The sequence below is a fragment of the Oncorhynchus kisutch genome, linkage group LG24, assembly GCF_002021735.2.
Source record: "Oncorhynchus kisutch isolate 150728-3 linkage group LG24, Okis_V2, whole genome shotgun sequence".
NCBI classification, from domain to species: domain Eukaryota; kingdom Metazoa; phylum Chordata; class Actinopteri; order Salmoniformes; family Salmonidae; genus Oncorhynchus; species Oncorhynchus kisutch.
Window position 1 is genome coordinate 4,410,558 of NC_034197.2, and position 59,382 is coordinate 4,469,939.

General features: G+C 41.6%; 3 protein-coding genes and 1 long non-coding RNA gene across 4 annotated transcripts; all 4 read right to left on the reverse strand.

Annotated features, from left to right (window-relative positions):
• Positions 1–19,543: 19,543 nt before the first annotated feature.
• nppa (natriuretic peptide A) lies at positions 19,544–21,259 on the reverse strand. The gene is made up of 2 exons (XM_020459648.2): positions 21,039–21,259; positions 19,544–20,639 (listed from the first exon to the last, which is right to left on the reverse strand). Exons 1-2 carry the CDS (start codon positions 21,162–21,164, stop codon positions 20,313–20,315), a joined length of 453 nt encoding a protein of 150 aa, XP_020315237.1. The 5' UTR covers positions 21,165–21,259; the 3' UTR covers positions 19,544–20,312.
• A 3,140-nt stretch (positions 21,260–24,399) lies between these two features.
• Positions 24,400–25,433, reverse strand: LOC109869818 (brain natriuretic peptide). The gene is made up of 3 exons (XM_020460081.2): positions 25,226–25,433; positions 24,785–25,079; positions 24,400–24,600 (listed from the first exon to the last, which is right to left on the reverse strand). The coding sequence occupies exons 1-3, from the start codon at positions 25,343–25,345 to the stop codon at positions 24,584–24,586; spliced, it is 432 nt and encodes a 143-aa protein (XP_020315670.1). The 5' UTR covers positions 25,346–25,433; the 3' UTR covers positions 24,400–24,583.
• A 1,628-nt stretch (positions 25,434–27,061) lies between these two features.
• On the reverse strand, positions 27,062–28,704 carry LOC109869588 (ventricular natriuretic peptide). Its single transcript, XM_020459819.2, has 3 exons — positions 28,497–28,704; positions 27,969–28,272; positions 27,062–27,446 (listed from the first exon to the last, which is right to left on the reverse strand). Exons 1-3 carry the CDS (start codon positions 28,605–28,607, stop codon positions 27,418–27,420), a joined length of 444 nt encoding a protein of 147 aa, XP_020315408.1. The 5' UTR covers positions 28,608–28,704; the 3' UTR covers positions 27,062–27,417.
• A 4,187-nt stretch (positions 28,705–32,891) lies between these two features.
• On the reverse strand, positions 32,892–34,315 carry LOC116356997 (uncharacterized). Its single transcript, XR_004205281.1, has 3 exons — positions 33,868–34,315; positions 33,396–33,708; positions 32,892–33,231 (listed from the first exon to the last, which is right to left on the reverse strand). It is a non-coding gene; the product is annotated as an uncharacterized LOC116356997 (long non-coding RNA).
• Positions 34,316–59,382: the final 25,067 nt, after the last annotated feature.

Genomic DNA, 59,382 nt, shown 5'->3' on the forward strand with positions numbered 1-59,382 from the left:
ATTCTGTTTTGCTGGTTAAAGCCAGGTTTTTCTGGTTGGTTTCCAACATCTCACAACCTAGATCCTAAATGTTTAATCTTGTGAACTAAGTTTATTGATCGATAACATTTTTTCCACCTCTCCCACACTAACTTTACAAAATTCAAAACTTGCAAGTTTTTTTCCATCATTCTTTATAGAATTTATCCCATAACTTTATTCATGTGAGGTGAATTGATGTCAAAGTTGTATCCTGTGAAACTCATGGTCATCCTATCCGAATAGAAAGAGAACCTATACAATGTATGCAATAACAAAAGTACTGCCAGTGGCAATGTGATATTAGAACAATCCACATCGTTCAAGTCAGATTTATAACAACTTGAGCTAGCAGTTAGCCAGCATCCTAAACTGTTATCTTTGAGCTGATACAATTTAAAGAACGTAGACAAATGTGTTCAATATACTTCCTGTAAAGGCTTGTACTGACATAGATGGTATAGATCCGTGTTTCCAAACCTTGGTCCTCAAGTACCCGCAACAGTACACATTTGTGTTGTAACTCTGGACAAGCACACCTGATTCAACTTGTCAACTAATCATCAAGTCCTTAATGAGTTGAATGATGTGTGTTAGTTATGAGCAACAATGAAACTGTGTATTGTTGGGGTTACTCCAGGACCAGGGTTGAGAAAGTGATTGGTAAGCTGCTCAGATGCTTAAAGTTAAAGATGCTGATGCTTAAAGTTAGTGAGGGAAATATGTCTCCAACCTGCAAAAAAAAAATATATATATATATTTTTTATTTATTATTATTATTATTATTATTTTTTTTTTTGCAATTCGTTCCAGTTATTGGCAGCAGAGAACTGGAAGGAAAGGCAGCCAAAAGAGGTGTTGGCTTTGGGGATGACCAGTGAGAGATACCTACTGAAGCGTATGCTACGGGAGGGTGTTATGGTGACCGGTGAGCTGAGATAAGGCTTATAGATGACCTGGAGCCAGTGGGTCTGGCGACGAATATGTAGCGAGGGCCAGCTGGCGAGAGCATAGAGGTCACAGTTGTGGGTGCTATTGGGCTTTGGTGACAAAACGAATGGCACTGTGATAGACTGCATCCAGTTTGGAGTGTTGGAGGCTATTTTGTAAATGACATCGCCGAAGTCAAGGATCGGTAGGATAGTCAGTTTTACAAGGGTATGTTTGGAAGCGTGAATGAAGGAGGCTTTGTTGCGAAATGGGAAGCCGATTCTAGATTCCATTTTGGATTGGAGGTACTAAATGAGTCTGGAAGGAGAGTTTACAGTCTAGCCAGACACACAGAATATGTGGACAACTACAAATACCTAAGTCAGAACCATCCAGAGTAGTGATGCTAGTCGGGTGCGGGAAGCAATCGATTGAAGAGCATGCATTTAGTTTTACTAGCGTTTAAGAGCAGTTGGAGGCCACAGAAGGATTGTGTGGCATTGAAGCTCGTTTGCAGGTTTGTTAACACAGTGTCCAAAGAAGGGCCAGATGTATACAGAATGGTGTCGTCTGGGTAGAGGTGGATCAGAGAATCAAAACATTTTGAGAATGATACAAATATACATTTTCACAAAGTCTGCTGCCTCAGTTTGTATGATGGCATGTTGCATATACTCCTGAATGTTATGAAGAGTGATCAGATGAATTGCAATTAATTGCAAGGTCCCTCTTTGCCATGCAAATGAACTGAAAATTCCACTGCATTTCAGCCCTGCCACAAAAGGACCAGCTGACATCATGTCAGTGATTCTCTCGTTAACACAGGTGTGAGTGTTGACGAGGACAAGGCTGGAGACCACTGTCATGCTGATTGGGTTCGAATAACAGACTGGAAGCTTCAAAAGGAGGGTGGTGCTTGGAATCATTTTCTTCCTCTTTCAACCATTGTTACTTGCAAGGAAACATGTGTCGTCATCATTGCTTCGCACGAAAAGAGCTTTACAGGCAAGCATATTGCTGCCAGTTAGATTGCACCTAAATCAACCATTTATCGGATAATCAAGAACTTCAAGGAGAGCGGTTCAAATGTTGTGAAGAAGGCTTCAGGGCACCCAAAGACCAGCAAGCGCCAGGACCATCTCCTAAAGTTGATTCAGCTGCGGGATCAGGGCACAACCAGTACAGAGCTTGCTCAGGAATGGCAGCAGGCAGGTGTGAGTGCATCTGCACACACAGTGAGGCAAAGACTTTTGGAGGATGGCCTGGTGTCAAGAAGGGCAGCAAAGAAGCCACTTCTCTCCAGGAAAAACATCAGGGACAGACCTGATATTCTGCAAAAGGTACAGGGATTGGACTGCTGAGGACTGGGGTAAAGTAATTTTCTCTGAATCCCCTTTCCAATTGTTTGGGGCATCCGTAAAAAATCTTGTCCGGAGAAGACAAGGTGAGCGCTACCATCAGTACTGTGTCATGCCAACAGTAAAGCATCCTGAGACCATTCATGTGTGGGGTTGCTTCTCAGCCAAGGGAGTGGGCTCACTCACAATTTTGCCTAAGAACACAGCCAAGAATAAAGAATGGTACCAACACATCCTCCGAGAGCAACTTCTCCCAACCATCCATGAACAGTTTGGTGACGAACAATGCCTTTTCCAGCATTATGGAGCACCTTGCCATAAGGCAAAAGTGATAACTAAGTGGCTCGGGGAACAAAACATCGATATTTTGGGTCCATGGCCAGGAAACTCACCAGACCTTAATTACATTGAGAACTTGTGGTCAATCAACAAGAGGCGGGTGGACAAAAAAATGGATTATGCATTGATTATGCAAGAATGGGCCAGAAGTTAATTGACAGCATGCCTGGGCGGATTACAGAGGTCTTGAAAAAGAAGGGTCAACACTGCAAATATTGACTCTTTGCATCAACTTCATGTAATTGTCAATAAAAGCCTTTGACACTTATGAAATGCTTGTAATTATACTTCAGTATTCCATAGTAACATCTGAAAAAAATATCTAAAGACACTGAAGCAGCAAACTTTGTGGAAATGAATGTTTGTGTCATTCTCAACTTTTGGCCACGACTGTATACAGAGAAAAGAGTCGGCCCAAGAATTGCACCCTGTGGTACCCCCATAGACTGCCACACTGAACTCTGTCTAGGAAGTAGTTGGTGAACCAGGCGAGTCAGTCATTTGAGAAACCAAGGCTGTTGAGTCTGCCGATAAGAATGTGGTGATTGACAAAGTCAAGTCTTGGCCAGGTCAATGAAGACGGCTGCACAGTACGGTCTTTTATCGATGGCGGTTATGATATTGTTTAGTACCTTAAGCATGGCTGAGGTGCACCCGTGACCAGCTCGGAAACTGGATTACACAGAGGAGAAGGTACGGTGGGATTTGAAATGGTCAGTGATCTGTTAACTTGACTTTAGAAAGGCAGGGCAGGATGGATTTAGGTCTGTAATAGTTTGGGTCTAGAGTGTCACCCCCTTTGAAAAGGGGGATGACCGCGGCAGCTTTCCAATATTTAGGAATCTCGGACGATACGAAAGAGAGGTTGAACAGACTGGTAATAGGGGTTGCAACAATGGCGGAGAGGGTCCAGATCGTCTAGCCCAGCTGATTTGTATGGGTCCAGGTTTTGCAGCTCTTTCAGAACATTGGCTATCTGGATTTGGTGAAGGAGAAGCTGGGGAGGCTTGGGAAAGTAGCTGTTGGCCGGGGTTGAGGTAGCCAGGAGGAAAGCATGGCCAGCCGTAGAGAAATGCTTATTGAAATTCTCGATTATCGTGGATTTATTGGTGGTGACAGTGTTTCCAAGCGTCAGTGCAGTGGGGCAGCTGGGAAGAAGTGCTCTTATTCTTCATGGACTTAGAGCTACAGCTCCTTTAAAAAAAACAACTAGCCTTTGCTTTCCTGACTGTGGTTCCTGAATTCCCTGAAAAGTTTCATATCACGGGGACTATTCAATGCTAGTGCAGTCCGCCACAGGATGTTTTTGTGCTGGTTGAGGGCAGTCAGGTCTGGAGTGAACCAAGGGCTATATCTGTTCTTAGTTCTAAATTTTTTGAAAGTAGCATGCTTATTTAAGATGGTGAGGAAATTACTTATAAAGAACATCCAAGCATCCTCTACTGACGGGATGAGGTCAATATCATTCCAGGATACTCGGGCCTGGTTGATTTAGAAAGGCCTGCTTGCAGAAGTGTTTTAGGGAGCGTTTGACAGTGATGAGGGGTGGTCGTTTGACCGTGGACCCATAACGGATGCAGGCAATGAGGCTGATATCCTGATTGAAAACAGCAGAGGCGTATTTGAAGGGCAAGTTGTTCAGGATGATATCTATGAAGGTGCCCATGTTTATGGATTTAGGGTTGTAACTGGTCGGTTCCTTGATAGTTTGTGTGAGTTTGTGTGAGATTGAGGACATCTAGCTTAGATTGTAGGACGGCCGGGGTGTTAAGCATATCCCAGGTTCGGTCACCTAGCAGAACGAACTGTGAAGATAAATGGGGGGCAATCAATTCACATATGATGTCCAGGGCACAGCTGGGAGCTGAAAGCGGTCTATAACAGGCGGCAACAGTGAGAGACGTATTTCTGGAGAGATTCATTTTTTAAACTAGAAGCTCAAACTGTTTGGGCAAAGACCTGAAAAGTATGAAAGCCTGCAAAGTTCTATCTCTGCAGTAGAGTTCAAATCTCAGAATTTTTGGTGGCCTTCCTAAGCCAGGATTCAGACACGGCAAGGACATCAGGGTTGGCGGAGTGTGCTTATGTAGTGAGTAAAATGAACTTAAGGAGGAGGCTTCTGATGTTAATATGCATGAAACCAAGGCTTTTACGGTTACAGCAGTCAACAAATGAGAGCGCCTGGGGACATACAGGGCCTGGGTTAACCTCCACATCACCAGAGGAGGAGCAGGATGAGGGTACTGCTAATGGCTATCAAAACTGTTGGTCTAGTGCGTTGGGGACAGAGAATAAAAGGAGCAGATTTCTGGGTGTGGTAGGATAGATTCAGGGCATAATGTACAGACAGGCTATGGTTGGGTGCGGGTGAAGTGGAGGTAAACCTGTGACGATGCATCTCTGGACGCACTAGTTATGCTGGGTGAGGTCACTGCATGTGTGGGAGGTGGGACAAAAGAGGTATCTGAGGCATGTTGAGTGGGGCTAGGGGCTCCCCAGTAAAATAAAACAATGATAACTACCCTAAACAACAGTATACACGGCATATTGACATTAGAGAGAGACATAAAGCAATCACCGGTGTTGATTGGGAGAGCTAGCCAAGACAACAATGGGTAAGACAACAACAGCTAATCAGATAAGACTGGTTAGAGGGTCAGTTAACTACACACAGGGCCTGAGTTTGAGGCTGGGGCCGACAGATAAACAAAAATGGAGTACCGTGATTAATGAACAGCCCAGCAGGCATCAGTTATGTAGCCAAGTGATCATAGGGTCCAGTGAACAGCAATAAATGAAACAGTGAAGCCGCTAGGTAGTCGTTTCTACGCTAGCAAGCGAGAGACACAGAGTTCATAAAGTTAGCAGGCCGGGGCTAGCAGAAGCGTTTTCACCGACGTCCGGCAAAGGCCGGTTGAGGGCACATCGGACGGAATTACCTCGGCAGACCAGTCGTGATGGATCGGCGGGGCTCCGTGTCGACAAAGGGTCCAGGCCAATTGGCAAAAGAGTTATTGTAGCTGGAGTAATTTCGTTAGCCTTAAGCCAGGTGCATCTCCTAGCTAGCAAACTGGTGCTAGCTTTGGGACAAGGGCATTAGCCACTATAGCCACTCGGTAGCAGCTAGCTGCGATGATCCGATGCTAAGGTCCTGAGCCTTAGCCATTTATTGCTGTTCACTGGATTACGGCAGGAATCCGGTGATGTAGTGGATTGTAGTTGTGTTAGTGAAGAGTCCGGGAGGCATCAGCTGTGTAGCCAAGTGATCATAGGGTCCACTGAGCAGGCCGGGAGATGGGCCTAGCTCAAGGCTAGCTTCGGGGCTGGGCCACTCGGTAGTGATGATGAGGAGTAATGGTCCAGGGTTTACGTCAGGAATCCGGTGTTGTAGTGGAGAAAAGCAGTCCGGTATGCTCAGGGTTGATATCGCTAAAAGCGGTTGGTGTCTGAGCTAAAGGTAAAGGTGTGGCTAACAATGACTAAATAGCTAGTAGCTATGGTTAGCTTCTGATGGCTAGCTTCTGATGGAGGTTCTAGCTATAAGGTCTAAAAATAGCAGATCCGTATCACATTGGGTGAGGCGGGTTGCCGGAAGGTATATTTAATTTATAAATGGAAAAAGAGATTTTAGTATATTGAATTTTTTTTATTTTTAAAGATGGATTTATTTATATTTTTTTACACGGGACAACGACAAACAACATCTGCAGGCAATCTCAATGCTGTGCGTTACAGGGAAGACATCCTCCTCCCTCATGTGGTACCCTTCCTGCAGGCTCATCTTGACATGACCCTCCAGCATGACAATGCCACCATCCATTCTACTCGTTCTGTGCGTGATTTCCTGCAAGATAGGAATGTCAGTGTTCTGCCATGGCCAGTGAAGAGCCTGGATCTCAATCCCATTGAGCACGTCTGGGACCTGTTGGATCGGAGGGTGAGGGCTAGGGTCATTTCCCCCAGGAATGTCCGGGAACTTGCAGGTACTTTGGTGGAAGAACGGGGTAACATCTCACAGAAAGAACTGGCAAATCTTCAGTCCATGAGGAGGAGATGCACTGCAGTACTTAATTCAGCTGGTGGCCACACCAGATACTGACTGTTACTTTTGATTTTGACCCTCCCCTTGTTCAGGGACACATTATTCCATTTCTGTTAGTCACATGTCTGTGGAACTTGTTCATTTTATGTCTCAGTTGTTGAATCTTGTTATGTTCATACAAATATTTACACATGTTAAGTTTGCTGAAAATAAACGCAGTTGACAGTGAGAGGACGTTTCTTTTTTTGCTGAGTTAATCTATATATATATATAATAATTTCTCTAAACTTTGTTATGGCTGCATCCCTTTGTTCTCAATTTTCCGTAATCTCAACATACCCTAATCTAACCGCCTGTAGCTCAGCCCCAGATGCAAGGATATGCATATTCTTGGTATCATTTGAATGGAAACATTCTGAAGTTTGTGGAAATGTTAATTGAATGTAGGAGAATATAACACAGTAGATCTGGTGGAAGAAAAGAGAAAGAAAGAGCATACGTTTTCTGTTTTTTGTTGTAGCATCATCTTTCACATGTACTAGAATAGCCACACAGTCAGATAGGATGCTGGATATAATTTTGATGGATAACACAAGAGGGCAACTGTAGGTGTGCAACGCTTCAGACTGATAACTTCAGGAATGGGTGAGCTACATGACATTTAGCATGATGTCACCCAGGTGTCCCACACAAGTTGCCCAAATGTACCCAAGTGGCCGAATTGGTGAAATTACCTATAACTATATACAACAGTGCAAATAACTATATACAACATATCAAAAAGCAAATCTAACACACACACACACACACACACAAAAAAAGTTTAAAAAAAAAAAAAAAAAAAACAGTACACCCTTTGGAAGTCCTCAACGCAATATTTTGCTGCCTGTGCCATGTCCCATAGCAGTCTCTTTCTGATGTAAAGCAGCGGCAAACTGAACAAGTGGTGCAGTTCATGTGACACAGAACACAACGACGCCTCCATGCTGTGCCCTTTTGGCCCTGAGGAGTCATCTGCAGTAATGAACTGTGGCATATGAACACCACTGGGGGCAGAGGTAGAGCGGGCAGCTTGGCACCAGGGGCTTACAGTCAGAGTCGCTATCACTGTGAAAGAAAACATTTAAAAAAGATTTGTATTGTATGAGCCTTTTGTCATCACATAAAATAAACAGATATGTATTGTATAGAGCAGAGGGAACAGTCACTAAGGTGAAGTGCTGTTCCATTCAACTCCGGCCATTGTTGTGGGCCTGCCCTCTCCTGAACAGCACCCAATGGCTATTTCATATGGAAATGGAGAGGAGTAGCAGGCGCAGTGGCCATGTGTGTGTTTGCTGTTCTACTCCATTCCATTTGAATAAAAAAATGGAAAATATAATTTGACATGGAATATATATACACTGCTCAAAAAAATAAAGGGAACACTAAAATAACACATCCTAGATCTGAATGAATGAAATATTCTTATTAAATACTTATTTAATAGTTTATTATTAAATACTTATTTTATAGTTTATTTACTTAGTTGAATGTGCTGACAACAAAATCACACAAAAATTATCAATGGAAATCAAATTTATCAACCCATGGAGGTCTGGATTTGGAGTTACACTCAAAATTAAAGTGGAAAACCACACTACAGGCTGATCCAACTTTGATGTAATGTCCTTAAAACAAGTCCAAATGAGGCTCAGTAGTGTGTGTGGCCTCCACGTGCCTGTATGACCTCCCTACAACGCCTGGGCATGCTCCTGATGAGGTGGCGGATGGTCTCCTGAGGGATCTCCTCCTAGACCTGGACTAAAGCATCCGCCAACTCCTGGACAATCTGTGGTGCAACATGGCGTTGGTGGATGGAGCGAGACATGATGTCCCAGATGTGCTCAATTGGATTCAGGTCTGGGGAACGGGCGGGCCAGTCCATAGCATCAACGCCTTCCTCTTGCAGGAACTGCTGACACACTCCAGCCACATGAGGTCTCGCATTGTCTTGCATTAGGAGGAACCCAGGGCCAACCGCACCAGCATATGGTCTCACAAGGGGTCTGAGGATCTCATCTCGGTACCTAATGGCAGTCAGGCTACCTCTGGCGAGCACATGGAGGGCTGTGCGGCCCCCCAAAGAAATGCCACCCCACACCATGACTGACCCACTGCCAAACCGGTCATGCTGGAGGATGTTGCAGGCAGCAGAACGTTCTCCACGGCGTCTCCAGACTGTCACGTCTGTCACGTGCTCAGTGTGAACCTGCTTTCGCCAGTGGCGAACGCCCACTTGTGTGGGTTGTAGACTCCGTCTCATGCTACCACTAGAGTGAAAGCACCACCAGCAATCAAAAGTGACCAAAACATCAGCCAGGAAGCATAGGAACTGAGAAGTGGCCCGTGGTCCCCACCTGCAGAACCACTCCTTTATTGGGGGTGTCTTGCTGAAGCCTATAATTTCCACCTGTTGTCTATTCCATTTGCACAACAGCATGTGAAATTTATTGTCAATCAGTGTTGCTTCCTAAGTGGACAGTTTGATTTCACAGAAGTGTGATTGACTTGGAGTTACATTGTGTTAAGTGTTCCCTTTATTTTTTTGAGCAGTATATATATATATATATGTGTGTATGTATATATATATATATATGTATATATATATATATGTGTGTATGTATATATATATATATATGTGTGTATGTATATATATATATATATATATGTATATATATATATATATATATATATATATATATATATATATGTGTATGTATATATATATATATATATATGTGTATGTATATATATATATATATATGTGTATGTATATATATATATATATGTGTATGTATATATGTATATATATATATGTATATATACAAACATACACACACACCCAAACAAACCAACAAACACACACAAACAAACCACACATTTCATTGCAAATTTAAAAAAAAATATATATATATATTCATATTTCATAAAACGACATTAGCACTTACCCGTTCAGAAGTACGTCCTGTTCTTGCAGAAACAGCTCCTCAGTTCCTGTTTGAATCATAACACTCAACGATTCCTCAAACAAAACATCTGTCTCACTTTCACTTTTTCACTTTCACTTTAGACTTTGACTTCACTTTTCCTGATTTATTCGCCATGATATGAAATCATGGAAAATAAACTTTCCGAAATACAGCTGCGGGTAACAAGCAACTGCTCTGATTGTCAAGGCGAGAATGGAGTTTGTTACTCGTGCGATTACAAACAAGGAATGGTGGTCCAACCCAAAACCATTACATACTGGCGTTTACCTCAGCTCATTGACTATCTACCCAGCTAGATTTCAAGAAGATCAGTGTTCATTGGGCAGAAATATAGTCCATCAACGAAGCTTCGCTAAAATGATTGGTGCGCAAGGTAGTCATTGCTCGTTGTCTTCAAATCAGTTCACTTTGGTCAATACTCCCCGCAAAAAAAACAATGATGTTTGGCTGAGTTGCAAACATCCAGAGGAATGCACTGAAACCAACCATGACTAGATAAACGATTGTTTACGGGGGGTAATCACGTCGAATTCTCCGTAAAAAATTGATAGAGATGGAATTCACGGCACAAACGGGTTACAAAATCTTTCAATTTAAGCTATAAAAATGGATTTTATCAAAGAAAACGGCACTTCATTTGATCACTGGGACCCTCAGGAAGAGAAATAACAGCAAGATATCAGAATGTAAGTCATAATTTTACCTTCTGATGTGAATGTGTAAAAACTGTCATGGCGGAAAATGTTTCTGTTGTTGTTTGCTCTTCTCAAACAAAAGCATGGTATTTATTCTCTGTAATAGCTATTTTAAATTGGAAAACGTAGTTTGATTACCAAGATTCTAATCTTTTGAAGGGTGTAAGACACTTGCATTTGCAAGAATGTTTAATGTTACGATGTTGTATTTTTAGTTGTCACTCTGAAATTTCCCCTGATGTTGATCCCTGTACAGGGATCGCAGCCATAAGAGGTCAAATACACTGCATTGCAAACAGTCAGCAATAATCTAATGAATTCAGAGCTTGTGAAATTATACCGAGGCTAAATGTAAGCATTCCACTAATTATTTTATTCTATCAAAATAATCACTGATCTGGCTTTCAATGCTGTCTATGAAAATGCATTTGGGGCGGCAGGTAGCCTAGTGGTAAGGGTGTTGGACTAGTAACCGGAAGGTTGCAAGAATCCCTGAGCTGACAAGGTAAAAATCAGCCATTCTGCCTCTGAACAAGGCAGTTAACCCACTGTTCCTAGCCCGTCATTGAAAATAATAATTTGTTCATAGCTGACTTGCCTAGTTAAATAAAGGAAAAAAATATGTATATTTTATTATTCTCCCCAATTTTGTGGTATCCAATTGGTAGTAGTTACTGTCTTGTCTCTTGTCGGGAGAAGCGAAGGTCGAGAGCCACGCGTCCTCTGAAACACAACCAACCAAGCCGCACTGCTCCTTGACACAACGCACATCCAACCCGGAAGCCAGCCGCACCAATGTGTCAGAGGAATCACCGTACACCTAGCGACCCGGCCCTCAACAGGAGTCGCTAGTGCGCGATGAGACAAGGAAAAAAATATATATAATTATACATTTATATAATTATACAAAAAGTCTGTCCCTGCCGGCCAAACCCTCCCTAACCCGGACGGCGCTGGGCCAATTGTGCGCCGCCCCATGGGCCTCCCGGTCGCAGTCGGCTGCGGCAGATCCTGGGCTCGAATCCAGAATCTCTGGTGGCACAGCTAGCACTGCGATGCAGTGCCTGAGACCACTGCGCCACCCCAAAAAATATATTTTTGTACTAATTTAACCAGAACCATGCATAATGCACACTAACTTCTTGTAGTAGGCATTAGGCTATAGAAAATGAACACAGGTCTCATAAACAATCTCTCAAGCACAAGCCCACGTGCTGCTGAGTAACCAGCTAATATTTATATTTTTCAAGTTTAGCCAACTTGGATCTATTTCCTAGCTAACAGGGCAGAACAGTTGAATTGTTATGAACACACTCTTCTGGCCTTCTCCAACTATTTGAACAGCATGTTAGCCTGTCCACTTTGTTCTGATGTTGAAATCAAGTGGTCTACCTTTTTTCTCAGAATGAAAACGAGTTGACAATTCTTTATATAATTGTGTTTACGCTTATTGCACATTTATAAAACAGACTAGACGGTATAACAATCTTTGCAGGGCCGGTCCTGGCAGTTTTGCCGCCTTAGTTGCGACAACAAAAATGCCGTCCATCCATGTGGTAGGACAACTGTTGGTAAAAACAGGCGGTTGTATTGGCTTTATTCGTCCTGATACCTGTGACCGATCAATTTGTCTATTTAAGCTCTGAATATCAGCTACCCAACTTTATCAGAAGGACTTATCCTGAGCCCATTTGCAACGTGTTTACACAGCGGGAATACAGAAGTATTTTATTTTTTCGCTATGATCAGCTCATCAAAAAATGTACTTATAGAAACTTTAAACAACTGATCCAGACAATTTAGCCCACGGGATAAAACTCCTGAACAGCAGTTGTGAGTAGCCTGATTGTCCATTCCATATTGTCAACTTTATTTTGACCTGTCCTGTTTTTAGGATATGTTGTTAACATGTCAGTGCATTTTTTATTTGATTGTGCACCATTTAGGTTAGGCTATTTGATCGAAGGAACCTGAATGATGTAAAAAGTCTGTCTCATTACATTGTCATATATTTTATCTCCAGCCTGTATGCTAGAGAAAAGGCCACATACTCTTTCTACCAAGTCTGCTACATGATTTGTTAGATCATTTTTTGGGATGGAATGTTGGTGGAGTACCGCAGCGATGCGGCTGTCCAACTGCACCCTGGATGCTGGGAATGGAAGATAGATATTTTGCGTCCCTGCCTTTGACAAAGTGGATACTGCTTATCACAGGGCGGCATCAGCGCTCACCTAAACAGTGGCGTGTATTCATGGATGCCAAGGGAAGACAGAATTCCTCCAAAAATGTATAATTTTCCTTCAATTTGCAAGAGGCTGAATGTATCTTGCAGACCCACTGGCTCCAGGTCATGTACAAGTCCATGCTAGGTAAAGCTCCTCCTTTTCTCAGTTCACTGGTCACGATGGCAACACCCACCCGTAGCACGCGCTCCAGCAGGTGTATCTCACTGATCATCCCTAAAGCCAACACCTAATTTGGCCGCCTTTCCTTCCAGTTCTCTGCTGCCTGTGACTGGAACGAATTGAAAAAATCGTTGAAGTTGGAGACTTTTATCTCCCTCACCAACTTTAAACATCTGCTATCTGAGCAGCTAACCGATCGCTGCAGCTGTACATAGTCCATAGGGAAATAGCCCACCCAATTTACCTACCTCATCCCCATACTGTTTTTATTTATTTACTTTTCTGCTCTTTTGCACACCAGTATCTCTACCTGCACATGACCATCTGATCATTTATCACTCCAGCGTTAATCTGCTAAATTGTAATTATTTGCCTACCTCCTCATGCCTTTTGCACACAATGTATATAGACTCTTTAAAAAATATATATATATATTTTTTTCTTCTGCTGTGTTCTTGACTTGTTTATTGTTTACTCCATGTGTAACTCTGTGTTGCTGTCTGTTCACACTGCTATGCTTTATCTTGGCCAGGTCGCAGTTGTAAATGAGAACTTGTTCTCAACTAGCATACCTGGTTAAATAAAGGTTAAATAAATAAATAATAAATAAAAATCTCACAGGAGAAAGCATCCAAGCGAGCGAAACAGCGCCCCTCTGTCTCTCTATGTGTAAGCCATCTATTTGATGCTGTCTGGTCCAAACGAGTATGACATTGTAGCTGCCTGTAGCATTGAAGGCAAGGGAAGCCAGCGAGCATCTGGCCACCCTTGACAAAAAAGTCAAAAAAATGTGCCTATTGGAATATTTCAATTTTGGAAAATCTCTTATAAAATGGGTTAAAGTTTTATTTCTATATATATATATATATATATATATATATATATATATATAGTATCCCTAGGTGTAAAATAGTAAATAATAGCTACATCTCAGAAAATGTTAAACTGTCATGAGGAGTAAAACAAGCTCTGCAGATTTTGCTGCGAAGAGGCAGTGTCATAAGATCATTTATTTTGGTACTGTCCATATGTAGCTCATTTTTGGTCACAGGTCCAGGAATGGCTGAAGAATTACAACATTTACCTAGAACTAACGCTGCAGATAGCAATACTGGGTGATTTGAAAAGTCATAGTCAATAAATCAATAATATAATATACATTTTTTTTCTACAATAATTATATTTAATTTACAATCTGTAGAAGCTACTGTATGAGAATAGAAAGGTTCAGGACTTCTGTGAAGCATCACAGCACAGTTGAAAAATGTATGGCAAACAGAAATTCAAAATGGATGGTGTTAAGAGATAGATGGGAGGGGTTGAATGGAGCTGAATGGTGGGACTAATAACAACAAGATAACCAATGTAAAACATACGGGGTCTGTAAAATGTATATAGGTCCAGACATTTTGCACAGTTACAAATAGAAATCAAACTGGATGGACATTAGAAATAGAGGAAGGACTAAAAACAAACAAAATATAACTATTGTAAAATGGATTGTGTCTGTAAAGTGTGTAATATGTGTATAAGATGAAGGTAGATGCCTAAGTGTTATTGTTTATTAGTTTACTCCAATTGGGGAGGGGTGGTAGGGTTTGCGGGGAATAATAAAGGTATGTATATTCAAAACAAAGTGTGGATGTATGTAAACGTCTTCTCACTGTCAACTGCCTTTATTTTCAGCAAACATAACATGTGTAAATATTTGTATGAACATAAGATTCAACAACTGAGACATAAACTTAAGAAGTTCCACAGACGTGATGAACAGAACTGGAATAATGTGTCCCTGAACAAAGGGAGGGTCAAAATCAAAAGTAACAGTCAGTATCTGGTGTGGCCAGCAGCTGCATTAAGTACTGCAGTGCATCATCTCCTCATGGACTGCACCAGATTTGCCAGTTCTTGCTGTGAGATGTTACCCCACTCTTCCACCAAGGCACCTGCAAGTTCATGGACATTTCTTGGGGGAATGGCCCTAGCCCTCACCCTCCGATCCAACAGGTCCCAGATGTGCTCAATGGGATTGAGATCCGGGCTCTTCGCTTGCCATGGCAGAACACTGACATTCCTGTCTTGCAGGAAATTACGCACAGAACGAGCAGTATGGCTGGTGGCATTGTCATGCTGGACGAGGGAGGAGGATGTCTTCCCTGTAACACACAGTGTTGACAAGCAGAGTCCGATGATGCTGTGACACACCGCCCCAGACCATGACGGACCCTCCACCTCCAAATCGATCCCGCTCCAGAGTACAGGCTTCGGTGTAACGCTCATTCCTTTGACGATAAACACGAATCCGACCATCACCCCTAGTGAGACAAAACCGCGACTCGTCAGTGAAGAGCACTTTTTGCCAGTTCTGTCTGGTCCAGCGACGGTGGGTTTGTGCCCATAGGCGACGTTGTTGCCGGTGATGTCTGGTGAGGACCTGCCTTACAACAGGCCTACAAGCACTCAGTCCAGCCTCTCAGCCTATTGCATACTGTCTGAGCACTGATGGAGGGATTGTGCGTTCCTGGTGTAACTCGGGCAGTTGTTGTTGCCATCCTGTACCTGTCCCGCAGGTGTGATGTTCGGATGTACCGATCCTGTGCAGGTGTTGTTACACGTGGTCTGCCACTGCGAGGACGATTGGCTGTTCGTCCTGTCTCCCTGTAGCGCTGTCTTAGGCGTCTCACAGTACGGACATTGCAATTTATTGCCCTGGCCACATCTGCAGTCCTCATGCCTCCTTGCAGCATGCCTAAGGCACGTTCACACAGATGAGCAGGGACCCTGGGCATCTTTCTTTTGGTGTTTTTCAGAGTCAGGTGAAAGGCCTCTTTAGTGTCCTAAGTTTTCATAACTGTGACCTTAATTGCCTACTGTCTGTAAGCTGTTAAGTGTCTTAACGACCGTTCCACAGGTGCATGTTCATTAATTGTTTATGGTTCATTCAACAAGAATGGGAAATGGTGTTTACAACCTTTACAATGAAGATCTGTGAAGTTATTTGGATTTTTACGAATTATCTTTGAAAGACAGGGTCCTGAAAAAGGGATGTTTCTTTTTTTGCTGAATGTATGTACGGTGGGGCAAAAAAGTATTTAGTCAGCCACCAATTGTGCAAGTTCTCCCACTTAAAAAGATGAGAGAGGCCTGTAATTTTCATCATAGGTACACTTCAACTATGACAGACAAAATGAGAAAAGAATCCAGAAAATCACATTGTAGGATTTTTTATGAATTTATTTGCAAATTATGGTGGAAAATAAGTATTTGGTCACCTACAAACAAGCAAGATTTCTGGCTCTCACAGACCTGTAACGTCTTCTTTAAGAGGCTCCTCTGTCCTCCACTCGTTACCTGTATTAATGGCACCTGTTTTAACTTGTTATCAGTATAAAAGACACCTGTCCACAACCTCAAACAGTCACACTACAAACTCCACTATGGCTAAGACCAAAGAGCTGTCAAAGGACACCAGAAACAAAATTGTAGACCTGCACCAGGCTGGGAAGACTGAATCTCCAATAGGTAAGCAGCTTGGTTTGAAGAAATCAACTGTGGGCGCAGTAATTAGGAAATGGAAGACATACAAGACCACTGATAATCTCTCTCGATCTGGGGCTCCATGCAAGATCTCACCCCGTGGGGTCAAAATGATCCCAGAACCACACGGGGGGACCTAGTGAATGACCTGCAGAGAGCTGGGACCAAAGTAACAAAGCCTACCATCAGTAACACACTACGCCGCAAGGGACTCAAATCCTGCAGTGCCAGACGTGTCCCCCTGCTTAAGCCAGTACATGTCCAGGCCCGTCTGAAGTTTGCTAGAGAGCATTTGGATGATCCAGAAGAAGATTGGGAGAATGTCATATGGTCAGATGAAACCAAAATAGAACTTTTTGGTAAAAACTCAACTCATCGTGTTTGGAGGACAAAGAATGCTGAGTTGCATCCAAAGAACCCCATACCTACTGTGAAGCATGGGGGTGAAAATATGCTTTGGGGCTGTTTTTCTGCAAAGAGACCAGGACGACTGATCCGTGTAAAGGAAAGAATGAATGGGGCCATGTATCGTGAGATTTTGAGTGAAAACCTCCTTCCATCAGCAAGGGCATTGAAGATGAAACGTGGCTGGGTGTTTCAGCATGACAATGATCCCAAACACACCGCCTGGGCAACGAAGGAGTGGCTTCGTAAGAAGCATTTCAATATGTAGATATTAGAGATTGACCGATTTAATTAGGGCCGATTTCAAGTTTACATAACAATCAGTAATCTGCCTTTTTGGATGCCGATTATGGCCGATTACATTGCAATCCACGAGGAGACTGCGTGGCAGGCTGACCACCTGTTATGCTAGTGCAGCATCAAAAGGACCTTGTGGCTGCAAGGAGCCAAGGTAAGTTGCTAGCTAGCATTACATTTATGTTATAAAAAAACAATCAATCTTCACAATCACTAATTAACTACACATAGTTTATGATATTACTAGGTTAACTAGCTTGTCCTGCGTTGCATATAATCAAAGTGGTGCCTTTTAATTTATCATTGAATCACAGCCTACTTCAACTTCCCCAAATGGGTGATGATTTAATAAAAGCACATTTGCGAAAAAAGCACAATCGTTGCACAAATGTACCTAACCATTGCCTTCATTAAAATCAATACACAGAAGTATATATTAAACCTTTAAACCTGCATATTTAGTTAAAAGAAATGCATGTTAGCAGGCAATATTAACTAGGGAAATTGGGTTACTTCTCTTGCGTTCAGTGCAAGCAGAGTCAGGGTATTTGCAGCAATTTGGGCCGTCTGGCTGGTTGAGAACTGTATGAAGACCATTACTTCTTAAGAAAGAAGGTCATTCATTTGCCAGAATTTTACATAATTATGACATAACATTGAAGGTTGTGCAATGTAACAGCAATATTTAGACTTAGGGTTGCCACCCGTTCAATAAAATGCGGAACGGTTCCGTATTTCACTGAAAGAATAAACGTTTGGTTTCGAAATGGAATATTGAAGACTCATGTTAAAAGGAACCACCTGCTTTCATATGTTCTCCTGTTCTGAGCAAGGAACTTAAACGCTAGCTTTTTTACATGGCACATATTGCACTTTTACTTCTCCAACATTGTGTTTGCATTATTTAAACTAAATTGAACATGTTTCATTATATATTTGAGACTAAATAGATTTGATTTATGTATTGTAATAATGAAACAGCAGGGAGCTAGCTCGAAGTCCAGCGTTTATAAACCCAGGGTCGTTACAGTATTATATTAAGTTCAAATAAAAGTGTTCATTGTTCATTCAATATTGTTGTAATTGTCATTATTACAAATATATATATATTTTTTTTAATTGGCCGATTAATCGGTTTTGGCTTTTTTTGGTCCTCCAATAATCTATCAGCGTTGAAAAAAATCATAATCGGTGTGTGTGTGTATATTTATATATATATCCCAAAAATATGGGGGATTGCAAATGATGCAGACAATTACATTGATGGAAGCAACAATCTATCCGCAATATTAAAGCTGATCCACCCCTTAAAATAATAATAATTCATACATTGTTGTGCCCATGAGATGATGGAAGTTCAATATGTAGCTAGATGTAGAAGGCTAATGTTAACTAGCTAACGTTGCTCATGAATGGAAGTTAGGCTAGCGAGCAAGCATTTTAGCCAGGTGGCCAAGGACTGTATGACAGAGTGATACACCGTTTCCTCAACATGAAAGAGAGAATGGTGGCATTGGCTTTTCTCTACAAGTAGGGTGAGTCAAACATGTTTCTACTTACACGAACGTACACACACACACACTGGTCATTTCCCCCCAGTGATTATACCCAAGCACCGCTACTGCACCGCACCTAAAAAGCCCATATGCCACTGGTTGAGAAAAATGGTCAGAATTATGAGGTTGTTGGAGGTGCGTCTTGGTCAGTTTAGCTCAGAAAATGCTGCCTAATGCGGGGGCTGGCGTCTTGTCTTGTGCAGAAATTGTGCTACCGTTACTTCGTCCCACAATGCTGCTCGCGACAAACTGAGCATTCATTTTCCAGAATCAATGTTCATTGGTACTCTTGTTTTAGCAGCGTCTGCACTAGGCGAAATTTGAGTAGTTGATACATAAAAAGGGTATTGGGAGAAAGGTTAATTTACCCTGTATTATTCTTCTGTTTTCTTGCGTACAGACAATTGGAATATCTCGCAAAACCATAACTTCAAATTAATTCGATATATCGGCCAGCCATAATTTAGGGAGTTGTTCCGTAGGGGGCCCTCCATAAATCGGAGAATTTAGCATTTTTGAAACACCTGAAATTGATTTTTCCTGCAATCTAGAGCTATAATCATTATGCCTAATTCTTTGTAAAAAAAAAATCTGCATAAGGTTATCTATTAAGCATATCTCATTACCTGTTCAATTTTCATTTATACTTTAGAAATGCTATGCCTTAGGAGTTTTGTACAACATCCACACTGGTATATAGTATCATATCCTAATAATTAAAGCAACTTTTGTATTTTCTAAAGTCTAGGAACCTTAGCAGGCATGCCAGCTAAGATAGTTAGACAAGCTACACTAACTTGATTGATAGCCTGAAATGGCTTGGTGGCTAGTTATGAGAATGGGAACGTATCTAGCTGGCAAGCTAAAGTCAACTTCATAATAGGTAGGTATGATAGGTATCTAGTATTATAGAGAAACAACAACAATTATTATTATGTTTTTATTCGTCAAGAAATAATCAATTGGCTACATACATAGCTTGATCAAATTAATTTACAAAACCTCCACCTCCTGCTAGTCTTGCACATCACCAACGCTGTGTGTCACTACACCCTCTCTCCTCCTCCACTGACAATACTGTCGGCATGCATTAGAGGGGTGGGTACCCTTTGACTGGCCCAGTCAATGTGCCTCTATGATTTCAATTGTTAAAGGTCAAATCATTTCTGGGTAACAATTAAGTACCTTACAGTGATTGTTTGTTTTAAATTAAAATGATAGAAAAGAAACAAAAATAGCCTCTTAGAAAAGATACATTTCTCAAGCAATAATTTTGTTGGGACTGTCTGGGAGTGGTCTGAGTGGGGAGGCAAAATCTGAAAATGTGCTGTTATTGGCAAAGATGTTCGGAACGCTCTCATTGGTATATTAACCAATTTACCGTATGTGGCATTACCATGGAAGGCTAAAACTCCATCCCACCAAAACAGGCTGAAATTTCAGGCAGTCTTTTCAAACAGCTCTTACACTAAAGGGGCATTATCATAATTTTCATTTATTTCAGAGTATTATTCCAACCTCAGTGAGAGAAAAATATATATATAAAGCCCTGGAAAATAAAATGTTTGACTGCACTGGGTCTGTAAGTTGTTTTAGTTGATTATAAGTTGACATCTTAAGAGGGGGGGGGGTCTCATCTTTTCAAGTTAAAACACCTACATGTGTTTTTCTGTGTACTGTATATACATCAACTGACTAGCTACGTCTTTTAGGACTGCAGCCTAAACCGCTCGAGGTGCCGATGCGGTCCATCCTGGCTCCGAAGCACCCAGACACAGCTTTACTCCTGGTGGCCATGAGCAGGTCCTGCAGCCGGCTCCTTTGACTCTGGGCCCTGCTGTAGCTCTCGTCTGCAGCTAGCTCCCGGACGTCTGAGAGCCTCTGTGGGGCCTCTGGGGCCCTGTCCCACTCTGGGCTAGCCTTACTGTGTTCAGGCTCTGGGTTGGGGCCCTCGTAGTCCACTGCAGGGTCATCTGCTGTGGCCACTGCAGCCAAGGTCTCCTCGAATCGCTCCAGTAGATTCTGTAGAACAGGGAATTTTTGTGGACATGTCATGATGTTTCATTACTTGATGTAGTTACAGTATCCTGGGCACTGTTAGAGTCATCTATCACAGACAATCCATTTCCTTAATTCATTGACATAAAGGCTGTAAAAAAAACAACTAATTTTTAACTTCAAATACAAAAAAACATTCCAATATAACTCTAGATACTGTACACAAAAGACAGTTTTGAAAAGCGCATATTAGGTCAGACATTTTCTTTCTGACTAGCTGTTATTACATCACAAAAGTTGGCAAACACCTCGGGGGCCACCATCCATCAATTGAATCCAACACAACTTTATTATAAAGTCTCCCAGGGACAATAAATCAATGTACCCTACCTACATCAACTGAGACGACTAGTAACTACCAACCTTCAATTGGGCCAAGTCGCTCTCAGGGTATGGTCTGCCCAACACATGGGCCGCCACCAGCGTCTGTTGACAAAGCAGGAGCAGAAGTCCCCATGAGACGGCAGTTCTCACCATGCTTGATTCCATTTAGGCTGTGGTTTGTTAGTGCTAAGGCAAGTTGTTAGCCAGGCCTTCTCTTAAATAGACAAAACACACACGCTCGCACACACATACAGAGGAGACGGTCTGGTGTCAGTGGCTCATCATTTTATGGATTGTCTGAAGTGCATTCCGACACCTCTGTCTGATAAGGCTGCTAGTAAAATGTAATTTTAAGTGGCGGCTGGGTGATGGCTGATATGTGTGTGTGTGTTGATACTCATGGTAGGTCTTTGGGGCCTGAGCTCAGACATGGCGTGCTTTGCCGGGAATGCATCCGCCACACAAATAATTGGAATTGCTCTCGCTCCAAACTCTGACTATACCACAGTGGGTTAAAAGCATGTTCTGCTGCTCTATATATAGAAGGCAAAAAAAAAGGTTTATGAATGGAACCTCTTTCCAGGTTAGAATAGTATACTGTTTTAGGCTTTAGTACATTTGTATTGCATCATACTGGCCGACTTGTCAAAAATAATGTACATAGAGACATCATAAGACATAATGACAATGCAAACATGCACTATAAATAGGTACATGTTAGGTATAGTCATAGAAAGCCTGTAAGTACCATCTCATTGAACGTTCTATAACCTTTAGCTATGTGGTGTACAATCCACAACTTCAAATTACACGGAGGAAACACTGACGATGGTTTGAGCATCCTTAAAAAACAGTTACATCTCTTCATTTGAGTGTGTGGACCCCCTTCATGGAGTATTCATCTTGCATGGTCCAAAAGAGAGAGGCCATAATGACTTCATTCACCTTGAGTGGTGGCATTTGAGTCACTCATCAATACGCTACTTGTGAATAAGTCATGTTATGACAACGGTTTCCAGCCCCTCCTATCAGTATTAACGTAAAGCATGTGAATTATCTGTTAAGGTGACGTTTGTTGGACATTGGCTGATATATGGATGACAATCTTGGGTGCTCCGTTTTAAAATGTATTTAACCTTTATTAAGGTTAGGCAAGTCAGTTAAGAACAAATTCTCATTTACAATGAAGGCCTAAGAACAGTGGGTTAACTGCCTTGTTCAGGGGCAGAATGACAGATTTTTACCTTGTCAGCTCGGTTTCAATCTAGCATCCTTTCGGTTACTGGCCAAACACTAACCACTAGGCTGCCTGCCGCCCCATATAAGACTCCATATAAGAAGGCAAGACCTTATCTCATGTCCTATCCAAATCGATAACCCTCATGACTCATAAAGTGATTTGAATTTTTGGCATTACTGTGAAGATACGTCATTCGTTCCAAAAACATAACGCTGCCTTATCACTGGACAGCATACAGTAACTAAGCCCGGGTCAGGTTATCAGTAATGATGACCCACACCACTTGGTACAATGTTGAGATAAAGTGTGCATTTCCGGAAGGTCTGAACTGGGCAGAGTCCAGGAATGGTCGACAGTGTGAATCATATAATAATTGAACTATATAAAGCTATATGTCTAAAATGCACTAAATATACAAAGTACAGTACCAGTCAAAAGTTTGGACACCTACTCATTCAAGGTTTTTATTTTATTTTTCTAAAATACCCCATTGAACACCTTTGGGGTGAATTGGACATCAAAACTACCTCTGGGTCTTCCTTTCCTGTGGCGGCCGTCATGCGAGCCAAATTCATCATAGAGCTTGATGGTTTTCGCAACTGCACTTTAAACATTTTTTACATTTCACCAGGTAAGTTACCTTGTCACAACTCAACTGATTGGCTTAAATGCATTAAGAAGGAAAGAAATTCCACAAATTAACGTTTAACAAGACACACCTGTTAATTGAAATGCATTCCAGGTGACTACCTCATGAAGCTGGTTGAGAGAATGAACATCTTGGCCATGTTCTGTTATAATCTCCACCCGGCACAGCCAGAATAGCACTGGCCACCCCACAATATTCTCTCTAATTCTCTCTTTCTTTCTCTCTCTCGGAGGACCTGAGCCCTAGGACCATGCCCCAGGATGGTTTTGGCCTTTCTAGGGAGTTTTTCCTAGCCACCGTGCTTCTACACCTGCATTGCTTGCTGTTTGGGGTTTTAGGCTGGGTTTCTGTACAGCACTTTGAGATATCAGCTTGTACGAAGGGCTATATAAATACATTTGATTTGATTTGAATGCCAAGAATGTGCAAAGCTGTCATCAAGGCAAAAGGTGGCTACTTTGAAGAATTTCAAATATAAAATAGCTTTTGATTTAACACCTTTTTTTGGGTTACTACGTGATTCCATATGTGTTATTTCAACATTTTGATCTCTTCACTATTATTCTACAATGTAGTAAGTGTCCAAACTTTTGACTGGTACTGTATGTGGACACCCCTTCAAATTAGTGGATTCGGCTATTTCAGCCACACTCGTTGCTGACAGGTGTATAAAATTGAGCACACAGCCATGCAATCTCCATAGACAAACATTGGCAGTATAATGGCATTACTGAAGAGCTCAGTGAATTTCAACGTGGCACCGTCATAGGATTCAAACTTTCCAACAAATCAGTTTGTAACATTTCTGCCCTACCAGAGCTGCCCTAGTCAACTGTAAGTGCTGTTATTGTGAATTGGAAACGTCTAGGAGCAACAACGGCTCAGCCACGAAGTGTTAGACTCCACAAGCTTACAGAATGGGACTGCTGAGTGCTGAAGCGCGTATCGTTTAAAAATCACCTGTCCTCGTTAGCATCACTCAATACCGAGTTCCAAACTGCCTCTGGAAGCAACGTCCGCACATGATTTTGGAATAAGATGTTCAATGAGCAGGTGTCCACATACTTTTAGTCATGTAGTGTACGTCTGGACTGTTTCGCAGAATGGTAGCCTATTCGGAACATTCTCTCTCCTTAGTGCTGAAATAACAGTAGCTTTGAGGTTTATTCCTTGTGATTTTACTTTGCGCCAAGTAGTTTTTCTTTGCTTCTCTCGTAATTTATTGTTCTGTGAGGGTTTATTGTTTTGTGAGGGTCACTCTGTAGCCTAAAGGGTCTGTTGTGAGTTAGTTAGTATGCTATGGTTATGTCATCCCAATTGATACATGCACCTGACTCAATTTGGCGTATGATAGATCTATGAACGCGACCCCAAGGTTTAGGCAAACTTCACATCTTGTTATTTTCCTCATTGAATATTCAGCCTGAGCTTATAATGACTAAGGCATTCTGTCATTTGCAATAATTAATTTTTCTTAATGGATGGCAATAAAGTAACCAGTCAAAACAATGTTTTATGCGCAGTTGTAAACATTTATTGTACACCATGACACCATCTTAAATCAGTTCAAATAAATATATTGTCAATAAACAAAGTTCAATAAATATAATCAAATAAATAGGTAGCCCATAGCCTATAAATAAGAATAACATTTGGTAAGTAATGACGTTGCTGTTCCAGGTTATGTGTAAGACTTCATCTTGTCTTTGCATCTGAAAATAGACAAAACAAGATATTAACCAACATAAGTTTGTTTCTCAACATTAGAACTCTCACAATGGATATCAGACAACTTATACACACTGTTTTAGAGTGAACTACTTGGACACTATTTGGTTAAGAGACTGTATCTGATGCACAGTAGCCTATACCATCTCAACCTGAACTAAAACTCACTGTATTTGCCAACCGTGGTGCATCCAAGAGAGCTCATTGAGCCGATTCGGTCCATCCTTCGCCCGAAGCAGCCCGAGTATCTCTTTGATCTTGAGTCGTTTCGGACAGTTTTCAGGTCCCGAGCTGACAGGAAGTCTCTTGTGGCGGCTTTGTCCGGTCTTGTTTGTGGTTGCTCTCTCTCATCCTCTGCAACCATTGCCATGTCTTCAGGAGTGACATCATCCAACTTTTCTGTGGAGACTCGCTCAACCTCACTCAGCTCAGGAAAGGACTTTTGAAGTCGATGGAGAAGTACCTGCAATGTCAAAAACAAGTTTGAACAAACAGTTTTAATGATACCCTTGGGCTTCAACGTCTAGGGATTATAAACTACTTCATATGTCTGGAACAAGACCTCCCTCAAAGGTAAATATGAGGCTGTATAGCCTAAAAGGGACTCACATTTAAGACCTCCATGTCATCATTGGTCAGTAACCCGTTGTAGACAGGATACGCGCTGCTCAGCGGCAGATTTAAGAACAGGAGAACAAGGCCAAAAAGAGGACAGTTGGAGTGCTGCATTGTTCTCTTTCTTCTTCAGCGAAGTTGAAGTTGTGTGTAAAGCTTATTTTCCTTGCAATTCAAATGTTGTTGTTTCTACACACCTACGCCAGGGTATTTTATATCTAGTCTGACCCGCACAGTTATGCAAAGAATTGGTGTTGCATGCCGACACCTGATTGTGATAACACTAGCTGTCGGAAATGACTCCTTTTAAAGCATTGTCTTCCTAGATAAATGGGGCATACCCATGACCCAGTCAGTTCAATCCTTTGTTTGGAAACATACGTTCATAGATTGGCTTGCATATTGTAAGAGATTTTTCACATTGAGTAGCCTACTGAAAGTCATAGGCTAAGCCTTGCCAACAGTGGGCCGCTGTCTAGCATTGAGGACAGACCTTGTGCCTTGTTTAATGTTAGACTTCTAAAAGTGTCGATAATATTAATTATTAAGTCATTATCAAGTTCTCACTTAACCACGTCCCACTGGACACAAACTGGTTGAGTCAATTTAATTTGTCAATGTATCGTGACAATGTCAGATTTTAAACGTAATCCACTATTAGAAACAAAAACAATAGGCTGGGCAACACCTACTGGAGAATTGGTCTATCTTCACCTACTCGTTGGTCTCCCATCTACGGTTTTAACCAAGCCCAGCCCACTTAGGTAGGACATGTATCACTGACTATTACCATTGTGCTATCTTGAGAATGATTGTTGAGAGACATCCTCCTAAAAAATGAAATAGAGTCACTGTTGCTGTCAAAGTCATTCCAAAGGGTAGACTTATTAACAGAGCAAGTGAAACATGACCAAAATGTATCAATCATCACTGATACTATTTAGGCCTAATATAGCATTTGCAAAGTCATCAACATCAATTGTTTGAATTCAATCCAGAATTCAAGACTTCAAATGTAATGATGTTTAGTGATAATGAATTGTGTTTGGTTGTCGATGCAACCAAATATCAACATTTGAAGGAGATGTATCTTCTGTTTGGATAGTTCCATCTGTGCCACAGACTTAGACTGGCTTTTATTCCAGTTAGACTACAAATAAAACAATGTATATGTTGGATTCACATAATCATCTCAACCTGTGTGTGTGTGTGTGTGTGTCTAAGGTGGGGTGTGTGTGTTTGTCTATGGTGGGGTGTGTGCTGGGCCCTGGGGTAATGCTCTCTCTACAGACCTGCCATATAGATTTTAATGTTGCCAGTTAGATTTTTTTTAAATTGTGTTATATCGATGTGGAATATAGGCTACTGCATCTGCCACATTCTTGTTCCTGAACTTACATTGACTTTTGTAGAGTGTCAATAACTTTCTTTTTTATAATAAACAACGGGAGTCTTTCTAATGTTCTGGTCCAATGTCAAAAGTTGAGTTTATGATGAGAACAAATTCATTAACGGTGTCATATTACTTGTCTACAAGAATGCTAAATATTGTTGATCATTCGTTTTCTTATAATAATCCTCATATTATTTGGACCTAATGTGCTGGCATTGCAGAGCTGGTTTAGTCCATAAACTATTTGAATTGCAGTAGTTCATTGTCAGTATGACTTGAATTTCTCTCATTGTCTTTCTCTCTGTGCAACAACTAGCCTAATGTGACAACTGGTAGGCTATAATGTCTTGAATTCATAATAAATATATGTTGATGACAAGAAAACAAAGTGTTCTATTCTAATAGTGTATTATAAATAATACCATGTCCAAACATCATCAAACATATACATTGATTTTATACACACAAGTGAACAAAACTGTACAGGCGTCCAACATAACAAATGTATTATATCGGCTATTTCTGGAGTGCAATTAGCAATCATATATTCCTTTTTCATAGTAGAAATCAAATGTGCATATGTCTAATTCTCACTGACCAAGCCAACACTGAAATTAAGAGATTTAATTTTGTATGTTTTAATATCAAAATGATTTAATATACGTTAGTTTATCAAATAAATATATTATTTGACAGAAAAAAATGAATTCTCCATAATAGGATGGAGATTTCCACAGAGGTCAGACATGACGCAGTTTTGTGATGTCCATGAATGGGTAGCCTCCATTGTTCTTCAGTTCCCAAATATTCTCTTCTTGTTACCTGCAAATACAAATGAAAATAATATAATGATCACTGTTTAATTCATTTTTAGTGGTTATATCATTAGCCAAACATCACCAAGCATACGTTCAAGTCATATAGCCTTAAATTGTAATATAAAGGACTTAATATTGATGCGTGTGTGATCTTGTAACAACCTTTATATTCTATTAAACAATAGGCAGAGCAATGCGTAAAATCTATTCTGTGCGCGTAAAACCAATACATTGTATGTATACATTTTAGCAGCAAATTAGGCCCTATGTACTTTTTCCACACAAAGGCTGTGTTCAGACAGGCAGCCCAATTCTGATCTTTTTTTAAAACTAATTGGCCTTTTGGGTTGAATCAGATCAGTGCTGAAAAAGATCTGATGTGAAAAGGTCTGATGTTATTGGTCAAAATACCAATTACTGGAAACAAGATTAGGGCTGACTGTCTAAATCGTAGCCTACTACATTCTTGAGCAGATATGTATTTTTTTAAGGCATTCCACTCAAGTTATTGCCGTAAAAGATGTACCAGTCTTGACGTTATTGCACCCCAGTCCGCTCCACGAGCCGATTCTCTCAATCCGATTACCGAAACAGCTGTTGAACGATTTGGCCGTTTTTGTCAAACCGATGAGATCTTTCAGGCGTGACACCACAGGGCTTTCAGGGGCAATTCTGTTGGGTGCGTTCATGGTCATTCTCTCTTCCTGCCCCCGGATCGCCGTGGGCGAGTACTCAATGTCCTCCATCTCAGCTGTGTCCACATCCTCAGATGGATAAGCGTAATTTTCCTCGTTAACGGTCAACTTGTCCTCGAGCCGCTGGATCAGATCCTATAAGTGAACAAATGGCATGTATTAATGTCACACAGTCATAACACATTACTTTGAAAGGTGATTATAATAGAACTTATAAATGCTATAGAATATATGCTCTATGTCACCTAGTTAAAAGTTGTTATAAGTCTACAGAAATTAAACAATTCTAAGAACTCAAATGTTCTTGATTTTCTATGTTATGTTTCTGAGCTGGTTCTTACTGTAGTAGGGTGTCTTACCTTCAGATTTTCCAACTCTTGAACATTCCGACTGGCATATGGAGTTCCACAGCTCACACTGAGTGTCGTTATTAATACGATATATCCAAGGAAAATATGCAATTTCGCCATTCCAATAACGAACCCCCCACTGTCTTTTTGAGGCGTCTCAGATATCCCTTTCAGTGTTTTAATGACGGGATGACCAGGTTGCCTTTTTATATAGAGCACTCTGGTTTGGACAGTAGGCCTACTTATGAAGGACTGCATGTTATGACAGAATTCAGCTTGACATTCCGTTGCCTTGACAGTAAGTGATAAGGGAGCCTGGTTGTGTGCGGCACCCGGACCGACTTCCTTTTAAGATAAGATTTAGTTTGGACCATTATTTGGACTGGAGATGCTTATGCGCTCTAGAATCAATGGTAGACTAAGTATTCGGTGTTGTGTTGGTGATTGGTGAGAAGGAGGTTGCAATAGGCTTCTCATCGCTATATGGTATCGCTTGTTGAGTTTAAAGCTCTGATCGAGGAAATGGTGACCATTGTGATTGTTTTCTATGTATTGTGCTCTTTGTATGTACACAATGATTTTTAAGCCTTGAGACAATTGAGACATGGATTGTGTATGTGTGTCATTCAGAGGGTGAATGGGCAAGACAAAAGAATAAAGTGTCTTTGAACGGGGTATGTGGTAGTAGGTACCAGGCACACTTGTTTGTTTCGAGAACTGCAACGCTACTGGGTTTTTTATTCTCAGCAGTTTTCTGTGTGTATCAAGAATGGTCCACCACCCAAAGGACATCCAGCCAACTTGACATAACAGTGGGAAGCATTGAAGTCAACATGGGCCAGCATTCCTGTGCAACGCTTTTGACACCTTGTAGAGTCCACGCCTCTACGAATTGAGGCTGTTCTGAGGGCAAAAGGACAGGTGCAACTCAATATTAGGAAGTTATTCTTAATGTTGTGTAATGTACACTGTGTGTATATCTGGCACTAATACTGGAATGATAGTGTTTCACAGTATTACTTACCTGACAGTGTGGTGATTGGCGGCATCTGTTGTCAAACTAGGAAAGCGGTTCTGACTTTGTGGCTGTGTTATCTAGTGGACATCGTTGTGTCATTTCCTGATTTCTAAAATTCTACACTGTTCAATTTAAATTTATGTGAGATTACAAGCACTGAATAATCTAGGGCAGGTATTCGAAAACTGGGGTACGCGCAATGCCGCCAAAGAGAAATGTGATTCACATAGAAAATAAAAACATTTTAAAAAATACAGTCCATTTATATTTTCCATAAACATTTGGGTGAGTTTTTTTCTCACCTGAGTAGCCTCGTTTCACTGCCAAAAATAAAATTAAACTGTCTAGTGTTCAGCGAAATAACAACACAATGTCAAATACAGTTAGTCTAGTCAAATAATTAACATCCAATCACATTACTCTCTCATAAGATTTCCACTAACGGTCTGTATGTTGCCAAACGTAGCTGCTGCTCATTCCGTTTGCTCGAGAATGGATAAATTGTTAAAAAAGTAAGGCCCGTGTCCATAGAGACACATACCAGCTCTACTGGTAGTACTGCTTGTACCAGCAGTACTACACCTGCACCTGTCGAGGATACAAGTTGCTCTGCTTCCACAAGCACATCCAATGCTAGCATCAGTAATTCTACATTTGTTGTTAGCCCAGCTAGCATGGACACAGACAGTTGTGAATCTGATGCAGCCGAAGAGCTACTGCTCCCTTACCCGGGAAAGCCCCGAACGACAGACTACATTGATTTAGGGTTCACTTACACTACTGTTCAAAAGTTTGGGGTCACATAGAAATGTCCTTGTTTTTGAAAGAAAAGCAAATTTTTTGTCCATTAAAATAACATCAAATTGATCAGAAATACAGTGTAGACATTGTTAATGTTGTAAATAGCAATTGTAGCTGGAAACGACAAATTTTTTATGGAATATCTAAAAAGGCTACAGAGGCCCATTATCAGCAACCATCACTCCTGCGTTCCAATGGCACATTGTGTTAGCTAATACAAGTTTATAATTTTAAAAGGCTAATTGATCATTAGAAAACCCTTTTGCAATGGTTAGCACAGCTGAGATCTGTTGTTCTGTTTAAAGAAGCAATAAAACTGTCCATTAGACTAGTTGAGTATCTGGATCATCAGCAGCATTCACCAGCAGCATACCACCCTGCATACCCCTGCTGGCTTGCTTCTGAAGCTAAGCAGGGTTGGTCCTGGTCAATCCCTGGATGGGAGACCAGATCCTGCTGGAAGTGGTGTTGGAGGGCCAGTAGAAGGCACTCTTTGCTCTGGTCTAAAAAATATCCCAATGCCCCAGGGCAATGATTGGAGACACTACCCTGTGTAGGGTGCTGTCTTTCAGATGAGACGTAAAACGGGTGTCCTGACTCTCTGAGGTCATTAAAGATCCCATGTCACTTATCGTAGGGGTGTTAACCCCGGTGTCCTGGCTGGGAGACTAAATTCCCAATCTATCCTTCAAACCATCATGGTCACCTAATAATCCCCAGTTTACAATTGGCTCATTCATCCCCCTCCTCTCCCCAGGTTGTTGCTGTAAATGAGAACGTGTTCTCAGTCAATCTACCTGGTAAAATAACGGGAAAAAAATAAAAATATGTATCTGCATTTGTTGGTTTGAATATAGGCTCAAAATAGCCAGAAATAAATAACTTATTCTGAAACTCATCAGTCTATTCTTGTTCTGAGAAATGAAGGCTATTCCATGAGAGAAATTGCCAAGAAACTGAATATCTCGTACAACGCTCTGTACTACTCCCTTCACAGAACAGAGCAATCTGGCTTTAGCCAGAATAGAAAGAGGAGTGGGAGGCCCCGGTGCACAACTGAGCAAGAGAACAAGTACATTAGAGTGTCTAGTTTGAGAAACAGACGCCTCACAGGTCCTCAACTGGCAGCTTCATTAAATAGTACCCGCAAAACACCAGTCTCAACGTCAACAGTGAAGAGGTGACTCCGGGATGCTGGCTTTCTAGGCAGAGTTGCAAAGAAAAAGACATATCTCAGACTGGCCAATAAAAAGAAAAGATTAAGATTGGCAAAAAAGAACACAGACACTGGACAGAGGAACTCTGCCTATAAGGCCAGCATCCCGGTGTCGCAATTACGCAGGTTCTTTCCCGAAACGGATGACACAAACAACTGGATTTGTTATCCCTTTCATTCCCTGCCTCCAGTCCACTTACCGATATCTGAACAAGAGATTTTAATCAAAGGTGCAACAAGCAGTTCTTTGGATATTGAATTTAATCAGAAGCCACTGACAGATTTCTCAGAGTATCTTGCCTTGGCAAATCGCGCTGTTAAAACCTTTGCAACCACGTACCTATGTGAGAGTGGATTCACGGCCCTCACTAGCATGAATACTAAATTCAGGCACAAACTGTGTGTGGAAAATGATGTAAGACTGAGACTCTCTCCAATACAACCCAACATTGCAGAGTTATGTGCATCCTTTCAAGCACACCCTTCTCATTAACCTGTGGTGAGTTATTCACAATTTCCGATGAACAAATACAGTTTTATATGTAAGATGGATAAATAAAGAGCAAAATTATGGATTATTATTATATTATTATTTGTGGCCTGGTCCTATAAGAGCTCTATCTCACTTCCCACGAGCTGGGTTGTGACAAAAATTATGTTTAAGAAATGTATCATATAGTGTGTGTGTGTGTGTGTGTGGCAGGCCAACAATGATGGAAACATTTTTTTGAGAGTGTGCTGACCCTGGTGCTAGAGGGGGTACACAGCTGGAGGTTGAATGTTTGAAGGGGTACAGGACTATAAAAAGTTTGGGAACCACTGATGTAGGGAATTATTGTACCATCAAACTCATGTAAAATATATTTTCACCCAACAAAAATATCGTTTTTATAGTTGTTTGAAGCTGATGGACCAAAACAAAAGTTACTTTCGGGTTTTGGTACACCAGCGTCAAACAACTTAAAACAGTTGTAAAAACTATATTTTTGTTTTATTGAAAATATTTGAATGGTACAATGAAACCCTACATGATGCTGTGCTTCTTTTCTCACATAAACTGAAATTAAGTAAACATTTCTGCAAGCAGGAAGTGAGCAATTTCCACTAGATAACACAGCTACAAAGTCAGAACAGCTTTCCCAGTTTGACAACAGATGTGGATCTCGCGGGAGAAATCAACGGTCAAATATCACAGCCAATCGCAACACTGGCGGGTAGTAAGTAATACTGTCAAACGCTATCATTCCACTATTAACGCCAGACACTATTACCCCCCCCCCCCCCCCCCCCTACACTCTCCTCACTGAAGTAAGTGAAGTGTCGAAGTCTCGGTATGCTAGACAAAGATTGTAAAAATGAGAGAGAAACGTATTATGCAAAATATTTATTTCACCGTGCAATCTACTGTCTCTTAGTATACATGTTTTTTTTCTCAAGAAAATAAATAGACCTAGATAAATACATAGCCTACAACAATAACATATATCAAGAGCCAAATGTTTGATGTTCATTTGAAAATTAAAATTCGTCTGTACAGTTTTAAAATAAGAACAATTCAATATGCCAAATGCAAACCACATATTTAAATAAATCTCATCACAAACGCCATTGTAAACTCTGTCAATACTTTCTGAGTTGAAGAGGTTCATCCTTGTCGAATAGTTCAAGTAAGGGTAGTTTCTTGGGCTCTGATCAACAGCCAGTAAAACCTGTAGAAACAACACAAAACATGGAGCCGGTCTTGAGAAACAATATTGCATGTATTAATTTGATGGTTCAAACAAGTGAGATGTTAATATCAATTCAACACCAACATAGCCTACAATTTAAATGGAGAATCCATCGGTTGGATTGACGCAGTATATAACCGTACCTGTCCTTTAGCATCCAAGCCCGCTGAATGACCCAATTCTCTCTAGCCTGACGCCGAAGCAGCTTCTCATTCCACCCTTCTTGAACCGGCTCCACGGGTGCTTGGGGGTCTTCAGAATGTAATTGAGAAGACGCGCAATTGCATTCTCCTTTCCCGCCAGCGCGGAATTCCTTGCGTCTTCGGAGTCCCAAGGACGCACCACTCCCGCGGTGAAGGCTGCCTTCTCTGTATTCAATTCTTTCCCATCCACATCCCATTCCTCCGACACGTTATATGGTAAATTTCTTTCCTCCTCCAGAAGCCGTATCACCCTCTAATTGAGATAAAACATGGAATCATTAGTCGCAATGTCACTTAAAGCCACTTTAAACAGTCTTCCATCAACTATAATAAACATATCTATGGGAATTGGTGGAATAATAACTGCAAAAATGTAATGATCGAAAGTTTTGCGCATGATGCACCAGTTTACCTGCAGGTTGGACACGGGGTTGGCTCCTACCAACTTCAGAAGTACAAGCGCGGATAAACAGCCAAATGTGATATTTGAAATCATTTTCATGTGTAGTTCGTCTTCGCCCCTTTGCTCTGTAAAGGCGTTCGTTCCCCTTGCCCGTTCTCCTTTGGCAACAAGACGTCACCAGGTGCGCATTTATATCTGTGGCGTTTCGTTACGGAGGCCCAAGAAAACATTAACCGTGGTCCGTGACTAATCTAGAGAGGTGCGACAATGCCGTGGGGGTGTAATTCATTTAACTGGAAGCTTTACCTCAATTGACATAATAGGCTTAAAACTGTAACACTAAGAGGGCTCTACCCAATTACCCATATCTCCATACCAAGCGAGACAGAAAGGTGGCCATACTTCAAGCTAAACGTTTCAGGTGGACAGGTCATTTGAGATTATGCTGTTTTGTGATGCTGTCACAAGGAGGGACAGACAGACATACAGGCATGAAAGCAGGCAGGCAGGCAGGCAGGCAGACAATATGAAGTCCCCATGCAGTGAAGTGGAGCAAACAAAGAATCAATTACAAACTCAAGATAAACTTGTTGATAGTTTTATATGACCTTGAATAAAAAAGTTTATCTTCCCATATTATTCAATTCATTCCAAGTGAAGTGGATGTCTGAGGAAACATCCATTACATATGAATGTTTGACAACTTATCACAGTGTCTTTTTTCTGTCTTTAAAAAAAAAACTTTAATAGAAGAGAAAAGTGATATCCAAGACCTGCTCAGAGACAATAGATTTGCGTATATAATAATTTCCTATTCGGCATTGAGAGTTCCCAAAACTCTATTACAATTATTTTGATGAGTTTAGTCATCTCATCCACAGGATTGAATGGTTTACATCCTTGCACAAGTTGTTCTGACATACTTGTAATGAAGCATATCGATTAACACTAGTTACTGCTGGCTTGTTGCATCTATCTAACTCACTCTGGATCCCTGTCAATGAAGATGCAGTGATGATATCCTCCTCTTTTCTCTTATTTTTGTATTCTCTACTCTACTCTTTTTATCTCTTCTTTTCCTCTCCTCCTCACACCTGTACTCATTATAACCATAAATAGATACTCAGTAAGAGTTTTTGTTTCTCTCACTCGTTTTGTCACAAACATTCTTCTATTTATCCAACCAGTATCAATCAAGAAGTCATAAAAACATGTTTTTTTTTTACTGTGGAGAAGTCTACATAAAATACTGTACCTTGAAACTATGAACATGTATTGAGATCGCCAGATGGCTCTCATATAGAGTACCACAGTATGAGTCATAATACCTGTAAAAAAAAGTCTGTTCTCCTCTCTACCCAACTTTCCCTCACAGTCTCTTCAGTTTCCCTTAAGTCCCGTTAGTTTGGCAGCTCAGCCCACCTAAATTATCCCTCACCCATAATAGCCCTGCCATTCCCAACCAATCAGAGTGCTTGGAAATGCGCATCTGGACACTGCACCTGCCCACTCAGGTCATCCGAAGGGAGAAGATGCATGTTTCTGAGGACTTTTTATTTGTATTTGTATTTGTAATCAACAATTGCGGAAGGGAGGGTCCAGATTTTGCAGCTCTTTCAGAACATCAGCTGTGGAGAAGTGTGGGGGGGGGGGGCTTGGACCAGTTGCTAGTGCATAGCTGTTGGCCAGGGTTGGGGTAGCCAGGTGGAAAGCATGGCCAGCCATAGAGAAATGCTTATTGAAATTCTCAATTATTGTGGATTTGTCAGTGGTGACAGTGTTTCCTAGTCTCAGTGCAGTGGTTAGTTGCGAGGAGGTACTCTTATTCTCCATGGACTTCACTGTGTCCTAAAACTTTTTGGAATTAGTGCTGCAGAATGCAAATTTCTGCTTGAAAAAGCTAGCCTTTGCTTTCCTAACTGACTGTGTGTATTGGTTCCTGACTTCCCTGAAAAGTTGCATATCGTGGGGACTATTCGAAGCTAGTGTAGTACGCCACAATGTGTTTTTGTGCTGGTCAAGGGCAGTCAAGTCTGGAGTGAACCAAGGGATGTATCTGTTCTTAGTTCTACATTGTTTGCAAGGGACATGCTTATTTAAGATGGTGAGGAAAGCACTTTTAAAGAACAACCAGGAATCCTCTACTGACGGGATGAGGTCAATATCCTTCCAGGATACCCTGGCCAGGTCAATTAGAAAGCCTGTTCGCAGAAGTGTTTTAGGGAGCGTTTGACAGTGATGAGGGGTGGTCGTTTGACTGCGGACCCATAACGGACGCAGGCAATGAGGCAGTGATTGCTGAGATCCTGGTTGAAAACAGTAGAGGTGTATTTAGAGGCCAAGTTGGTCAGGATGATATCTATGAGGGTGCCCATGTTTACGGATTTGGGGTTGTACCTGGTAGGTTCCTTGATAATTTGTGTGAGATTAAGGGCGTCTAGCTTAGATTGTGGGACGGCCAGGGTATTAAGCATATCCCAGTTTATGTCACCTAGCAGTATGAACTCTGATGATAGATAGGGGGCAATCAATTCACATATGGTGTCCAGAGCACAGCTAGGAGCTGAGGGGGGGTCTATAACAAGCGGCAACAGTGAGGGACTTATTTCTGGAGAGATGGATCTTTAAAAGTGGAAGCTCGAACTGTTTGGACATAGACCTGGATAGTATATCTCTACAGTAGATTGCAAATGTTGTAATTGGGGATGGAAATTTACGAGTTTTTGGTGGCCTTCCTATGCCAGGATTCAGACATGGCTAGCACATCAGGGTTGGCGGAGTGTGCTAAAGCAGTGAATAAAGCAAACTTAGGGAGGAGGCTTCTGATGATAACATGCATGAACCCAAGACTTTTACGGTTACAGAAGTCAACAAATAAGAGCCAGGGCCTGGGTTAACCTCTACATCACCCGAGGAACCGAAGAACCAAAGAGGAGTAGGATGAGGGTACGGCTAAAGGCTATAAGAACTGGTTGTCTAGTGCGTTGGGAACAGAGAATAAAATGAGCAGATTTCTGGGTATGGTAGCATAGATTCAGGGCATGGTGTACAGACAAGGGTAAGGTAGGGTGCGAGTACTGTGGGGGTAAACCTAGGCATTGAGTGATGATGAGAGAGGTTGCATCTCAGGAGGCGCCAGTTAAGCTGAGTTCGTTCTACGCACGTGTGGGGAGTGGGACACAGGAGCTATCTGAGGCATGTTGAGCAGGACTAGGGGCTACGTAGTAAAATAAAACAATGAGAGCTGCCCTAAACAACAGTATACAAGGCATATTGACATTAGAGAAAGGCATAAGCAATCACAGGTGTTGATTGGGAGAGCTAAGACAACAACTGGTGAGATAATAACAGGTAAAATGCTAGAACAACAACAACGGGTATATGGCGATGAATGGGCAGAGAGGGCCAGTTAGCTACACACAGGGCCTGAGTTTGTGGCTGGGGCAGACAGATAAACAAAATGAAGTACAGTGTTAATGGACAGTCCAGCAGGCATCGGCTGTGTAGCAAAGTGATCATAGCAGCAATAGATGAAACAGGGAACCGTTTGGTAGTCGATTACTACGTTGAGCGGGCGGGAGACACGGCATTCAGGGAGCTAGCGAGCTAGATCCACGACGCAGAGGCCAGGTGAGAGCACACCGGCCGAGTTATGACAGCAGACCAACAGACCAGTTGTGATGGATCTCGGGGCTCCGCGTCGACAAAGGGTCCAGGCCAATTGGCAAGAGAAATGTTGTTGTTAGTGTACTTTATTTGCTAGCCGGGAGATGGGCCTAGCTCGAGGCTAACTGGTGCATGCTTCTGGACAAGGGTGTTAGCCACTATAGCCACTTGGTAGCAACTAGCTAGCTGCGAAGATCTGGTGTAACGGTCCAGAGCTTGCGGCAGGAATCCGGTGATGTAGTGGAAAAAATCTGTCCGATATGCTCAGGGCTGGTATCACGCTGTGCAGACTGGCAGGTATTATCCGGGCTATCCAGGCTAAAGCGGCAGGAGTCCGAGCTAAGGGTGAAGACCACTAGCAGAGGCTAACAATGACTAAATAGCTAGTAGCTAATTAGCTGGATAGCTGCTGAAGAAGGTTCCAGTTATAAGGTCAAAGAAATGGCTGATCCGTACCACATTGGGTGAGGTGGGTAGCAGAAAGCTATATTTAATTTCGAAAATTGAAAAAAAGGGATTGAGATGTATACAACCCCCCCCCCAAAAAAGACAATATTTACATGGGACAAAAACAAAACACGTCTTACTGCTGCACCATCTTGGATTGTCGACAGTAGGGGAGCAACTTTCACCCCCACATTCTGAAATTGAATTTTTGTCCACCCAGTTTTATCATTGGAATGTGATACAAAATGAGGAAACGGTTTTCTTTAGGATCATTCGGACGCCTCTGAGCAGGCGGGTAGGCTGTTTGGAGTGTTAATCCGACTGGATAAAACATTTATAATAATAATTATGTCTCCCCCACTTCTAAAACCAAAGTTGCGCCTCTGGTTAACAGTAATGTTGAATGTTGTGCGTGCATCGAATTGTAGCTTACGGGGGGGAGGGTTATTGGGGGCTTTACATGCTGTGTAATAATAGGTAATTATCACTAATTACTTAAAGTTACTTTGATACATTTCAGCTATATGTTCTATTGCAGTGGTTCCCAAACTTTTTTTTCAACCTGATACCCCCTCTAGCAACAGGGTCAGTGTACTCTCAAATGTTGTTTTTTTGCCATCATTGTAAGCCTGCCACACACACACTATACAATACATTTATTAAACATAAGAATGAGTGTGAGTGTTTGTCACAACCCGGCTCGTGGGAAGTGACAAAGAGCTCTTAGGCACAGGGCACAAATAATCCAGGGCACAAATAATAATATAATAATAATCAATCATTTTGCTCTTTATTTAGCCATCTTACATATACAATTGTGAATAACTCACCACAGGTGAGCTTAAGGAGAAGGGTGTGTTTGAAAGGATGCACATAACTCTGCAATGTTGGGTTGTATTGGAAAGAGTCTCAGTCTTAAATCATTTTCCACACACAGTCTGTGTCTGTATTTAGTTTTCATGCTAGTGAGGGCTGAGGATCCACTCTCACATAGGTACGTGGTTGCAAAGGGCATTAGTGTCTTAACAGCGTGATTTGCCAAGGCAGGAGCTTGTGATTAGGGACATGGACGTTACATTATGACTTAAAATAGAACAAAACCCATACATACCGAGTTTTGAAGGGAAATACCAATTTTATTTTATAAGAGAGTTGTTATAATTTTCTTAAGAAAGACTTAGTAAAGCCTGAAGCTACTGTCTCATCCTGGAGGTATTTGACAGCCTTGAGAATAGCCTAGCATCGTGCGACACAGAGAGAGAATTGCTTGGGAAAGATTAACGAGTTCATGTTCCCATGGGATATCGGTTACTGCTAAAGAGTACTGTCTGCATTGATAGCTGTGCTTGCTGTGGATCTTGTGAGGAAACCTGCAAGGAACTGCTATACTTTGCCGTCATAACGCTCAGGAAGGAGAGAGTTCCTAGAGAGGAACGTACTTTGGGGCGAAAAGTGCAAATCGATCCCAGAAGAAACGGCAAAGGACCTTGTGAAGATCCTGGAGGAAACAGTTGCAAAAGTATCTATAACCACAGTCAAATGAGTCCTGTATAGACACAACGTGAAAGGCCACTCAGGAAGGAAGAAGCCGCTGCTCCAAAACCGCCATAAAAAATACAGACTACGGTTTGCAACTGCACATGGGAACAAAGATTGTACAATTTGGAGAAATGTCCTCTGGTCTGATGAAACAAAAATAGAACTGTTTGGCCATAAAGACCATCGTTATGTGTGGAGGAGAAAGGGGGATGTTTGCAAGCCGGAGAACACCATCCCAACCGTGAAGCACGGGGATGGCAGCATCCTGTTGTGGGGGTGGCAGCACCATGTTGTGGGGGTGCTTTACTGCAGGAGGGACTGGTGCACTTCACAAAATAGATGGCATCATGAGGCAGGGAAATTATGTGGATATATTGAGGCAACATCTCAAGACATCAGTAAGGGAGTTAAAACTTGGTCGCAAATGGGTCTTCCAAATGGACAATGACCCCAAGCATACTTCCAAAGTTGTGGCAAAATGGCTTAAGGACAACAAAGTCAAGGTATTAGAGTGGCCATCACAAAGCCCTGACCTCAATCCTATAAAAAAATTGTGGGCAGAACTGAAAAAGCATGTGCTAGCAAGGAGGCCTACAAACCTGACTCAGTTACACCAGCCCTGTAAGGAGGAATGGGCCAACTTATTGTGGGAAGCTTGTGGAAGGCTACCTGAAAACAAATTTTTATTTTTTAAAATGTTTTATTTACCTTTATTTAACCAGTTAGGCAAATTGAGAGCAAGTTGTCATTTACAATTGCGACCTGGCCAATATAAAGCAAAGCACATACACATACAACAACACAGAGTTACACATGGAGTAAAACAAACAGACAGTAGAAAAATAAGTCTATATACAATGTGAGCAAATGAGGTGAGATAAGGGAGGTAAAGGCAAAAAAAGGCCATGGTGGCGAAGTAAATACAATATAGCAAGTAAAACACTGGAATGGTAGATTTGCAGTGGAAGAATGTGCAAAGTAGAAATATAAATAATGGGGTGCAAAGGAGCAAAATAAATAAATAAATAAATACAGTAGGGGAAGAGGTAGTTGTTTGGGCTAAATTATAGATGGGCTATGTACAGGTCCAGTAATCTGTGAGCTGCTCTGACAGCTGGTACTTAAAGCTAGTGAGGGAGATAAGTGTTTCCAGTTTTAGAGATTTTTGTAGTTCGTTCCAGTCATTGGCAGCAGAGAACCGGAAGGAGAGGCGGCCAAAGGAGGAATTGGTTTTGGGGGTGACCAGAGAGATATACCTGCTGCAGCGCATGCTACAGGTGGGTGCTGCTATGGTGACCAGCGAGCTGAGATAAGGAGGTACTTTACCAAGCAGGGTCTTGTAGATGACCTGGAGCAAGTGGGTTTGGCGACGAGTATGAAGCGAGGGCCAGCCAACGAGAGCGTACAGGTTGCAGTGGTGGGTAGTATATGGGGCTTTGGGGACAAAATGGATGGCACTGTGATAGACTGCATCCAATTTCTTGAGTAGGGTTTTGGAGGCTACTTTGTAAATGACATTGCCGAAGTCGAGGATCGGTAAGGATGGTCAGTTTTACGAGGGTATGTTTGGCAGCATGAGTGAAGGATGCTTTGTTGCGAAATAGGAAGCCAATTCTAGATTTAACTTTGGATTGGAGATGTTTCGTGTGAGTCTGGAAGGAGAGTTTACAGTCTAACCAGACACCTAGGTATTTGTAGTTGTCCACATATTCTAAGTCAGAACCGTCCAGAGTAGTGGTGCTAGACAGGCGGGCAGGTGCAGGCAGCGATCGGTTGAATAGCATGCATTTAGTTTGACTTGTATTGAAGAGCAGTTGGAGGCCACGGAAGGAGAGTTGTATGGCATTGAAGCTCCTCTGGAGGGTTGGTAACAAAGTGTCCAAAGAAGGGCCAGAAGTATACAGAATGGTGTCGCCTGCGTAGAGGTGGATCAGAGACTCACCAGCAGCAAGAGCAACATCATTGATGTATACAGAAAAGAGAGTCGGTCCAAGAATTGAACCCTGTGGCACCCCCATAGAGACTGCCAGAGGCTCGGACAACAGGCCCCCTGATTTGACACACTGAACTCTATCAGAGAAGTAGTTGGTGAACCAGGCGAGGCAATCATTTGAGAAACCAAGGCTATCAAGTCTGCCGAGGAGGATGTGGTGATTGACAGAGCCGAAATCCTTGGCAAGGTCAATGAATACGGCTGCACAGTATTGTTTCTTATCAATGGCGATTAAGATATTGTTTAGGACCTTGAGCGTGGCTGAGGTGCACCCATGACCACCTCTGAAACCATATTGCATAGCGGAGAAGGTGTGGTGGGTTTCGAAATTTCTTTGACCCAAGTTTAACAATTCAAAGGCAATGCCACCAAATACTAATTGAGTTTATGTCACTTCTGACCTACTGGGAATGTGATGAAATAAATAAAAGCTGAGATAAATAATTCTTTCTACTATTATTCTGACATTTCACATTCTCAAAATAAAGTGGTGATCCTAACTGACCTAAGACAGGGAATTTATGTTACTATTAAATGTCCGACTTCCGACTTCAACTGTAAGGTTCAAGGAGTTTCTCCTTTTCAGAGCTCTTTGGTAATCATTTTTAAGAGCTTTTTGAGCAGAGCCTTTCTTTTTCCACATGGAAGGTATATATGTCAGCCATCTTGACGTGTCGTGTAGAGATCGAGGCTCATCCTCTGATGGCACCGACCTGGCTTTGGTTCTAGACGCTCTGTGTGAACACTCCGTTTGAACCATTGCAGTTTGTGAACCTGAAGGTCCTTTCCTACAAGACTGCCCTGCTCATGGCTTTGGCCAAGCATGTTGAGGATCTCCACTCGCTATCAGCTCACCCTTCCTGTTTGGAGACTGTTTGGAGACCAAATGCATGTTATTACATCCTAATGCAGCTTATTTTTATTTTTTTTTATTTTTTTCTGACATCCTCCATTTTCGGAGGTTACTTGGCCTCGGTCCGGTGGGTGCTTTGCGCACGGCATCCATTTTTTTAATATATTTTTTTTATTTAACCTTTATTTTTCTAGGCAAGTCAGTTAAGAACAAATTCTTATTTACAATGACGGCCTACCATCATTGTAAACTTCTTGAGTGTAGGGGGCAGGATTTTAGTTTTGGCAAAAAAATATGATATTGCAGTCGAAAACCTGAGGAAAATCAAACCAGGAAGTGCTGTTTTTCCTGAAATCTCTCTGTTCCATTGGATGCCTTGCCTCCATTTAAAGGGATATCAACCAGATTCCTTTTCCTATGGCTTCCTCAAGGTGTCAACAGTCTTTAGACATAGTTTCAGGCTTTTATTTTGAAAAATGAGCGAGAAAGATAACATCGCGTCAGTGGATAGTTGGGTGTTCGCAGAGTTTTGCTTGCGCAACAGAGTGTGGCAGCCATTGTCTCTCCCTCTCCTATTGAAAACCGACAGTCCCAGTTGATATATTATCGATTATATATTTTAAAAACAACCTGAGGATTGATTATAAAAAACGTTGACATGTTTCTGTGGACATTACGGATACTATGTGGAATTTTTGTCTGCGATGTCGTGACCGCTCGAGCCTGTGGATTTCTGAACAGAACGCGCCAAACAAATGGAGGTATTTTGGATATAAAAATAATCTTTATGGAACAAAAGGAACAAAATATTTAATGTGTAACTGGGAGTCTCGTGAGTGCAAACATTCGAAGATCATCAAAGGATTTCTGACTTTCGTGACCAATCTACTTGGCTGCTAGTGTTTGTAATATTTTGTCTACTTAGAGAGATGTTCTGATATGCTTTCCCTGAAAAGATGTTTTGAAATCTGACACGCCAGGTGGATTAACAACAAGCTAAACTGTGTTTTGCTATATTGCACTTGTGATTTCATGAAAATTAAATATTTTTAGTATTCAGCGGTGTTGATGAAAATGATCCCGCTAAAGGGATGGGTGCGTCAAGAAGTTAACTACCTTGTTCAGGGGCAGAATGACCATTGTCAGCTCAGGGATTTTTTACCTTGTCAGCTCGGGGATTTGACTCTCTAACCACTAGGCTACCTGCCACCCCATTGACCTGTTGGGCATGATTTTAGTTTTCTTCAGGTTCAGAACTGTATGTTCAAAAGCTGTAGTAATTTTGAAAGGAAAATGAAACACATGATTAGATAAATCCGGATTATATCCTGAAATGATTCCCATGGTAATTACCATTTGAAAGTCGACACATCATTGTTTCCAATTTTTATGAAACACTGAGATTAACGTTCATGTTGATTCATAATATTGAATTATTATCACATACAATGAATGTTTATTGCAAATGATCACACCTAATGTTTACCAAATCAACTCTGTTCTGAGGGCAGACTTGCCCTGGGACAGAGAGAGAGAGAGACTTCAGCCATTTTCATTTGCCAGGTGCTACATTCGATAGTCCAATATGATAAATGGTTTTAAGGAAAGTTTAAAACCATTTCAAACCCCTGAAAAGTACTTTATAACCAGATGCCCTGAGACTTAAGTAAATTTGAGATGATAGCTCCTTGTGCCAAGTGGCTGGTGAAATGTCAATTAGTCCCCCTCCATCTCCAACCTGTGTGCCCCACATCCAAGACAGTGGGAGGAGGGAGTAATTGGGCTAATCGCTCATCATTTGCCCTTGGTCTCTTTTCTCACTGGGGTAGTGTAGGAGTGTCCTCTTGGGTGTGTGTAGGGTTGTTTGGAACAAGCCTCTAGACACCTAAATGCACGTACACATGCAGGCAGGCATTAATATGCACTCAAAAACACGCACACACGCACACATGCATGCAAACGCACACGCACACCCACCCACCCACCCACAAACTTACAAAAATGTATAAATGTCCCCTACAGTAGACAGACTCAATTGTCGTCGTAAGCGCTTAGACAAAAATGTCAATATGATACAGGTTGTATTTTACAGTGTAAATCACAGTCATGTTAATATATTACAGTACTGTCAGAAAGTATTTAAACCCCTTAACGTTTTCCACAATTAGTTGTGTTACAAAGTGAGATTCAAATTTATTTGTCTTTTTTCCCAATTATCTACACAAAATACTCTGTAATGTCAAAGTGGAAGAACAATTCTAACATCTGTAAAAAAAATATTTAAAAAAATGTATGAAAAATAAAACACTAATATACAGTTGAAGTTGGAATATACATACACCTCAGCTAAATACATTTAAACTCCGTTTTTCACAATTCCTGACATTCAATCCTAGTAAAAATTCCCTGTCTTAGGTCAATTAGGATCACCACTTTATTTTAAGAATGTGAAATGTCAGAATAATAGTAGAAAGAATGATTTATTTCAGCCTTTATTTCTTTCATCACATTCCCAGTGGGTCAGAAGTTTACATACACTATTTTTTCTGAGGTGTTGGCTGATTTTCTTTTGATTTTCCCATGATGTCAAGTAAAGAGGCACTGAGTTTGAAGGTAGGCCTTGAAATACATCCACAGGTACACCTCCAATTGACTCAAATTATGTCAATTATCAGAAGCTTCTAAAGCCATGACATCAAGCTGTATGTAAACTTCTGACCCACTGGAATTGTGATACAGTGAATTATAAGTGAAGTTATCTGTCTGTAAAAAATTGTTGTTAAAATGACTTGTGTTATGCACAAAGTAGATGTCCTAACCGTCTTGCGAAAACTATAGTTTGTTTGAGTGGTTGAAAAACTAGTTTTAATGACTCCAACCTAAGTGTATGTAAACTTCTGACTTCAGCTGTATCTTGATTAGATAAGTATTCAACACCGTGAGTTAATACATGTTACCTTTGGCAGCGATTACAGCTGTGAGTCTTTCTGGGTAAATTCCTAAGAGCTTTGCACACCTGGATTGTACAATATTTGCACATTATTCTTTTCAAGATTCGTCAAGCCAATTCATCTACCAATCAAGTTGGTTATTGATCATTGCTAGATAGCCATTTTCAAGTCTTGCCATAGCTTTTCTCTAAGTCAAAACTGTAACTAGGCCACTCAGGAACATTCAATGTCATCTTGGTAAGCAACTCCAGTGTATTTTTGGCCTTTATGTTATTGTCCTGCTGAAAGGTGATTTTGTCTCCCAGTGTCTTTTGAAAAGCAGACTGAACCAGGTTTTCCTCTAGGATTTTGCCTGTGCTTAGCTCTGTTCTGTATATTTTTATCCTAAAAAACTCCCTAGTCCTTGTCGATGACCATAGTATGATACAGCCTCCACCATGCTTAAAAATATGAAGAATCGTACTCAGTGATGTGTTGTGTTGGATTGCCCCAAACATAACGCTTTGTATTAAGGACATTAAGTTAATTACTTTGCCTCATTTTTTGCAGTTGTGCCTTATTGCAAACAGGATGCATGTTTTTGAATATTTTTATTCTGTGCAGGCTTCCTTCTTTTCACTCTGTCAATTAGGTTATTATTGTAGAGTAACTACAATGTTGTTGATCCATCCTCAGTTTTCTTCTGTCACAATCATTAAACTCTGCAACTGTTTCAAAGTCACCACTGGTCTCATGGTGAAATCCCTGCGTGATTTCCTTCCTCTCTGGCAGCTGAGTTAGGAAGGACACCTGTATCTTTGTAGTGACTGGGTGTATTTATACACCATCCAAAGTGTAATGAACAACTTCACCATGATCAAAGGGATATTCAATGTTTGTTTTTTACCCATCTATCAATAGGTGCCCTGTTTTGTGAGGCTTTGGAAAACCTCCCTGGTCTTTTTTAGTTTAATCTGTTTTTGGAATTCACTGCTTGACTGAGGGACCTTACAAATAATTGTGTGTGTGGGCTACAGAGATGAGGTAGTCATTAAAAAATCATGTTATATACTATTATTGCACACAGAGTGAGTTCATGCAACTTATTATGTGACTTGTTAAGCATTTTTTTTCTCCTGAAATTAGTTCGTTTTGCCATAACAATGGGGTTGAGCACTTATTGACTGAAGACATTTCAGATTTTCATTTTTAGTGAATTTGTAAAACAATTCTAAAAACATAATTCCATTTTGACATTATGGGGTATTGTGTGTAGGCCAGTGACAAATTTAATCAATTTTAAATTCAGTTTGTAACACACAAAAAAATCTCAAGTCAAGGGGTGTGAATACTTTCTGAAGGCACTATAGCTATGAGAGATGATAGTGAACATTGATAACGAATCATTGATGATGATGACTATTACAACGACACTAACCATCCACCCGCTCCAACACTTGAATTATATCTATCTACATCATATCTGTGTGACAGAACGAGAATGAGTCGAGAATTTGTCACCCGATTAGGGACAGGGCGAGGGGGACGAGGGACAGCCACCAAACCACGGATGTTGTCAACTAACCCAGACTGTCAGCACTGTCCTCCCACCCCTCCAACACACACTGATTACCTTATCATAGAGACATTGCTAAAGCGTAGCAAGAACAACTCACTATCCCTGATTCACTGGATGCATCCCAAATGGCACCCTATTCCCTATATAGTGCACTACGTTTGACCAGGGCCCATAGGGATTAGGAATAGGGTGCCATTTAGGACGCAACCACTGTCTTTCTGAAAAAGGCCTTGGTCGAATCCCTAGCCACCCCCACTTCCATATCCCCTTTAACCAATCATTAATGTCAATGCTAAAAATACCTGGCGAAACCTGACTTTTCAAAGACATTTAAGGTCATCTGGATGACTTTTTAACAGTGCGTCATCGGCAGGACATTGTGAAGACATTATCCGTGTTATTTTTGGCTATGAACTGTGGGTATTGCTCATGGCGCAGATGTGTGTAATGATTGATTCGCCAGTGGGGGATCATTAGCATGGCTGTTGAGGGGTTTTGGTGAAGTGTGTGTGTGTGTGTGTGTGTGTGTGTGTGTGTGCAGGGTGTGTGTATGTCAAAAAACCTGACTACGCCACCTGGTGGTGGTTTGGAGCACCAGGACTCAACTGTAAAATGATTGAGTGCTAGTGACCAGTTAAAAACAAGGATGAACATTAATTAATAAAAAACATGTAGATTGGAAATGTATCTAAAATTATGTGGGCCACCCACTAAAGGTATTAAGGTGGAATCGATTCCACAAAAATGAAAAATGGAAACGGGAAAAATTGTTTTCCTGTTTTAGGGGGTGGGGGGAAACCGGCAGCTGCCCGATCCGCTCTGTTCCGCATTTTACTCCTGCTCTGTCCAGTCTCTTCCGAATGGACCTGAGGCACAATGAAACAGGGACCAGTAAATATGTCTCAACTGTCTGGTTCAATATTCACAAGGTTGAGGAATTGTTGCTCTCACCAAACTTTTCAGCCATTAGCTTTCAGCAACAAGGATCCACCATGCCTCTGTCATAAGGGTAACTAAGAAACCAGTGTCCATTAAAAATGTTGCTCGTCTCCTGTTAATGGAGACTTCGACATTGGGTGTCCCAACTAGATTAGTTGTGTTGCTTCCTGTGCCCCCTGTTGTTTTGTTTTGTTTTGTTTGTATGTGTCTGGTTTTAAGTAGCATGGTTTTTAACGTAAAGGTATCGAGAAAATGAATTGCCAAAATAAACATTCTAACTGAATTGTGAAACCAAATTTACAATGTGCCCGAACTAAGAATGTGCTGAGACTGATTGAAAACCATGTCTTACAAAATAAATGTTGAAAACGGTCTTTTGTGTTCTGCCTCTGCTTCACGCTGCCTGCTCAATCCTAGACCTAGAACCTGTCACTTATCCACCTTGTGACATGTACGTGTGCATGTGTGCACATGCGTGTCTGTGCGTGCACGTGTGTGGCTAGCCTCTGAAAGGCCAGGGAGAGAGAGGTGTGTGCACTGACCTCATAATGGAATGGCATTTGCAGGGCAGGAGACACGACAAGACTCAAATGACAGGCATTTGTTGGACATATCATATCAAAAGATGAGAAAATGCAAAAATATCCTCTAGATTTGAATATGAATAGAGTGATTAATACTCAAGACTTAAGGCCATGTGACTTGACAAGGAAAAACTCTGGGTCCTAAGAATATCAACATTGTGCAACATAACGTAACATAATAAAAACATAATAATTTGTAACATACTGATTCTCATGAGCAACCATTGTAAATCTCATATCATGTTACCTCATGTCATGTCATCTCATTACTTTTCAATTTGTCCAATTGCGTCAATATACCAAGGTTGGCTTCAGGCACACACCACAGGCATGATGGATGTTAGTTAGGACATATCCAAACTGGTTTCACATACTGTTTGAAATCTTTCATATTCTTGCTTTAGCCTGCCTGCGTGCACTTTTGGGACGTTTCTATTGGTTCAATTGCAACAGGCAAGCCCAGCTAAAGTATGATTTCAACCCAGGTCTGCAATGGACCATGCATAGTTGGCTTCAGTCACACGCCACATGGATGATGTTCATTAGAGTTCGAACATATAGGCCTATGTACTCATTAGCCCCGCCCCTACAGCCACCCTAGCCTGCACTCCCAGTCCCAAATGATTACATCACAGCCCATGGTTCCATGAGGAATCTAAGGCCTGCTGCACTCCCTTCGAGCTACGGAAGGCCCTACATAACCGTGTGCTGAGTGTGACCTCTCTAGAGCCACCTTTTACAGAGATAAGGCTATTTTAACATGACAGAGACCTCCTTCAGTGTTAGTTCATGCTATTTTTATCGTATGTCTCTTAAAAAAGCCAAGTGGAGCTTTCAAAATTGCAAAGAAGTTTTCGTAATGTGAAATATATGCTACTGTATATTTACATCCGTAGATTCGAATTTCCTATTCCTCCGAGAATTCCTGTTAAGATTTTGAGGATTCTTCTGCTGAGAAAATGTCATAACCAATCTGATTTCCAACAATTCATTGAGAATTTTAACAAATAAATAACAATATCAACAATATCAAAACTACCTTGTCCTGGAATGTACCTTGAAATATTGGCAGGCCCACTTTTTGATGGCAAACACATATTTCAGTGTGTGGCTCAACCACCCAACAAAATAAACAACATAAAATATACATTTCAATGTACCACTTTTACAGTCGGTGACCTAAGACATTCTGCACCGGTGCACAAATCAAAAAAGAGCTAGCTTTACAACATAATTAAAATCTCTTTAGTGTCCCTTTTTCCCAAACTTGAACCCCCCTCGTAGCTCTCTGACAGATATCAATGACGTTATCCCAGGCAACAAGGGCCCCTGCCGTGTCTACTCACACCCCAGTGGTACTTTCAGACTTTTCAGGGGAGGGCTTTCTCCTTGGAGAGGGGATTCAGGGACAGTTGCGACAGACAGTTTGTGTGTTCCTGTGGTAAAGCATTGGGGTCTGGTATCAAAGCCCAGTCCACAGGGTTTTAAACCCATGAGTAATTCGTTTGCTGTTGGCATGAGCTATTATGTCTTGGCTGGTGGCTAAACCTCCCTCCTTTTGTTTTTGCCTTAAGTAAACTTTTGTATTATGTAACCATACCAAACGTAACATATAGTAATTTGAGTGTCCCGGAATTTTCGTTTACTATGCTACATCAAGTCTATGAGACCAGTTCCTGTGTTGGCATCCTGAGGCAGAGGCAGGGTGGTGTTTCGGCTCGCCCTATCTGCACCGCACCACTTCCATTTTTGGGGTGGAATGCTTCTAGCCCCTTTGTGCCAGAACGTCACACATGGAGCCTAGTGACTGGCAGGGCAGGGCCGTCGCTACATATGAGGACACAGAGGTCTGGAACTCTGCAATCTTTTCAAATGTAAAAATATTATAATAATACAATTGGGAACTCAGTCGGGATCTTACTGTTGAGAGTTAGAATAGTAGAATACACAGTGTGACATTTAAAAACTTGGTTGTGCATCAGTAGTTTTCCTCTTGCTATATTTCACTCACTGACAGACAATCAATTAGCCCATGTCAGTAGAACATTTTAGATTGGCAAATTAGTTAGTCTAGCTAGCTATCTAAACTTTTAGTAATCATGACAGAATTACCGACCAGGCACGTGCCCAGGGGCCATGATCTCCAGTGGGTCCATCACTCAGATATCATATTATCATAATGTCAACATCATAAAACAACGTTGCCGCAGGAGAGGTAGACGGAGCGGCCTCCTGGTCAGACTTCGAAGGCATGCACACCACCCACCGCTTCTGAGCATATTACTCGCCAATGTCCAGTCTCTAATCAACAAGGTGGACAAAATTAGGGCAAGTGTTGCCTTCCAGAGAGACGTCAGAGATTGTAACATTCTCTGTTTCACTGAAACATGGTTCTCTCGGGATATGTTGTTGGAGTCGGTACAGCCACCGGGTTTCTTCATGCGTCGTGCCGACAGAAACAAACATCGCTCTGGTAAGAAGACACGCGGTGGTGTATGCTTCATGATTAACGACTCATTGTGTAACCATAACAACATACAGGAACTCAAATCCTTTTGTTCACCTGACCTAGAATTCCTTACAATCAAATGCAGACCACATTATCTCCCAAGAGAATTATGTTTGATTATAGTCATAGCCATGTCACAGCCATATCCCCCACCTCGAAGCTAATTTGAGGGTACCTAAATTCTACCAGCACATTGACTGTAGCACCCGTGCGAGCAATACACTGGACCACTGCGACTCTAACTTTCGCAATGCATACAAGGCCCTCTCCCGCCCTCCCTTCGGCAAATCCGACCACGATTCCAATCTTGCTCCTACCGTCCTATAGGCAGAAACTCAAACAGGATGTACCCGTGACTAGAACCATTCAACGCTGGTCTGATCAATCGGAATCCCCGCTTCAAGATTGTTTTAATCACGCAGACAGGAAAATGTTCCGGGAAGCCTCAAAAAATAATATTGATTTATACACTGACTCGGTGAGGGAGTTCATAAGGAAGTGCATTGGAGATGTTGTACCCACTGTGACTATTAAAACCTACCCTAACCAGAAACCGTGGATAGATGGCAGCTTTCGCGCAAAACTGAAAGCACGAACCACCCTATTCAACCATGGAAAGATGTTGGGGAATATGAATATAAACAGTGTAGTTATTTCCTCCACAAGGCAATCAAACAAGTGAAATGTCGCATTTCAACAGCTCAGACATGAGACGTATGTGGCAGGGTCTACAGGCAATTATGGACTACAAAAAGAAAACCAGCCACACCACGGACACCAACATCTGCTTCCAGACAAACTAGCCTGGCCCAGACGGCATCCCTAGCCGCGTCCTCAGAGCATGCGCAGACCAGCTGGCTGGTGTGTTAACAGACATATTCAATCGCTCCCTATCCCAGTCTACTGACCCCACATGCTTCAAGATGGCCACCATTGTTCCTGTACCAAATAAGGCAAAGATAACTGAACTAAATGACTATCGCCCCATAGCACTCACTTCTGTCGTCATGAAGTGCTTTGAGAGACTATCACCTCCACCATACCTGCCCTCCTAGACCCACTTCAGTTTTCTTACTGTCCCAATAGATCCACAGACGATGCAATCGCCGTCACACTGCACACTGTCCTATCCTATCTGGACAAGAGGAATACCTATGTAAGAATGCTGTTCATTGACCTCAGCTCAGCACTCAACACCATAGTACCATCCAAGCTCATCATTAAGCTTAAGGCCCTGGGTCTCGACCCCGCCCTGTGCAATTGGGTCCTGGACTTTCTGACGAGCCGCCCCCAGGTGGTGAAGGTAGGAAATAACATCTCCACTTCACTGATCCTCAACACTGCATGCTCAGCCCCCTCATGTACTCCCTGTTCATCCATGACTGCGTGGCCAAGCACGCCTCCAACTCAATCATCAAGTTTGCAGATGACACAACAGTAGTGGGCTTGATTACCAACAACGCGTAGACAGCCTACAGGGAGCTGGTGAGGGCACTCGGAGTATGGTGTCAGGAAAATAACCTCTCACTCAACGTCAACAAAACAAAGGAGATGATTGTGGACTTCAGAAAACAGCAGAGGGAGCACCCCCCAATCCACATCAACGGGATAGTAGTGGAGAAGGTGGAAAGTTTTAAGTTCCTCGGCGTACACATCACGGACAAACTGAAATGATCCACCCACACAGACAGTATGGTGAAGAAGGCACAACAGCGCCTCTTCAACCGTAGGAGGCTGAAGAAATTGGCTTGTCACCTAAAACCCTCACAAACTTCTACAGATGCACAATTGAGAGCAACCTGCCAGGCTGTATCACCGCCTGGTAAGCAACTGCACCGCCATCAACCGCAAGGCTCTCCAGAGGGTGGTGCGGTCTGCACAACGCATTATTGGGGGCAAACTACCTTCCCTCCAGGACACCTACACCACCCGATGTCACAGGAAGGCCAAAAAGACCATCAAGGACAACAACCACCCGAGCCACTGCCTGTTCACCTCGCTACCACGCAGGTCAGTACAGGTGCTTCAAAGCTGGGCCCGAGAGACTGAAAAAGAGCTTTTATCTCAAGACCATCAGACTATTAAACAGCCATCACTAACACAGAGAGGCTGCTGCCTACATACAGACTCAAATCATTGGCCACGTTAATACATTGATCACTAGTCACTTTAAATAATGGCACTTTAATAATGTTTACATATCTTACATTACTCTTCTCAAATGTATATACTGTATTTTATACCATCTATTGCATCTTGCCTATGCCGCTCGGCCATCGCTCATCCATATATTTATATGTACATATTCCTATTCCATCCCTTTACATTTGTGTGTATAAGGTAGTTGTTGTGGAATTGTTAGATTACTTGTTAGATATTACTGTACTGTCGGAACTAGAAGCACAAGAATTTCGCTACGCTCGCATTAACATCTGCTAACCATGTGTATGTGACCAATAACATTTGATTTGATTTGATGTTAACACAAGTCATGGCAAAATGTGTAGAATTGCAGGAAATGTGCTTTTAAAACTGCAAACATGTCTCCCGACCCCATGGCAAAATGTGTCATATTGTAGGAAATTAGCTGTAAAGCAAACATTTGTTTACCTTTTATTAATAAAATACTTTTTCTGCCAACAGGTCCCTCTGTACGTATTTGATTATAGTGTTTAAACCCGGTCCTGAGTTAATGTGAGTTAATGTGTAGTGGCTAATTGTATAGCTAATAGGCTGTGTTTGTAGATCGTCTGAGGTGAATGAAGCTACAGCAACCAATGTGATAATGGCAGGAGTCATTTTTGTTTATTTTTGACTGTTCTCCAAATAGCATTTTTATTTTATTTTAAATTGAATAGAAATGCAGCAAATGATCTTGAACTTTCTTAACTGACTAAACTAAAACTCCGACCCTGGCTATGGCCCTGGTGACTGAAACAGAGGTCTGGGAAGGGAAAATAATGCCGTTTAGAAGAACAACTCCATTTTCAGAAGTAGAGAACCACTGAGATATGTATGCAGGGCATGGAGCACTGAGCATTGAGAAATTACACTGACATCCCCTGAACATGTAATACCTTCTCAAAAGTATCTGATGCTGGTTTAAGAAAACAAGACTCCTTTCTGATTGGACCCGTTTTCGAGAACGTACATGAAACAATATTATATCATGTAATATAAGAGTCATAGAGTAATATTGCACAGGGGTGTGCATATGACTAGATGGCAGCGAGTTCTCTTTGAGTCAGTGCCTGGGGTTGAGAAAGAGAGACAAAGAGAGAGATAGAGGCAAAGAGAGAGAGAGAGGCAAAGAGAGAGAATGACAACGAGAAAGAGAGACAAAGAGAGTGAGAGACAGAGACAGAATGACAAAGAGAGCACAGGAGGATGCTGAGGCGAGGGCGGAAGCCATGTGTTTGATGTATTCGATACCATTCCATTGATTCTGTGCCAGCCATTACTATGAGCCCGTCCTCCCCATTTAAGCTGCCTCTGGCTGCCTGTGGTATAGAGGTAGTAATAGAGAGAGCAGAGAGAAGGCAGCACCTATTCATTGCTGTGCCGTCATCCCATTGTCCCCTTGTGACAGCGTTATTATCAGGAGAGGAATGTACAAGAGTCATTTCCACAAATGATCCCACCTGCTTCCACACCTCACGACAAGTGAGTGTGGCATGACATCCAGGCTCTCCATGGGAGTGTGTGTGTGATGTGTGAGAGAGAGAATGTGTGTGTTTGTGGAGGTGGATTGAGGGGGTATAAGAGGGGTTGGGGGTGACTAGAGATGGGAAGGTAAAGGCCTATCTTGACCTTTTCTATCAAATGGCTTCATTATTCAAGTTGATCATTGGGACATGTTATTGTGGTATGAAGGTAGTAGCATAATAAATAATAATAGGTGAATGTTTAGAAGAGCATGGATTGGATAATTTTTCTTTTCATCAACAGCAGCTGACATTACTCTCTGAAAGGCTGGTTGACACCCCTCCTAATCACTTATTTGTTTGCATGAAGAACGCAGCAGGTATGTTGACTGCTGTCTGTGATAAAGAACAAACTGTTAAAAAAATGTGGCATTTAAGTCATCTCCACTACTTCGGAGCAGGTGATAAGCTTTCCATATTATTTATCAAAATTTTTGTCCACTGAAGCAGCATCCTAAGCTAAGCTGTGGAAGCACAAACAATCGTCCCCTTCCTCTATCACATCACGTCACTACTGATTCACAACTGTGTTATTCACTCGTCACAAACCGCAGTCAAACAGCTTTCCCAGATAGAAGATACATTTATTATATTTGAATATCTGTGACTGTGTCCAAATGTTTAACACATTAATACAAAATGTTTCACAAAAACAGGTTCCCAAAATGTCATACTATAAATCATTCACAAAAAAATGATTGCCAAAATCTTTTAGTCAACAATTTCGGATTAACATGTTGTATGATACTAACACTAAACTCCGACAGGATCCCTATGTCGCCATTTGGCAGGTGCCGTCATACACCCCGCTCAATTACAGAGGTCAGAGGTCAAGTCTCTGACTGCTGCTAGCAGTAATTGAAGTAAATGACAAGCTTGGCATTCAAAATGCCCCCAATAGCTGGCAATTCACCGTTGGGCCATAGGACAAGAGCTTCTTGTAAATATTACCTCTCATCAGTAGGAGCGGCAAGTGTAGGACCAAAAGGCTCCTTAATTAAGGATCGGACCCTTTTCTTTCAATTTTCGCCTAAAATGACATACACAAATCTAACTGCCTGTAGCTCAGGACCTGAAGCAAGGATATGCATATTATTGGTACCATTTGAAAGGAAACACTTTGAAGTTTTGTGGACATACTTTTGGTCATGCAGTGACTAACATAATTTCACCCATGCTGTGGTATTTTAAGGTAGGGGAAGTTATTATTATTATTATTATTAATCAATGATTAATTATTAGGGACACACATGGTCAGGTGATAAGGTAAGGTGAAACTCCTGGCCCTAATCATTACAAATGGGGACTTATGTATCCTATGTCCCCATCTTTGTTAACCCAACAGTAACTGTGTCACTTATGGCTGGCCTAGACTGGATTGGTGCTACTGTGCCTCCGTGTGTGTGTGTTATGTGTGTAATTGTCAATAGGTGGTCTCTTGCCATTCCGGGCACAGTCAAAGTCACACGACTCCCATCTCTCTATCTCTCTCTCTCTCTCTGGGTGTCACTCCATGGACGTGGAGAACACTTTCAAGTGTTTACTGCAGCACCAGTCATATGATGCCCCAGTCCCAGAAGCCTCTGGTAGACCTGACAAAGATAGCAGGGTCATATTCATTAGGAAGCAAACGGTCCTGAACAGTGAGGTACTATCTGAACTTGTCCAATACTCAACACTTGTTTATGTTTTCGGTTACACACCAGCTGTAAATGCTTTGCTACTGTGTGCTCAAATGAATACCACCCAGGTAATTCTCCCTGAAACCAGCCCGCTCCAATAAATGGCTTACCCTACAACATATTCTCAACCCACACAAGGCATCTTGGATTTTGAGCTCAAACATGCAAGGAGTATCCAATGAATGATATAACCAGTCTGTTTTCACTGTAGTAATTTTTTAATAAAGATGTCTATGATGTACATTATAGTTCTGGACAACTTGTCGTAGCTCCGAGTTTTAGACTTCTGTATGCAAAACTGTAGTCAGGATTGCTTGAACATGATGAGGTGTTAATGTGCACATGTAAATAAAAGAGTATTTCCATGTTGAACCCAAAATAATACTCTCCCATTCCTACTTTTATTTTGTTATTTTGTTATCTCTGAAATGTTTCGCTTCAGGGCTGCTAAGGCCAGAATTTTGATAGCGCACAGGGCTGCGGGCCAGAAGGTTGTGGGTTCGCAGACCACCGTGGACAAAAGTAGGGGTGGAAAGATCTCCTTTAAAAGCATAGCATGAATCTATCTATCATCATATTTACAGGTTAGAGAAAAAATTGCCTTCTATAAACATTTCATGCAATTCCACGTCATTTTACATATTAGCAGAATATTTTTTAATACCACACAAATGACTGAAATTACAGGCTAATAGACAGGGAGATAGGCCTGTGTGTTCATTATCATGTTGTCATATTTCTCCAATGCCAAATCAGTGTGTCTTGTTTGCAACGAAACTGTCCCTGCTTGCAAATAATTCAATCTGAGGCGTCATTTGGAATCAAAAGTTAGGCCTGCCTTGCTTTCCACCCCAAGCAGAGTAGACCAACCGACGCAGAAGTATTTAGGCTTAAGTTTTAACTGCTGGCTACTCTTCTTCGGTGGCTTAACCCAACGGGAGAAGGTCACAAGTGTTTCCCTAACGGCTGTCTGGGTTTAAACATCTTCTTTGTATAGAAAGTGAATAGCTTCTTCAATTGATAGTGACAGAATTAGATTACTTCCCAAGCAAAGTCAATGTTTTGTCTCCTCAGCTATAGGTTGTAAATCAGTCTCTGAATGTCAAAGAAACAAAACAATGATATCCACATATGCATCTGAGTCACGTCTTTCCTGGGTATTTTCCTTTGTTTCTAACAAGGCACTGCTATAGATCAGGTTATATATTCGGATCCATTTTATTTTAAGTTAACAATGCCTGTGCTTTTTTGCAATTTTCCTTCTTAATGCATTTGACCCAATCAGTTGTGACAAGGTATAGTTGGTATACAGAAGATAGCCTTATCTGGTAAAAGACCAAGTCCATATTATGGCAAGAACAGCTCAATTAAGCAAATAAAAAGTACAGTCCACCAAAACTTCAAGACATGAAGGTCAGTCAAACCAGAAAATGTCAAGAACTTTGAAGGTTTCTGTGAAGTCGCAAAAACCATCAAGCGCTATGATAAAACTGGTGCTCATGAGGACCGTCACAGGAAAGGAAGATCCAGAGTTACCTCTGCTGCAGAGGATAACTTCATTAGAGTCACCAACTTCATAAATTGCAGCCCAAATAAATGCAGACACATCTCAACATCAACTGTTCAGAGGAGACTGCGTGAATCAGGCCTTCATGGTCGAATTGCTGCAAAGAAAATATTGAAAATAAAGAGTAATATACAGTAGGGGTACTGTGTATATATATATATATTATTTCTTAATTCTGCAGATTTTTAAGGGGTTGCTGCAGAACCCTCAGCATCCCTACTTCCCGTGGCTATTGTTCAGTTGTTTCATCCTTGAAATTAGGCACTGGTCAAGGAGAGCGTTTAGTTTTTTTTTTTTATGTAGTCCAGGGGAGGGTCATGTAATTTCATTTGTAATTGATAACATTTGTAAATTTAGTTGCTAATTAGGCTATATTGATGTGTGCCTGATGCCACCTCTTATCTCTGCTTCTCCGCAGTGCTCGCAATATCAAGTGTGCCTATAGGCTATTTAGCGTGGGCTCAAGCAAAGGATCAAATCAAAATGTATTTTTCACATGCGCCGAATTCAACAATGCAGTTTAAAGAAAAAAAATATATATAACAAATAGTTAAGGAGCAACAATAAAATAACAGTAGTGAGGCTATATACAGAGGGTTGGTAGGCTACCGGTAGGCTACCAAGTGCATGCTCTGAGAAGCACAGAGCTATAGTTATATATTTATAATATAGCTGATGTTGTTGTGGGTTTGATTTCCATGTGAAAAAAGTATGACAATGTGCCATCACTACTGTCAGTTACTCTGGATCAGAGCGTCTACTAAAAAGGAATGAATAGACCACTTCACTTTTCACATAGAAATAAGTTACATTTAAAAGTATTTCAAGAAACTGGAAAACATATATCAAGCAAGTATTTTTATATTCCACAAGTATTATCAGATTAAATGTTTTGTACAGATAATTATCAGACTCAAGTTACAAATGCTGGTAAGCACGGGGCCTTTACTAGTCCCGTTTTAGCAGACCAATATAGATGTTTTTTACTTTTTTTATTCTGCAAATACCCCCGACCCCCAAAAGACTTCCCGCGGCTATGCCCCCTGCAGCCCTTGACTAGTGAAGCAGTGCACAGTAAACTTGTACATCAGCAAGGGGCTGACGTTTGATCAAATTGTGCCCCCTTGTGGCATATATTGACAGAACACCTTACACTTGACAAGCTACATGATCCATACACAGTACCATTATTGTATCACCGACACGATTTCTGAACTCCAAATCCACCCTTGGCCAATACCTGAAGCACTGCTGTAGATCTTTGGTTTAAGCTGGAGTATTCGCTCTGCCGTGATTTCTGACAGCGAGGGTGGAATTCTGGCCATTTAACAAGACAATACATACAATACAACTTTATTTTCCATGTTACAGTGAACAACCCCTGATAGCACGGTCTCTGGACAGCACACATCACATACAGTTGAGACAAGCATGGAGTTAAGCTGCTGTGCAGTGCCCCTGGATGGAGAGCATGTTGTGGGGGTAGCCCTTTACACTCGTACCCAGGCAGTTGTGTAAAGTACTTAAGTAAA

Bases quoted from the DNA above. Each gene is read 5' to 3' on its own strand.
- LOC109869588 (XM_020459819.2), bottom strand. From the start codon at position 28,607: ATGGCGAAATTGCATATTTTCCTTGGATATATCGTATTAATAACGACA. The intron at 28,273-28,496 runs GTAAGACACCCT...GTTCACTTATAG, and splicing joins AAGAGTTGGAAAATCTGAAG to GATCTGATCCAGCGGCTCGA. The intron at 27,447-27,968 runs GTACATCTTTTA...TTGTATTTGCAG, and splicing joins GTGCAATAACGTCAAGACTG to GTAACAAGAAGAGAATATTT.
- LOC109869818 (XM_020460081.2), bottom strand. From the start codon at position 25,345: ATGCAGCACTCCAACTGTCCTCTTTTTGGCCTTGTTCTCCTGTTCTTA. The intron at 25,080-25,225 runs GTGAGTCCCTTT...TTGACATTGCAG, and splicing joins ATGACATGGAGGTCTTAAAT to GTACTTCTCCATCGACTTCA.
- nppa (XM_020459648.2), bottom strand. From the start codon at position 21,164: ATGGAATCAAGCATGGTGAGAACTGCCGTCTCATGGGGACTTCTGCTC. The intron at 20,640-21,038 runs GTTGGTAGTTAC...CCTGTTCTACAG, and splicing joins GCGACTTGGCCCAATTGAAG to AATCTACTGGAGCGATTCGA.